General features: G+C 40.0%; 1 pseudogene; it reads right to left on the reverse strand.

Moving 5' to 3' along the window:
- Window positions 1-20,113: 20,113 nt before the first annotated feature.
- LOC135877985 (SCAN domain-containing protein 3-like) lies at window positions 20,114-22,280 on the reverse strand (annotated as a pseudogene).
- Between the last annotated feature and the right edge of the window lie 49,809 nt (window positions 22,281-72,089).

Raw genomic sequence — 72,089 nt, forward strand, 5'->3', positions numbered from 1 at the left:
ATAACTGGCTCTGTGGATATGGGGAAAGCGGTGGATGTGATATATCTTGACTTTAGCAAAACTTTTGATCCGATCTCCCACAGTATTGCCAGCAAGTTAAAGAAGTATGGATTGGATGACTGGACTATAAGGTGGATAGAAATCTGGCTAGATTGTCGGGCTCAACGGGTAGTGATCAATGGCTCGATGTCTAGTTGGCAGCCGGTATCAAGAAGAGTGCCCCTGGGGTGGGTCCTGGGGCCGGTTTTGTTCAACCATCTTTATTAATTATCTGGATGATGGGATGAATTGCATACTCAGCAAGTTCGCGGATGACACTAAGGTGTGGGGAGAGGTAAATACGCTGGAGGGTAGGGATAGGGTCCAGAGTAACCTAGATAAATTGGAGGATTGGGCCAAAAGCAATCTGATGAGGTTCAACAAGGACAATTGCAGAGTCCTGCACTTAGGACAGAAGAATCCCATGCTCCGCTACAGGCTGGGAACCAACTGGCTAAGCAGCAGCTCTGCAGAAAAGGACCTGGGTATTACAGTGGATGAGAAGCTGGATATGAGTCAGCAGCATGCCCTTGTTGCCAAGAAGGCCAACTGCATATTGGTCTGTATTAGTATGAGTATTACCAGCAGATCGAGGGACGTGATCATTCCCCTCTATTCGGCATTGGTGAGGCCTCATCTGGAGTACTGTGTCCAGTTTTGGGGCTCACACTACAAGAAGGATATGGAAAAATTGGAAAGAATCCAGCGAAGGGCAACAAAAATGATTAGGGGGCTAGAGCACATGACTTATGAGGAGCGGCTGAGGGAATGGGGATTATTTACTCTGCAAAAGAGAAGAATGAAGGGGGATTTGATAGCTGCTTTCAACTACCTGAAGGGGGGTTCCAAAGAGGATGGAGCTAGGCTGTGCTCAGTGGTGGCAGATGACGGAACAAGGGAAAATGGTCTCAAGTTGCAGTGGGGGAGGTCTAGGTTGGATATTAGGAAATGCTATTTCACTAGGAGCGTGGTGAAGCACTGGAATGGGTTAACTAGGAAGGTGGTTGAATCTCCATCCTTAGAGGTTTTTAAGGCCCGGCTTGACAAAGCCCTGGCTGGAATTATTTGGTTGGTGTTGGTCCTGCTTTGAGCAAGGGATTGGACTAGATGACCTCCTGAGGTCTCTTCCAACCCTAATATTCTATGATTCTATGATAAGAATGGCCATACTGGATAATATCAAAGGTCCATCTAGCCCAGTATCCTGTCCTCTAACAGTGTCCAATGCTCTTTCCCAACTTCTGGCAAACAGAAGCTAGGGACACCATCCCTGCCCAGCCAGGCTATCCTTCATTAATGTATGTAGTTCCTTTTTAAACCTTGTTATAGTCTTGGCCTTCACAACATCCTCTGGAAAGGAGTTTCACAGATTGATAGTGCGATGTGTGAAGAAATACTTCCTTTTGTTTGTTTTAAACCTGCTACTTATTAATTTAATTCGGTGACCCCTAGTTATGGTGTTATGAGAAGGAGTAAATAACACTTCCTTATTTACTTTCTCCACACCAGTCATGATTTTATAGACCTCAATTATATCCCCCCTTAGTCGTCTCTTTTCCAAGTGGAAAAGTCCCAGTCTCTTTAATCGCTCCTCATACGAAAGCCGTTCCATACCCCTAATCATTTTTGTAGCTCTTTTTCTGCACCTTTTCCAATTCCAATATATCTTTTTTGAGATGAGGCAACCACATCTGCATGCAGTATTCAAGATGTGGGTGTATCATGGATTTATATAGAGGCAATATGATATTTTCTGTCTTATTATCTATCCGTTTCTTAACGATTCCAAACATTCTGTTTGCTTTTTTGACTACCGCTGCACATTGAGTGGATGTTTTCAGATAACCATCCACAATGACTCCAAGATCTCCTTCTTGAGTGGTAACAGCTAATTTAGACCGCATCATTTTGCATGTATAGTTAAGATTATGTTTTACAATGTGCATTACTTTGCATTTATCAACATTGAATTTCATCTCCCATTTTGTTGCCCAGTCACCTAGTTTTGAGAGATCCTTTTGTAGCTCTTCGCAGTCTGCCTGGGACTTAACTATCTTGAGTAGTTTTATACCATCTGCATCTTTTGCCACCTCACTGTTTACCCCCTTTTTCAGATAATTTATGAATATGTTGAATAGGACTGGGCCCAGTACAGACCCCTGGAGGACACCACTATTTACCTCTCTCCATTCCGAAAACTGACTATTTATTCCTACCCTTTATTTCCTATCTTTTAACCAGTTACCAATCCATGAGAGGACCTTCCCTCTTATCCCATGACAGCTTACTTTGCTTAAGAGCCTTTGGTGAGGGACCTTGTCAAATGCTTTTTGAAAATCTAAATACACTATATCCACTGTATCCCCCTTGTCAACATGCTTGTTGACCCCCACAAAAAATTCCAGTAGATTGGTGAAGCATGATTTCCCTTTACAAAAAAAATGTTGACTCTTCCCCAGCAAATTATGTTCATCTATGTGTCTGACAATTTTGTTCTTTACTACAGTTTCAACCAGTTTGACCAGTACTGAAATCAGGCTAACTGGCGTGTAATTACCGGGATCACCTATGGGGCACTTTTAAAAAATTGGCGTCACAATAGTCATTGGTGTTTATTGTTGGTGGTGTTTTTGTTTGTTTGTTTTAGTTTTTGTTTGTTTGTTTATTGTTGTGGTTTTGTTTTCCAAAAGACAATTAATTACAAAGTCATATCTAGTGGAAATGCCAACAAATTCAGAATCTTATTAAAAACTCTCAAGTAATGGCTGAGAAATTAATTAAAGTTCCAAAGGTACAGAAATCACTGAGTATAAATGTCTAATTGTTTAAATATCCAAATAAAGCATTATTTTCCCTTTTAATTACAAAAGTTTCAGAAAAACATAACAAAACTACTTAGTATTCCTGTACTGTTCATTGTATTCTAACAATAGTGATCCCAATTCAAAATATCTATTCCACCTCTCTTCCATAATTTAGTAGAAAGAAGTTGATATTAATCTCATATTCTGCTTTTCCTACATATCACTAAATTAAAAACTATGAGTCTCCAAGATTAAATATGCAGAATCAGTCCCCTGTAATAAAACTGTTAACTTCTCAATTGTAAATAAAACTTTCAGAGATGTTGTTATAAATATAAAGGGAAGGGCAACCACCTTTCTGTTTACAGTACTATAAAATCCCTCCTGGCCAGAGGCACAAAATCCTTTTACCTGTAAAGGATTAAGAAGCTCAGGTAACCTAGCTGGCACCTGACCAAAAGGACCAATAAGAGGACAAGATACTTTCAAATCTGAGGAGGGGGAAAAGGCTTTGTTTTGTCTGTTCTTCACCTGTCTGTTCTGTGTGCTTGCCGGAGACAGATCAAGAAGGCAAGCAATCCAACTCAATTAGAATTAGTAAGTAATAATAAGGAAATGCGTTAGCTTACTTTTATTTTGGCTTGTGATTTTCCTTGTCTAGAGGCAGGTTTTGTCTAGCGGGAGGATATTCCCTGGATTTGTAACTTTAAGGATTTGCCTAAAGGGGAGATCCTCTATATTCTTGGGTCTTTTGTTATTCTGTAAAGTACTTACCATCCCGATTTTACAGAGGTAATTCTTTTATCTTTTCTTTAATTAAAATTCTTCTTTAAGAACCTGATTGATTTTTCATTGTTTTAAGATCCAAGGGTTTGGGTCTGTGTTCACCTGTACCAATTTGTGAGGATATTATTCTCAAGCCTCCCCAGGAAAGGGGGTGTAGGGGTTTGGGGGATTATTCTCAAGCCTGCCCAGGAAAAGGGGTGTAGGGGTTTGGGGGGATATTTGGGGAAGGTAGAGCTCCAAGTGGCCCTCCCTAAATGTTTGTTTATATCACTTGGTGGTGGAAGCATTACTTAATCCAAGGAATAGGGGAGTTTTGCACCTAAACTGGTAGAAATAAGCTTAGGGGGTCTTCATACGGGTCCCCACATCTGTACCCTAAAGTTCAGAGTGGGTAGGGAACCCTGACAGATGTACTGAAGTGGGGATATCCCATAAAACAGGGGTTCCCAAACTTGGTTTGCGGCTTGTTCAGGGTCAGCTCCTGGCGGGCCGTGAGATGCTTTGTTTACCTGAGCGTCCGCAGGTACAACTGCTCCCAGCTCCCACTGGCCGCAGTTCACTGTTTCTGGCCAATGGGAGCTGCAGAAAGTGGTGGCCCAGCCCACACTGCTTCCTGCAGCTCCCATTGGCCAGGAACAGCGAACTGCAGCCACTGGGAGCTGGGAGCAGTTGTACCTGTGGATGCTCAGGTAAACAAAGTGTCTCATGGCCTGCCAGGGGCTTACCCTGAACAAGCCACAAGCCAAGTTTGGGAACCCCTGTCATAAACCATAATACCTGCAGGAAATAACCAACAACAGAAAAATCCCCCACCCCCTAAAAAAAAGGCCATAAAATGTATGCCATATTCCTTTATTAAAATTTGTATTTAGAAATGGCACTACAGCATTATCTACTATTACAGGGGTCGGCAACCTTTGGCATGCAGCCCATTAGTGTAATCATCTGGCAGGTCAGGAGAAATTTTGTTTACAATGACCATCCACAGGCACGGCCCCCGCAGCTCCCAGTGGTCACAGTTCATCGTTCCCAGTGAATGGGAGCTGCGGAAAGTGGTGCGGGCCGCAGGGACGTGCTGGCTGCCGCTTCCCGCAGCTCCCATTGGCTGGGAATGGTGAACCGCAACCACTGGGAGATGCGGGGGGCCGTGCCTATGGACGGGCAATGTAAACAAAATGTCTCTCGACCCACCAGCGGATTACCCTCATGGGCCGCGTACCGAAGGTTGCCAACCCCTGTACTATTAGATATTATTGCATTGTCCAATACTATTATATTACAGCTGAAAGTACTACGTGTAGTGGTTTTATTTTTGGAGATTTTGCCATTCCAAATGCTGGTCCACTGGCTAAAAAGTAAGTCCCTCAGTAATATCTGGCTTAATAGGGCTGGGGCCATGATGTCCATGATGACTCAAAGTCTTTATAGTTATATAGGAAAAACTCCAACTGGCTTCTATAGACACTGGATAAGGCCCATAGTGCTACTGCCAGTTGCCCTGGTTTTTATTAGGTCTCCATAATGTCATTATTGAAATGGCTCTGACAAATGTCTGAACATTTGTTTTATTCAAAACATGTTATGAGCTGTCTTGTTAGAGCTGTCTTGTAGGCCTGCATAGGAAGCAAGTAGGTGTCTTGCTGCACAGATGAGAAAAGATTGGGGTGAAATCCTGCCCCCATTAAAATCAATGAAAACATTCCCACTGACTTCAGTGGAGAGTGGATGTCAACTCAGGAGTTTGATCCAAATTCCCTTGAAGTCAATGGGGGTCTTTCTATTGATTCTAACAGGCTTTGGCTCAGACTCCCGGATAGCAGATTTGATGGCCAGTAGTAACACTATATAACAGATCCAACAGTACTAGTCATATAGGAGTATAGGACAACAGTATAGGTTAATGGATGGGAAATCAACAAGAAGTTATGTTTTTTTTTTAAATCTATTTATATGTATAAAATACAAAGGGTGATCTTATGATTAAGGCATTGAGTTAGGACTAAAGAGATCTATGTTCAGTTCTTCATTCTGCAACAGGCTTCTTCTGTGACTTTGGGCAAGCAATCTTACCATCTTCCCATTCTCCAGTCATATAATGTGGACAATAATACTTTCAACTTCACAGATGTGTTGTAAGGATAAACTGATGCTTGTAATGGGGGCTGTCACCCCTGGAGTCCCAGTGCAGCACCAACAGTTTTCTCTGCCTCAGTTTTCCCAAATTAAGGTTTTAATAAGTCCACTGAAGTTTGAATATTGAACAGTGCCCCTCCAAGGATCTAATTTATTCAATCCCCATGATGAAACCTCACATGGATAGGCCTCCCCATCAGCATCTCTAGGCAATTGATTCCCCGCTTACAAGCATAGTATCCAGAAGCTTTTAAACAGGAAAACTTGACTGGGGAGAGGGAAGGGAATAACAGGGCAAACTATTATCCCAAGGTCACAGTCACACCCTATGTCCATCCTTATAAAAAGCCATGAGTGGCTGATGCAGTATAGTCACCTTTCCAGCTCCCCACTCACACTTAGTTGGTCAGGAAGTCCCAAGGAGAATCTTGGTCCAAACTATCTAAGCAGCTCTAGAGCTCTACTACCTGACTCCCTATAGTCACAGTCGGCTGTGATTATTATTGCATTATCTGTTGATTTCCTTTGGTTATGGCAATGGAACCATCTAGCATTTCAGAGTTCTGAAGCTGAATAGGGTTGATTCCATGCTCACACCAATTTATCTCTGCCTCACTTTTACCAGATGAAGGGTTATCTACTCTATCTACGTAGGTACAAGTAGCTAGCTAGCTAGATATAGGTTCTCAGGTTACTGGGTGGGAGCTTGAACCACAGTTATTCGTTTCTAGAAAGTGAGGAGGTGACCCTTTAAACTCCCAACACCACTGGCAGAAGGGTTACAGACAGACATAAAAGGAGGAACTCCTTGATCCCCTACCACTAATGAAAGGAAATAAATAATTAGTAACAGCCAACAACACTCTCCACCTGTTATGGAAATCCCACAAAACTGCCTCCCTCATGTGGATTTAAGTCCAATTGCAACTTTCCCTCTGCTGCACCCTGAGCAAATCAATGCATCTTACAGCATGCCCTGAAGGTCAATTGACCTGAGCTATTTCAGAACAAGAGTGTCAGCTGGTTCCAAAGCTGAGCACTGGTACTTCCCTATCTTTAACACCATAGGAGATTCAGCTTGAACATCTCCAGTGTTGGCAATGTTGGCAGTGGCAGTGAAGCAGTGGAAGAGACGTCATCTCTCATGTCGGAAGGTATCAAGGCATTTAGGGTTCGAGAGGTCAACATTTTAATTTAAGAAGACCCAGGATTGTTTACTTAGTTGAAAACTTACCAGCTTTCCTGTATTACATTGACATTTGTATAGCTCTACAGTAACTCCTCACTTAAAGTCGTCCGGGTTAACATTGTTTCGTTATTAGGTTGCTGATCTTTTACAGAACATATTCGTTTAAAGTCGTGCTATGTTCTGTTTGGCTTGCCCTACTCCATCCGTCCGGCACTCCTGCCAGAGAGCGGGGTTGAGGTGTGGGGGCTTGCCCCACTCCGCCTGACCGGCATTCCAGCTGGGGAGCGGGCAGTATTAAATTGTTTGTTTAAAATTATTTAAAACTTATACTGTATATGTATATAATGTTTTTTGTCTGGCAAAAAAAATAATCCCTGGAACCTAACCCCCCCCCCCATTTACATTAATTGTTATGGGGAAATTGGATTCGCTTAACATTGTTTCGCTTAAAATAGCATTTTTCAGGAACATAACTACAACATTAAGCGAGGAGTTACTGTACCTTGAAAACTCTCCTCCCTTTTACACAGTTCAGATCTTTAGTTATTATCTTTAACTATAATCTCCTGGGCCTCTCACATCAATATACATCAGATGTAATTCCACCAATTAAATTGATGTGAGCATGAAGTCAACCCCATGCAACTTCATAACTCTGAAATACTAGATGGATCCATTACCATACCCGATGGAAATCCAAGGATAATAATTTAGGAAAGGCCATTGCAAAATATTTAATGCAGCAGGTTATCTTAGAAATGAATATTTAAAGTGTCAATGTTAAAATTCACCCAATAAATTTTGGCATGAGTCTATGCATCAAACTTTTAAATGAATCATTTTCAGTTCAAAAGTCTGTTCTTAACAGAAATTTATCAGGAATTACTTCAATAAACTGAAAAAATACCCACAAATAGAAATGACATTTAGCTCCTGCATCAAATACACATTATCATGTCTTCACTTTTTGAGATAAGTGAAAAGTTTAATGTGAATCCATTTCTCAGATAACTGCAGTATTATCCCATCCCTTTAAAAAGGATAAGTAGAAATTAAAATTCACTAATGCACTTACGAAACTCTTGTTTAGATTCTTTTTTAAACAAAAAGATCTTTCAATCTAATAGAGAATGAAAACTACTCTTTGTCCATCTTAATCTTGGGTTGCATATTTGTACCCACAGAAACTTTTCTCTTCTGACACTTTGGACTGGTCTTCACTACGGGGAGATCGATGCTGCTGCAACCGATGCAGCAGGGGTTGATTTAGTGGATGTAGAGAAGAGCCACTAAATTGACAGCAGAGCGCTCTCCAGTTGACCCCAGTACTTCACCTCTCCGAGAAGAGTAAGGGAAGTTGACCTTAGAGCATCTTCCATTGACAAAGCACAGTGAAGACACCGAGGTAAGCTGACCTAAGCTACGTCGACTCCAGTTACATTATTCACACAGCTAGAATAGCATAACTTAGGTCAACTTACCCTGGTAGTGAAGACTAGCCCTTTGTCAGAGAGAATTACTTCACATCTCATCATGTTGCCTCTTACACCATGTCATGTTGACTTATTACATGAGGCAAGGCAATACACTATGACATGACATTATTGAAATAAAGGTAAGTTCACATAGAATGCAGAAAAGTAAAGAAAGAGTAGTCTTTGTTGTTATTTTTGTTTTTAGATCGGATATTTGCAATACAATTTAATAGCAAATATCAAACTAATGGTGAGGCACAGGAAAAAATGTTAATATATTTTGGCAAGAAAAATCTGACAATTTTTGTTTTGGAATATTCTTTAAAATGTTTCTAAGACAATTGGGGGGGAAGTTATTATGAGTTTAAAGAAAGAGAATTATTCTGTAGAATAATTTAGTAAACACGGATCAAGGCTCACTCACATGAAGGACTAGGGTGACCAGACAGCAAATGTGAAAAATCGGGACAGGGGGTGGGGGGTAAAAGGAGCCCATATAAGAAAAAGACTCAAAAATCGGGACTTTCCCTATAAAATGGGACATCTGGTCACCCTATGAAGGACAGGAAACTGGCTTTGCACTAAGAAAGACTCTCCTTCACTTCAGTGCTAGTTGGCTCAGAACCTAACAGAGTTTTCCTTTGTTGTGAAGGAAGAAGATACTACCTCACAGAAACAAGCAAAGAGTTTGGCCTCCAAAGCCACTATATGTTGAGGGATCTGCGGAGGCTGGGAAGACCATGTGCTTCTGCACTGGGTTCCAGAACCACGGTCTCCCTCTTAGCGTGCAGCCCCTTCAGGAACAATACTCCCTGGGGTGCTAGTTGTGAAATGTTAGGGTGACCACTGGTACATAGAGCTAGGAGGTCTGCATCTGTGTAAACAGGAAAAAGACAGTCTTGCCACCACCCCAACCAAGATGTGCTGGGTCTTTAATCTCTATATTGTGGTAGAAAGGGATCATATGAAGATCCAACAGAACACAGAAAACTCCACAAAGGGTAAAAGGGGAAAATCCAACACTGTGGATATAGGGAGATGAAATAAATAAAATAAAACAAATAAAAAAGAACCCCTAGCCAATACATCAGGTTGTGAACATTTCAGGGATTTCTAGTGGGCATAAAAGTGGACCACATGATTTCCTTTACAAAAGGCATGTTGACTCTTCCCCAACATATTGTGTTCATCTATGTGTCTCATAAGACTGTCTTTTACTGTATTTTCAACCAATTTGCTTGGTATTGTATATGCCAGGATCACCTCTAGAACCTTTAAAAAAAATATGTTACATTAGCTATGGTCATCTGGTACAGAGGCTGATTTAAGCAATAGGTTACATACCACAGTTAGTAGCTCTGCAATTTCAGATGAGTTCCTTCAGAACTACAGTGAAGGCAAATGAAAATAATGCATTTAGTGTCTCTGCAACAGCCTTGTATTTCTTCAATGCTCCTTTATGACCTTAAACCCCACTGATTGTGTGTCCAACTTCCTTCTTCTGATGTACTTAAAAATTGCTGTTGTTTTCTGCCTTTTACAAATTGCTTTCAAATTCTTTTTTCTTTTGTCCTGCCTAATTATACTTTTATACTTGTCTTGCCAGACTTTATGTTCCTTCCTATTTTCCTCAGTAGGATTTGACTTCCAATTTTTTGAAGGATACCTTTTTTCTTTAATCACCTGTTTTACTCTGTTGTTTAGTATGCTGGCATTTTTTGGTCCTCTTTCTGGGGGTATACATTTAGTTTGATCCTCTGTTATGGTGTTTTAAAATAGTTTCCATACAGCTTTCATGTATTTCACTCTTGTGACTGTTCCTTTTAATTTCCTTTTAATTAGTGTCCTCGTTCTTGTGTATTTCCCCATTTTGAGGTTAAATGGTACTGGGGTAGGGTTTTTTGTGTGTTTGTTTTGTATTTCCCCACATGTTAAATTTAATTAGATTATGGTTATTATTATCAAGCAGTTCAGCTATATTCATCTCTCCCCTTGTGGGTTTGAGGAGTAGCTGCTCTAAGAAGCTCCAATAACCCGGCATTAATGGTATCTAGAAATTTTGTCTCTGCATCACATCCTGAAGTGATATATATTCAGTGAATGTAGAGATAGATGAAATCTCTTCATTGCTATTGGGTTTTCTGTTTTTGTAGCCTCTCTAATCTCAGGTGCTTGCTAACTGTACAAGCATTTCCTTTCAGTGCACCAATAATGGTGACATCTTTAGAAAGTGCTCAGATACCACAGATATATAACCTGACTGGAATAGTATAGGTCTGTTTTCCAACCTCCTATTCCCACCTTCAAACATATCTATGAAGGTGTAAGTACTAGAAGAGCAGAAACTCTTAGCCTTCAATTTGGAGAGCAGGTTTCATTTTCTTCTAGCTATAATGCAGACAATGAACAAAATAAATGTTTAAAATATTAATATTCCACTGAACATGTCTTATCAGTTTTTGGTGCTGGCAGACAAATGCAGTAAAGGTGGAATAGGAGACTTCTTTGTTAACAAAGTGCCACTTTCTTTTAACTTCAGAATTTTTATGCATCTCTCAGAACCATTAACTTCAACTGATAATTTTCCACTGATGAATATATTTAAAATATATTCTTTTACTGAAACTCTTGCTAGAGAATGGTTCATATTTTAAAAAATAAAATCAGTTTCCAGGGAAGAAGTTTGCTTTAATTCAGGGGATAGAGAAAGAGACACTGTCTGTGAGTGAGAGAGATGGACTACTGTACAGTTATAAATAGCAGTACAGGTATCTATTCAAGGAACCTGTAAAAATAGCCCAAATTATCATGACACCATCTACAGAATGGGATGAGTAAACAGGATGTTGGTGTGAGAAAAAGGAGGAAAGATGATAGTTAGGAACTAAGTGATTAAGAGCCTAAGTCCCATTTTCAAAAGTGCCTTATGCACTTAGCATCCTAAATCTCATTAACTTCCAACGAGACATGGACTCATAAATACTTAAGTTACTTTTGAAAATGAAACTTATGGTCTTAAACAACTTTAACACTTTTGAAACTGTGCCCATTGTCAAGTCTTCAATACCAGTCTGTGCAAAATATTTGCATTGAACATCCAACCCATTTTAATGAAAGTTCTATGCATTCAGATGCTTCAGACTATGTTACAAAGATTTAAGAACTCTAAGATTTAAGAACTTTAAGATTTAAGATTTAAGAACTTTCTAACTCTTCTTTCAAATAAAGTTCTTTCTGCTCTTCATTTCAAGGCACCCTGGATTTCATCTCGTACCTACAACTTGGCTTTAGTTCCTTCTACGTCCTTGCGTCAGCCTCAACTTCTCTCCTAGTACAGAGAATCCCAAATCACAAAGCATGGATCCAATATTTCTCTAAAATGTGGCAGAAAGAGTTTATATCTTTTGGGACCTTCCCCTCCCCTAATCACTTGCTCCTATTTTTCATCTTCTTCCACATTAATATGTGTTTCAGGAAGAGCCTACCAAATAACATTAGCAAAAACCTCTCATTCTAAGATCCCTTAACTCCACCCCTCATTCTGTGAGGTGTCCCATTTCTGTGATTATTGCTCTGAAGAGTTATCAGCTTGTTCCCATTTTGATATATATTTCAGGGTAAAAATATTTTATTTGTGTATAGCTTCCTTACTATAAAGTATGGTGTGCACTTACAACATTATTTAAAGTATAATGAAGACTTTTTCAATTGTTGACTAAATTGAAGTGGTTTTAGCCAGATTAAATTCCTAACATGTACTACCATCTGACAAGAGGAGTAACACTTGCTACCTATGAGCCATGCACAAAATATATTGCTTATTTATTAAAGGTATTAAAATGGATGAAAAATAATCACATCAATCTTGAATCATTATGCAGCTGGTGCAAAAATCAGAGGACAATTGTAAAATTTTAATTCTAGGTTTTTATTTTATTTTTTAGGGTTGGAATTTACAATTAAAAAAAATACAGCAGCTCTAAAGAAAATTCTGTCCACATTATCTGCAAGCTTCAGCTTGAAAGCAGTCACTAACAACAGCACAGTCTTCTATTATCCTTCTTTGTGGAATCCACATCTGCTTTCATCTTCACAGCCCAGATACCAAGTCTTGGATTAAATTTCATTAAGACCTTGAAATTGGTGTGTCAGCACCCAAAGTCTACTGGATCTTCGATGTTATTAATATTGTAGTCAATAAAAAAGTAGAAATATCTAAAAAGTGCAGTATTGATAGATTATTGAATGTAAGTTAATTGGATCTCGGGTTGTATCAAAGAAATCACAGTGGTTCCTGCTAAGGAAATTATAAAAAGAAATAAAAACTTCCTTTGTGTCTTAACATTATATCTTCTAGCCAGAGAACCATCTTTTCACATGATGTAATACTTTTTGTCTATCCTAACTAAATTCAGACAGATGTGCCTTGAGGATGTAGCATATAATCTTACAGTCCTTTAGAGAATGTGCTCAATAGTTCTTTGATTTACAAATTCTACTGATTTCATGTGCGCTGACTCATAATCATCTTTATCATCTTTCTCCCTCCATCTTTATGCACTTTCCTAAACCAGGCTCTCTTGCATTCTTATTGCCCACACTTTAGGTGACCTCTCTGTCTTTTACTCTCGCTGACTGGCTCAGATACTTCAACTCTTTTTCTCCTTCTTGTCATTTTTAGCCCTTCTTTTATCTACTTTCTTCTCCTCTGAAGGCCATACCAACCATCTTTTGCCTTCCCATTGATTCCTCCTGGAGCTTATCCTGCTTTTTCATGGACTTCCTTCATCTTTTTTTTCATATTTATGATCCATCCAGTTTTCTTGGCTCTCCTTTTTTCCCCATTAACTGTTACTTCACAACTGGATGTGCAACAATCTAACACAGTGGTTCTCAACTTACCCAGACTAATGTACCCCCTTCAGGAGTCTGAAGCCCGAGTCCCACTGCCTGAGGCTCAAGGCCAATCCCCACCACTTGAGGATGAAGCATGTAACTTAGCTTTGTGGGGACCCCTGTAGTGTAGGGCCCCAGGCAATCACCCTGTTGCTACCCTCTAACAATGGTCTGCACTTGTGCCCCTGCCCAACCCATCCTCCCAGGTTTAGTAACACTGATCTAGATGAGTTGATGTACCCCCTGGAAGACCTTTGCATACCCCCAGGGGTACATGTACCCCTGGTTGAGAAACACTGCTCTAACGTATTGATATGGCCCCATTACTATGGTTTCTGAGTATCTCACAACAACCTGTGAGGTAAGAAAGTGCTAGTATCCCCATTTTTCAGATGGGGAACTAAGGCACAGGAAGACTAAGGCCTGGGGTATACTTACATTTTTGGTTAACATAGCTGCGACACTCAGAGGAGTGAAAAATCCACATCCCTGAGCACCACAGCTATGCCAACCTAATCCCCAGTATAAACACAGCTAGTTCAGTGGAAGAATGCTTTTGTTGACCAAGCTTTTGTTAGTCAGGGAAGTGGTGTCCTACAGCCACAGAAAAACCTCTTCAGTAGATGTAGGTTGAGCCTACATTTTGGGGCTATGCCAGCATGAAGCCATCTCTCTCTCTCCCTTCCTTCCTTCCTCCCCTGAGTGAAGGCCAGAATTCAGTCAAATAGTATTTCTCTTTAAAAATGCAGCACCCATTACATAAGTGGCTGATGAAAATGTCCAGAGATCACTTACTTTTTACCACCTATTTTCATCAGCCTAGAGCCTCTATCCAATGAAGAATGTGATGAGATGCTGGGCACTTATGTGAGAGCAGCATTTTGGGTATTTGCAGAAGGATAACTGAGAGCAGACAATCAAATGAAAATGGCAACACCAGTTTACTAGTGGATTTCCACTAGATGACACTTTCTTATATTTGGACAAGAGCAGGAGGATCTGATAAAAGGATAGGCAGGGATAACAGAAATAATTACATTTTGGTACCCTGAAGATTAACTGACCAGACATTTTATTTTTGTCTAGCTACCTTGAAGGATGATTTCATGGTTGTCTAGCATTAAAGGATAACAAGAGAGTCCATAGAATAATAATAATTTTACAGATCCAGACTAATACGGCTACCCCTCTGATACTTTACATAGAATAATACAATCCAAGCTAAATACCACAGTCCAATCAAGCAATTGGCCAAGCTTCTAGAAATGGTAATGTCTCTTGTGAGGTTCTGCAAATAACCTCAATAGACTTATACCAAGTTTAAATGCCAGAAATGAAATATGACTGAAGAGACATTTGTTTTCTGAAGTTTAATAAAAATCATATTGATTGTTATTAGAGAGAGCATTTTAAAACTTTGCTGAGAGGTAAGAAATCTTTATATATGTAGGAGTCTAGTTTGTTACAGTCTCCATCTTACCAATCCAAGCTGTTGGTTGTATGATTTTATTTAGGAGTCCCATAACTAGAAGATTGTGAATCCATTTAAGAACCCACTACTTTATGTACTGTTCATTCTACTTCTTTTCCTCATTATTGTTTATTAAATGTTAATTTCCAGGAGGACAGCTGACTCTTTTAAAAAGCATTGCAATGTTGATTCACTATTTGTTTCTCTCCAGCTAGTGGGAGCTGTGATCGGCCAAACCTGCAGATGCGGCAAGTAAACAAACTGGCCCCACCCACCAGGGGCTTTCCCTGAACAAGCGGCGGACCGGGTTTGAGAACCACTGATCTAGACCATCCCTGATGGGTGTTTGTCTAACCTGTCCTTAAAAAGCTTCAGTGATGGTGATTCCATAACCTCCTTTAGAGGCATATTCCAGAGTATAAGTACCCTCATAGCTAGACATTTTTTTAACTCGTATCTAATCTAAATCTCCCTGGCTGCAGAGTAAGCCAATTACTTCTAGTCCTACCTTAAGTGGACATGGAGAACACTTGATCACTGTCCTCCTTGTAATATCGCTGAACATATTTGAAGACTATTATCAGCCCCCCCCCCACCCCAGTCTTCTAGTTTCAAGACTAAACATGCCCAGTTTTCCTTAATCTTTCCTCATAGGTCATCTCTGATATACAATTGGGAAAATTTAACTTGGAATTGATTGTCAGCACTTTGTGCTATTTTTTTCCTGTGCAATCCATAAAGCATTGTCCATACCTTACAACCTTCAGATCCATCAGCATGTGACAGAAGCAATGGAAATGTTGAACATATGACTAACCTGTGGTAACCCTGGTTTGTTGTGTATCGTGTCATAGGAGACAAATTATAATTGTTTAAAGTATAACTGTTTGTAAGTATGGATTCTCCTGGTGTAAACCAAATAAACCAGCTTTACAATCTATTGAGCTTAATCAGAAGGCAACCAGTTACAGCTGCCCAATCCCAATAAGTAATTAATGCCAAAGCTATCACCCCCTATGATCCACGGACCCTTTGGTCAGATATATGCATAATAGTTCACTAAAGGGTGGCATGTGAGGTCTCTACCAAGAGCCAATTGCCCACTGGTTATCATAAACATTATGAAATGTATGTAAAGATAATATTTGAGGAGTTATGCAGCTATATGGAAATTATTGGTACACACAAGTGTACTTCCACCCGAAAATCCTTGTTTTTATTGAGTACAAAGCACACATCTAAAACAGAAATAGTCTAGAACACCCCAAAATATAGTTACCCAAAGTCTGAAGTGGTGTTGAGTGACAGCAAGTTTCTGGTGGCCAGCCTACCTTCTAGATGCTAGGGAGATTAATGTCAGTGTCTTCTCGCTGATAGAAAATCCAAACTTCTCCAAAATACACTCTCTAACTAATCGTTTTATAAGTAACTCAATGCAAAGCATATCTCAAAATAACTTCTAATAGGAAGGATGACCATTTCCCTAGCAACAGCAAAGAACTCATAATTTTTACTCATCAGTAAAGCAACTCTAGCAAGAAACATATAGACACAGGCAATCAGACCAAGATCAGCTGTCCACCCTCCTTTTTCATTCGTATCAATCTGTAACACTGCAGTGTTCAGTTGTTTTTGTCTGCCTAAGCAAGGCCAAATTCTTTCTCGCTACGTGGTGTCCTCACTTCCAGCTTCTGGTGGCTATATGCACAAGATGGCTGAAGGTTATGTCAAGTTCAGGTCTCTCATAACAGGCCTGTGTGGCGTAGAAGGGAGTATTTGTGCTGCCTGTGGTTGGTGGAGTTGGGAAGCTGACCCACAGAAAGCACAGAAAAGGCTTTCTCATGCTAAAGGAAAGTGATAGTGAGGTGACTCATAACCCTGGGTATTCTTGGGGAATATCACAGCCCCCTGCCTTTAAATAATGTACCTTCTCCTCAACTACAATTAATGTTGACTGCCCTCCTCTCTCCAGAAATGCAACCTTTAGCCCCCGCTCCACTGACAATTAATGCTGACTACCCTAGCTTAAAGCTGTTGCTGATGAGCCTTCCTCCCATCTCCTCCACGAGGCATACAGAGGTTTGTGAGGCAAAGCCTGGAGCTTCCCAAGAGGACCCCATAATAAATCTGGAGAGGCGAGGGGTAAGTTGGAAGAGAGCCACTGGGCTAATCTATTATTCACTGGAGGGAGAATCCAACAGCTCATGGCTGAATATTCTTCTTCTTGAACCCCTGTATATCCTGTAAATAATGTGCTGGCCTAGCAGTTCCTTCTTCAGTTCCTTTTACATCTGAAAACTGTCAGGTCCTTCTGTTCAGAAGTTCTTCATTTCTTCATAGATCTCTTTGTTCCTCAGAGAAGAGAGGAGGGATAGATACAGAGGAGATGGGTATGCAGAACTGCAGGACGAGCATGTCTGAACCAGCAGGCCAGCAGTCCCTACCCTGTAGAAAACTGCTGACATATATAGTGCAGCAGGACAGAAAGCCACTTTGTCTCGCCAATATCCTGGGAACAACACAGCTACAACAACACCTGATACTGTCAGTCTGATATTTAATGCTTAATATTTTTCACTTTTTCTTTACATAGGCCCACAGATAATATTACATGATCCAATGCCTATGGAAGTTAAAGAGCCATGGTAATTTACATCAGCTGGGGATCTTTGTGTCTTGTACTAAGCATACTATTAGGGCTTAACAAATAAATACTAATCATCATCATCATCATCATCATGTTCCTATTACACCTCTGGCGTTTAGGGCAGTGATGAAACTCCTCCACTCCTGTCCGTTTCTGGCAAGTCTTTTAATGGTTCCCTAGCTGTGCCCCAGGTTTTTCAGCTCAGCTTCCACAGCTCTTCTCCATGTTGTTTTCAGGCGGCCTCATTTTTGCTTGCCTTCAGGTGTCCATCTTATTGCTACTATGGTGATGGAATCAGTTTCCATCCGAAACACATGACTGATCCATCTCCAACACCTCCTGGCAATGATGGTGCTCAGATCCTCTTGGCTACACTGTGTCAATAGATCTTGGTTTGAGATTGTTCTCGGCCAAAAGATACAGAGGATTTTTCTGATGCAGGTTATATGGAATAAAGACACCAAAACCAAACTCAAGATTTATCAGAGCTGCGTACTTTCATCACTAATTTACAGCGAAGAATGCTGGAGAATGAGAAAGTATCACGAGAAGCTGGATATGAGTCAACAGTGTGCCCTTGTTGCCAAGAAGGCTAATGACATTTTGGGCTGTATAAGTAGAAGCATTGCCAGCAGATCGAGGGACGTGATCATTCCCCTCTATTTGGCATTGGTGAGGCCTCATCTGGAGTACTGTGTCCAGTTTTGGGCCCCACAGCACAAGAAGGATGTGGAAAAATTGGAAAGAGTCCAGCAGAGGGCAACAAACATGATTAGGGGGCTGGAGCATATGACTTATGAGGAGAGGCTGAGGGAACTGGGATTATTTAGTCTGCAGAAGAGAAGAATGAGGGGGGATTTGATAGCTACTTTCAACTACCTGAAAGAGGTTTCCAAAGAGGATGGATCTAGACTGTTCTCAGTGGTAGCAGGTGACAGAACAAGGAATAATGGTCTCAAGTTGCAGTGGGGGAGGTTTAGGTTGGATATTAGGACAAACTTTTTCACTAGGAGGGTGGTGAAGCACTGGAATGGGTTACCTAGGGAGGTGGTGGAATCTCCTTCCTTAGAGGTTTTTAAGGCCAGGCTTGTCAAAGCCTTGGCTGGGATGATTTAGCTGGGGATTGGTCCTGCTTTGAGCAGGGGGTTGGACTAGATGACCTCCTGAGGTACCTTCCAACCCTGATATTCTATGATTCTATGACAATGAATACTAATATTAGTAACAATTCAAATATCACTGGTTCTGTATTCTGCTTAAGAGACAATGGAAGTAAGACAAGCTTAGAGGTAATGATGGGGAAAGAAATCCATGGAAAATTCATTGTGTGAAAGACTGAGCAAAGATAAAAGCATACAGAGTTGAAGGAGCAAGGCTGATTTTAAGACTCTAACAGGTGGTCAAGAGAAACATAGCCTCCACACGCCAAGTGGGTTCCCCAGACCTGACTTACTGGGGCTATAACCTCATGTGGTAGCATGCAGAAACCATGCTTTCTTGAACAATAGACATATTGTCATTATTCCATATTAGCAAATCACTGTGATTGGGAGGGGGGATGAGGGAAGGGCTAACTGGGGGGATAATAGGAGTAAGTATTGTGGGCTTGGGAGTTGTGTTTGTTGTTTTGGGCTTTTTGTTTATTTTGTTTTTTGCCTTAGTCTGTGCCGGTTTTGCCTAAACAGGGAGTGTATTGCACACGTCACACTCTTTTTAATGGTTCTAATATTTCTTGAAGCTTTATTTTCCTGATGTCTGTTCTCAGTTGCAGGAATATCAGTAGAATGTTTGAATTCCAAATACGAAGCAAAGTACACCAAAGCAAAGTATATTGTCTGTTACTGTTAATTTGGAACACATACAGCTAAACTTCATATGTTGGGGCTAACTGACAAAGTCTTTTTGCATAGTGCTCTGTGGGTTCAGTTTCATTTTGATTGGCTGTATTAAAAATATTTTTCTCCTGAATTAAATGTCTAAGCATTTAGGAGTTTTATTAACTTTCCTTTCTTCATTTGTGAGCAGTGAGAGTTGACAGCTAGAAAGCAGCCCTTTGCTGTTTCTGCATTCATCATGGACACTTTCCCTTTCAAGTTATTTTTATCATGCTTCTAGACAGTTTAGAACTTTTTCATTATGACATTATCTGATTATTATATGACCATGTAGATCAAGGCTTCTCAAACTATCTGATGTGGCGGACCGGCAATTTTTTCCCCCCAATGTGCCAGGGACCGGTACCATATTTGTGCCATATTATTATCGTTTTCGCATAAGTACGTAGCACACCAGATCAGAAAAACTGACATTCTTCACTGTATTAATTGGAATGGGAGTGTGGCATACATGCGGAGATGTTCCCATTTAAATACATTGAAGACTGACTGAAAGGCTGTGCGTCTGTGCGGATAGTATAAAATTACTATTATTCATTCATGATACAAGAAAATATTATTTGAACATTCGTAGTAATATTAATTTATATCGGAAACAATATAATGAATAAAATAAAAGTTGGCAGACATTTTTTATTTTACGTTTATTTTGTAAATAATACAATATTACAATACAAATAAAAAATATTTAAAAAATCAAACCAGCAAAGTCTCCTAAAAAAGATATTATAAAAAATGTATTAACACAATAATAAGCATGTTAAAACCTTAACCTTTACTAATGTGAAAGGTGAGCCTGCTTCTTCTGTCAGCTTATCCAGTTGTGGTTCAATTGAGGACAGTTCCACACGCAATGGAGAATGACTATCCATACTATTCCTGTACTTTGTCTTAATGAGACTCATGGTTGAGAAGCCAGTCTCACAGAGGTATGTTGAAGGAAATGTGAGAAGAGTTTTCAGAGCAATTTCAGTAAGCTCAGGATATTCTGCTTTCACTTTTATCCAAAAGGAAGCAAGTAATGTTGTAGTTTCGAAACTCATCTTCAATCTTTTGTCAGCAGCCAGCTCCAAAAACTTATCCTCCATAGTGACAGTTAAGTCATCTTTCAATGGAATAAATGGATTTCGGATCCATCCAGTCCCTTTCCGTGGATCTTCTTCTGCTGGAAAGTAAAACTCAAAACGTTCTACCATATTTGTCAAATGTTCACTGATGACGTTTCATAGAGATTTAACATCAAGGTCTTCACCTGCATCGGCGATGATTGTCGCTAAGGCCTGGTCTACACTAACCTCCCAATTTGAACTAAGGTACGCAACTTCAGCTATGTGAATAACGTAGCTGAAGTCGACGTACCTTAGTTCGAACTTACCGCGGTCCAGACGTGGCAGGCAGGCTCCCCCGTCGACTCCGCGTACTGCTCTCGCCGAGCAGGATTACCGGAGTCGACGGCGAGCACTTCTGGGTTCGATTTATCGCATCCAGACAAGACGCGATAAATCGAACCCGGAAGTTCGATTGCCAGCCGCTGAACTACCGCGTAAGTGTAGCCAAGCCCTAAGTTGCGAAACATGTCATAACAATCTCTTGACATTCGACTCTTCCATGCTTTTAGCTTTCGTTTCTGTCTGCCATTCTAAGACACAAAGTCATCCTTCCCTGCATGGAGGTGTTGAGATCATTAAAGATGGCAGAGATATCAGCCAAATAAGCCAGCTTGGCTATCCAATCCACATCTCGGAACAATTGTGACTAATTTGGTTTTTTGTCCTGAAGAAACTTGGCAAGCTCGTTTCGGAGCTCAAATACCCTTGACAGGACTTTTCCCCTCGATAACCAATGTACCTTGGCATGCAATAAGAGCTGTTTATGATCAGCTCCCATATCATCACATAATGCAGCATGTAGTCTCGAACTTAAAGCATTCGCCTTTACATGGTTCACAATTTTTACGACCTCACTGAGCACACTGTTTAGTTCTGTTGACTTTTTTTATTGCAAGACTTTCTCGGTGAAGGAAGCAGTGCGTTGACTTGCATTCGGGTGCAAGTGCCTTAATTTGGGTAACTGCTCCAGAATGCCGTCCTGTCATTGCAGCAGCGCCATCAGAACATTCACCTACACAAAACTTGAAATCCATCCCACATTTGTTAATGATGTAGTCGCTCACAGTCTTGAAAACTTCAGAACTAGTTGTTTTTGTTGGTAGTGAAGCAGAAAACAAAAACTCTTCCTTCAAATCACTCTCATGTTCAAAGCGCACATTCACCATCAGAATTGCCATATTAGTAACGTCTGTACATTCATCAAGCTGCAAAGAAACGTACTTTGCTAATTTAATCTGTCCTATGAGCTGATCTTCCATATTGTGAGCCAGATTGTGACTTCATCGAGCTATAGTGTCATTTGAAAGTGGCACCTGAGACACTTTCTTTGCCGCCGGCTCACCCAGACATCTTTAATACGTCCTATCACTAGTGTCTCACCGATTGTGTATGGCTTTTTAGCCTTAGCAACGTGAAGTGCTACTTTATAAGAAGCTCGCAAAGCACAAGTATTTATGTGTGACACTTCAAAGATCTGTTTCTGACTGCCTTTTAAATCAACATGCTTTCTTTCGAAGAACTCTTTCGGCTTTGAACTAATTTCATTATGTTTTGTATTTAAATGCCTCTTGAGCTTTGACAGCTTCATTGTGTCATTAGCCAACACATTGCCACAAATAATGCACTCGGTTTTGGCACTCCACCATCATTCGTGGCTACAAAACCGAACTGAATGTATGAGGAGTCATATTTCCGAGTAAAGCTAGTACGAATTCTTTTTGTTGACAATACTTCAGTTTCATTTACATTGCCATCATCTGATTCAGAATTATTTGCGTGTTCAGCAACCGGATGTCTCTGCTTGATAAATATGTCGATTGGGCCTCGCTTTGCCATCTGTAAATTAGGCATAAAAATAATTAATATAAATTCCATTTCCCCGGGTATATACTTAATTTATGATATTAGGATGAAAGATGAATAAATGTAGTGGGAATGCTTTTATTGAGAAATATGTGCGGGAGAACATTGATTAATAGGGTAAGTAATGTTAGGATAAGAAGATAATATAAATTTTAAAATTAAATTGCAAACAGGATAATAATTGGAAAGTTAAGATGGTTTGAACATATGGAAAGAATGAATAATGAACGTCAAAAATAAGATTTACCTGTCTGAAAGATATGGAGTGAGAAAGTGAGGAATTTCGAGAACTTCCTGGCAGAAACACGTAGGTTTGATTCTAGAAGAGGGGAAGGCTATAAGTAAAAACAATGAGAGCGTGTATGAAACAAAATATGGATATGGAGGAAGTGAGGAGGTTATGCTCATACAAAGCACACGGGATCTTTTCAGGGGGAACAGTCTCTCTCTCTCACACACACACACTCACACTCACACAGTCCTGCCAGTTCATGTTTATAGTTACCAGTCTGTTGTAGCTCGAGTCAATCTAATGGCCAGTTAGATTGAGCACGAGTGAGGAGCTGGGCTCTGTCGGTCGCGATCTGATGCTCTGAGGCTTTGCAGGACTGAACCCAGAGTTCCATGGCAAAAGACCCCAGCTTTATAGTTGTAAATTCCCATTTGAGTCCATGCATTTTGCAATGTCATCCTGTCATCATTAGTCCATAAGTGGTGTTAATCTTGGGGTTTTCTGCTGTTATCATTTGATGGTTATTGTCGGGATTCCCATCGTTATCTCCTATTTGTTGTCTCGCCTTCCGGGGTGCCTGCCTCACCTCTGAGGTCGTCAATGCTGCTAACATGTTTAGCATCCGATACAATGGATGTTTTCTGATTGTCTCCTGGTCTTTCCAAGTCTATCACTTTTTCTTGACCATCTGGACATTTGTGATGGCTTTCACACCTTATCTTTTCCTGATGCATTCATTCCTCATTCACACAGTCTCTCACAGAAACCTTCAATGGTATACAGACAGCAGTATTTTATATTCAGCAGAATACATTGTAAATCAAGCCTTGCTAAATCTTATAACTAAAACAATTCACATTGGGGTTTCAGGCCCTCAACATTTCTCTAATCTATTTATCATAGACACAACACAAAAACCTGTCTCTTACTAACTAAACTTTATAACAGGTCCTAATTGTAATGCATATTGGAAACAGGATCCCAGTCTCAGACAGTCATTCCTTTCTGTTATTCAAAAAGGGTGTCTGGCAGAATGAAATCAAAGTTTACATCAATTCTTATAGTACAATTAGTACAATTATAAAATCCTGCTCTTACAAGGACTGTCTATTTGGCTATAGGTGTGTGGTGCTCAATTGTCTCTATCTACTTCGTAAGGGATACTGCGGGATAGGATAGAAAATAATTATTACAATTTATAATATTATCAGTACTTACATTCTCAGATCAGTGGGTTCGGACGGGGTCCCAAATGACAAACACGCAGAGATCCGTATGACGCTATCTATTCAACTTCTCGATGGTAACTGCTGGTGGGGCGGGGTCTTTATATGCGAAGGAGTGGGATAAGCGCGCGCTCGCACGTCTCATGCAAAACATGCTGTAGCGCTATGGCATAATTATCATTATAATATGTGCTTCTGAAAACATAATATTATTTAATATTGTCAACTTTTATCGACTGATAATTATTCTTGGTGGAATTCCGGTGCGATTTTTAAATGATACTATTATTTCTCTATTTCTTTCCTGGAAACTCGCCGCGGACCGGCAGCCAATGGCTCGCTGACCGGCACCGGTCCACGGACCACCACTTTGAGTAGCATTGATGTAGATCATTGTTGCTACCACTGTTATGTAATTGCAACAAATCTTATACAAAGAATGTCAAGTAAGGTGTCTATGGAAAGGTTATGATTTGCTGAATATGATTCTGCTATTTGTATGCATGTATTATTTTTGTATTTGAAGTTATGAATATTGGCTTTATACCTGTATTTGAAATATGTTTTCTCCTGGGTAGCACCCACAAGGTATTTAGCCTGCACATCTTGAAGGGTCTATTCAAGTTAAATAGCTCATCAAGGAACACTTAACTCACAACGGACCATGGGAGATGCCTATCTGCACTTAATGGACTTTCCTGTGCACATTCCATCTGGAGTATAGGTAATAGCTTCTGCTGTGACTAAGCAAAATCACGCATGGACATGTCACTTGCCCATGTGACCCCAAATACCATCTTGCTACCTGTAATTAACCACAGTGAGAACAATGGGTTTCTCTTCACTTGAGAGAAGCTATAAAGGGCCCTGGAAACATCTCCACTTGGCCTCTTTCCTGCTCAAACCTCTGGACTATGAACTTATACTAATGGGAGCATTCTAACCAAGGGACTGAGGACCTTCCAATGATTTGGAAGCAACCAGAGACTTAACAAGCCAGCAGTTTATTCCATCTCTGTGACAAGCCTGATCCAAGAACTTTGCAATTACTATATGTATTCAATTCCTTTAGCCAATTTTAACTCTCACCTTCCTTTCTTTCTTTCTTTTTATAAATAAACCTTTAGATTTTAGATTGTAAAGGATTGGAAACAGCATGATTATTGGGTAAGATCTGAGTTGTATATTGACCTAGGTGTTTGGCTAGGTCCTTTGGGATCAGAAGAACCCTTTGTTTGATTAAATTGATTTTAAATAACCACTCATCTTTAAGTCTAGTGTCTGAGTGTTGGATAGAGAACTGGAATGCCTAAGGAGACTGCTTTTCTGACTTCTTGTTAGTCAGTGTGGTGAAACAGAAGTTTACTTTTGTTGCTGGTTTGGTATGTCTTGTGGGAGAATAACCACCAGTTTTGGGGTCTGTCTGTCCTATTTTGCAGCAGTTTGTCATGAATTTTGTATTCTCAGTTGTGAGCCACAGACTGCATTCTGTCTATTCATGTTACTGCAAGTAACTCAAATGTTCATTCATTTGCATTGCTGTAAGGATTGACATGTTGCTCCTTGTCTTTGCTGATATGACTAAATACTTCCAGTTATCTACAGTAAAAATTAATTTCCTTCTGGCACTGTTACATATATTGTTCAATGTTATAATATCATTTTGAACCTAATCACAAGGTTAAGTTATCTCTTACATGGGAAGAACTTACACAGGGGACAGGAGACTCCATGGGTTATTGTTTGCAGTTTTCTCTAAATTTCCCTATTAGGCCAGGGAAAATGGAGAAGCAGGAGTTTGAAGTCCTCAGAACCTTTGGATGTCCCTTGATCAATAGAGATCTCACTTGTAAGGCACATAACAACCACTGGCAAGCCTGTTGTCTCCACACTGCTGCCTGGCATTCCAGGCAGAATTACTTCTTTATGAGCAATGCTGCCAATGCCTCCCCACTGGCTCCAAAACAACCTCAAAGGAGTTTTCACTCTTCTGGAGGGAGTTGTTCAACGAGAGAGTGGATAGCATTAGTTTACATGATGATACCAGGGGACCAGGGGACCATGCTGAGATTGCTCAATTAGGGCAAACTGAAAAGAATGGGACAGACAATCCCCAAAACTGGTAGTTATTACAATACTTAGATTCACCAAGCCAGCAACAAAATAGCTTCCACAATACCTTACTGGTTACAGAGAAGCCAAAAACACAGTTCTCTTAAAGCATCCTCCCAGACAGCCAACTCAAATATGATGAGGATTACTGAAAGTCTTGTTCATCATATAAAAAGTTCTACCAATCCCAAAGGATCAGACACATTACCCTCCATGTTAACAAATATTTCAGATCTTACCCAAATAACCTTACTGGTTACAGAGAAGCCAAAAACACAGTTCTCTTAAAGCATCCTCCCAGACAGCCAACTCAAATATGATGAGGATTACTGAAAGTCTTGTTCATCATATAAAAAGTTCTACCAATCCCAAAGGATCAGACACATTACCCTCCATGTTAACAAATATTTCAGATCTTACCCAAATAAACACTTACCACCAATTCTTATTAAATAAACTAAAATATATTTAAAAAAAAAGAAAAGAGATAGTATTGATTAAACGATCATTATACATACAGAGACGGATAGAGTTATTTGGCCAGTTTCATAGTAGAGATGGTGGGCTTTACAGTTGCAAAGAGTTCTTTCAGAATTAATCCATAGGCTCAGTCCAATGTTCAAAATCCAATATCAGAGTGATCTGGAATGGAACTGGAGATTTCAATCTTGTGGCTCAAGCTTCCCCTGATAAAGCATAAGCAGATTTGAGATGAAAGGATCAGGCCCCAAAAGATTTTTATAGAGATTATTGGTGGGCTATGATAGCCTCTTGACAGAATGCAGTCCTTGGGTGAACAATATTCAATTATCCTAACTTTGAAGTAGACCTCCTATTTCCTAAGCATCACTGCTAATTAGCTACATGGATTAACATAAAACAGTTGCCTATATCCCACCCTTTGCAGGTGATTTAACACAAATTTCAAAGAGCAATTAAGACCATGATATCACTACATTTACAGTTCATTTAAATGTTAATATTTAAATAGAGCAATAGACAGGAACTATTTGGTTATATTGTCAACCTCTAACAATATATATATAAATACACAAAAAACACAACCATTATCTACTGATATGTCTCTAAAGGTTGAATCTGGATCATTAGCCTGCTAGTTGTGTAACCCTTTCTGGCCCTGTGTCACACTTGGTATATCTTTATCTCAGGGAAGTGGGAGAGGGTGAGAATGATATTTCACACAGTGACCTGTCTCTCTGAATACAGGAATCCTAATCTCCTGCCACATGTCCATGGAGAGACATCCCTGGGAATGGGGAAAGGAAGAAATGCTGTGGAGTACCCACTGATCTTTTTTTCATCACCTATTCCAGATGTGGATGACAAGGCCCATGATACACAAAGTAATAGATATTCCCATATACCAGTAGATGGCAATCTTTGTATTAGCTGGCTATGCACAAATATAATATATGTATTTACTATTTTAATATAGCATTTTTCTATCAAGGAGGATCTAAAGTAAAACAAATCTGAGAAGGGGGCTAGGTATTTGAGATGAGTCTTCCTTTTACTCAACTGATTTGCCCATCACTAGTTTATGTCCTTTCAGAATGGAAAGAGAGGGAAAAACCAAAGATGATAGGAATGTTGGGGCTTTAATTATCAAAAAGCACAGATAAAAAAACAAGATGAATTTTGCTGTCTTACTGTACAAACCAATCTAAGTTATAATGTCAGCAGCACAATCTAAAGGGAGAGCAGCAGCAGAAGAGTGAGGAGGGCTGGTGAAATAACCTTTCTTGTAAAATCTCTCTGGTTTTACATGAACTGTCAGCATGATGGCTAAGAGGCCTCATATGAATCTTCTGCTGTTAACAGCTCAGTCATGTCCAATGCTGAAATCAATCCCTTTGTTTCTGTTTAACCTACAGTAGTAAAATGGAAGGAAGAGTGATGATAAAAAGAAACAATCAAGAAGTAGATTATACATTACTATTGTTTATAATGTGTGTGACTGTAGCACCTACTGGGTCCAATTCAGATTAAGACCCCACTGTGTATGGCACTGTATAAACACATAACAGATGTTCTCTGCCCTGAAAAGCTTACACCAGGGATCGTCAACCTTTGGCACACGGCCTGCCAGGGTAAGCACTCAGTTTGTTTACCTGCGACATACACAGGTTCGGCCGATCGCGGCTCCCATTCGCCGCAGTTCACCACTCCAGGCAAATGGGGGCAGCAGGAAGCGGCGGCCAGCACATCATTTGGCCCATGCCACTTCCCGCAGCCCCATTGGCTTTGGACGGCGAACCGTGGCCAGTGGGAGCCGCGATTGGCCGAACCTGCGGATGCAGCAGGTAAACAAACCGGCCCCGCCCACCAGGGGGCTTACCCTGGCGGGCTGCATGCCAAAGATTGCCGATCCCTAGCTTACACTATGCACAGCTCTATAGACAAAGAATAAGAGAAGAAACAGGAGAAGTGATTTGCTCAAGGTCAAACAGCAGGTCAGCAATGGAGTCAAGAACATCGCACAGATCTTTCAAGTCCCCCCTGTACACCTTTTTTGAGTAGACATAAGATGCTACTGCCAATCTGTCCCTGTCTTTCTTTTTTTTTTTTTTTCAAATGATCTCCTCTTGTGTCATGCTTTTTTAAAACTCTGATTCTGCACACATTTAAACACAGGTGTAACTTTGCTTATATCAGTAGTTCCAAAAGAGTGAATGTGGCTACTAATATGGATAAAGCAATGCACATGCTTAAGTCTTTGCAGGACTGGAGCTTGGATTGTGAGGTCTGCAGTGTTTCTTATTGTGATGTATATATCTTGCATATGAGTGCTCAAAAATAATTACCCTTTAAAATTAAATATCCATAGCAAAAATAAATCTAAGAAAATAAATCTTCAAGATTCTGCTAAAAGTGTAAATAATGCATGTCCAAAAATACTAATTCTCTCATAAGTAACAATCCAGTTACATTCTAATATTTATTGCTTAGATTACAAATCTGGAAATTCAATTTTCTTATTAAAATGCCTATATTCAAATAATATGTATTTCAATGTTTTTATTGAATAATCAATAATTTCTTTTCTCTCTAGTGCTTATAGGGATTAATTTCTATTATATTGGAGAGCACATGTTTGAAATTGCTCTCTGTCCTTCTCTTTCTAAATAAAAGGAGTTTATTTCAGTTTTCTTTAATCGGGCAGCAGAACCAAAGAAAACAGTCTATTTCAACTTCTCGAACTATAGAAGTCCACCAGCCTTAACTAGATCTATAAATCCAACAACTGTGCTACAAATAGACTGTACTGATGAGGGAAGCCTTTGAGGGAGTCCTTTCAGTGGTCAGTTAGGACCTGACAACAAAGCAGATCTAACTGATGATACACACTCTGATTATATCCAGCTGGAATTTTAGCTCAAGAAAATACTAATAAGAGTTTTATAAAGCTTAAGATTTTTTGATGATCTAAATCTTTTTTCTTCGGTTGAAAATGAATCAAAATCTAGTGTGTGCATTGTTAACTTCCCAATCCTATATTTGGTAGTGTTGACCGCCTAGGGGCTCGAGGGGACAACAATGGTCCATGGCCCGGTGTGCTTAGCACCAATGAAGACACCGAGGGGAGAAAGCAAGCCAAGTTTATTTCAGAGCTCTGAAATGGCACTAGGAGACCAGCATGTCTCAAATCCAGTGCAACAAATACAAACAACTTTTACCTTTTATACTCCAAACTATTTCCATACATCTCTTTGTCTGGCTATTCCCCCACCCCTCCCTTCCAGACAACTGTTACAATAAGTTCTACATAAGCTTGTGAGAAAACTTTCCCAGTCTCTGCGATCTTGAGTTAGACATCTGCAAACTAACTACCCCTCCCCTTTCCCCTGCTCCTTATCTCTATTATTTCTGCTAGTGTGAGTGAAACTGCAGCCATCTGCTAGAAACACTGACCAATACATTTCTGCTTCAGCATGTAAGCAGTTAGCATAGAAGTAGGTGAGAGTTCACAAAATGGAGTTTGGGGGTTCAGATAGGCCCAGAGCAGAAGAGCTTCATCGACACTTTGGCCTTCCACTCTCCCGAGTTACCTGGTAGCTATGCCTAGTGGACCCCAACAGTAGCTTGCAGAAGGACTGCTCTGCCCATGCAGAATCCTATTGGCCTCAGTGGGGCTTTGTGTAACTATTTCTGTCACCCCAGGATCAGAGTTTAAGAAAGGAGGGACCAGGCAGGTTATATTGAGAGCTTCTACTGTCAACCCCTTTGAGACTCAGATTTTCAAAAGTGATTAGTAATTCTGATTGCCTCAATGTTTTGGTGGCCAACTGAGACAACCTTGAAGGATTCTGATTACCAGAGGCTGGGTGCTTATCACTTTCTGAATATCAGATGCTTGTAAGGTGTCTCAAATTTGGTATCTAAACATTGAGGTGCTCAGGATCCCTGGTCACTTTTGAAAATCTTCTCCTAGGTTAAAAAAAAATGTGCTGCAGCTGCTCCTTACATCCTCAACTCTGTTGATATATAGGAAGAATGTAGGTCTTTTTACCAAGACAATTAAAATATCAAGTTTTTACAAATCTAAAACTGTAGAGGGAAAATATCCCATATATATATGGTACAGAAAATTACTGACAAAATTTCTAGGAATGTTAAATATTAAGTAGTCTGAAAAATACTATAGAGAAAATTAGCATAATCCTAAATATTGATATGCCCCTATGATATTATTCTTGGACAAGAGGGTGCTAAAAAAGAACACTAACAAGGACAATATTTTTCCACTCACTGTTAACATTAATAGGAGTAAAAACCTCTTATGTAACCTTACACGGATTAACCAGACCTTTATTGCAGACATATAAGAGGAAGAGAGACTACTTGCTAATTTACTCCCTCCCTGGAACAGGTTGATGGATAGTGAACAGTGTGATTGTAATTTACTGGTGGTATGTGTTAGTAGTATTTATTACCCTCCTACGACTCCTAGGAAGTTGGCAAGGGAGGAATTGTAACTCAGAGTTGTGTCACTGGATTACAGTTCCTCCCCTGCCCAACAGGGCTACTCCTGGGATGGTGCAGTTTATGCTAACACCTCTAGTGAAACATTGTACATCCTTAGGATCCTGTAATAGGATTTTTATAAGGTAGGCCCATGATGTTATTATTTGATTTTATAATGATGTTTGCTAATCAACTTAGAAAAGATAAGGAAAAGAAGAAGAAGACATGAATATCCTCTATTAAAATAGTGTAATAGATTTTTTAAAAATGGAGATCTACCTATCTCATAGAATTGGAAGGGACCCTGAAAGGTCATTGAGTCCAGCCCCCTGCCTTCACTAGCAGGACCAAGTACTGATATTGCCCCAGATCCTTAAGTGGCCCCCTCAAGGATTGAACTCACAACTGTGGGTTTATTAGGCCAATGCTCAAACCACTGAGCTATCCCTCCCCCAGTTTAAAATACACAGGAACATCACAAAGAAACAAATTCAAGAAACTAATCCATTGTGCTATCCTGAGTTTGGAATAAAAACAAAACAAAACATGGTTTCATTGTTGTGATGTAGTTCTAATGATGCAAAAACTATTTCAAATTGCTGACTGGGCATTTGGAAATTCTACGGTGGGAGAGGAATGCTCCTTCATGCCAAACCATTGAGTGTGACCAGAGCCACTCCACAAGCACTGTTTCTGCCTCAGTACTGCAGTAGTTTCAGCAGTTGTCTAGGGAGTTAATAACCAGTTGACTTGTATAGTGGTGGATCCAGCAGCTTTGTGTGTCTGTCCATGTCCTGTCTTCAAAGAGCCACTGTGCGAGTCTATACCCACCCCATCCCAAATTTCTGAGTGCCCTGTTCAGGAGAACGATCAGTTCTAATACATGCAAGGCACCTCCAAAGGGAGGGCAGGATTTGGGACATTAGGTACATACAAAATCCCCCTGTCCCCAATCCATTCCTTCAATTTAAAGCTCAGTGGCACAACAGTAGTATATTTTACGCTGCTAATGAATCTAAATTTAAGAGTAGGCTCTGGTTCACTTGCCCGAAGCTAGTTAAGGCCGAACACATAGTGAATGTGAGTTGCTTAGTCAGAAGAAAGCATATTGACTGACTTGTACCACAGACAACCAATTCATAGAACAGTATTTATGCTAGTTCCAATGAGATCTGTTTGGCTGCACTTGCTGAAGGCAACTGTAACTACCAGCACATTAAAGTCAAAGTATAATAAAAAAAATGCTAAAAAAGCATCATCCTTTAAAAAAGGGTTACCATCAAGCTCCTCTTTTAAACTGGCTTATTTGGCTGAGTAGGCATAACTGGTCCCATTGGCAACACTTTCATAGCCACATGGAATAATTTGAAGAAAGCACAAATAACATGAAAATTGCTTGCTGTCTAAGCACGGATCCTTTTCCCTTATGCCATTCTGACAGCCAAATTGAAAACATGCCGTGCCTCCTCTGCATCTGATCTGTGGTATGTACTATGTCAGATGCAGGGCCACTGTGACAGGTTATGTAATCACTGTGCAGGGAATGAAAGGGTACAGGAGCAGCTGAAACTGGAACACTTGTCTGTTGTCAATAATGCAGAACAAACTGTGGAAACCAGTGCTAAAGATTGCTCTTCTGACCTCCATCATGTTGGATGATCTAAGAATTTCTTATCCACACAGTTTACACATTCTCTGTGTAGAATGGCAATTACTCACCTGCACTGAACCTGCTTGCTTAATCGTGCCCAGGGCATGGCAGAGGCTTCATCTGCTCTGCCTCTTGATAGGGGATTTCATCCAAATGTAATTACTTATCATTGTATCATCTGAGGTTCAAGATAGAGGTCTTCAGGTCTATTGTTATTATATGAAAGGTCAGTGTCTTTTTGGCAGCTATAGTTTTTAACACAAGAATCAACTTTCTCTAGCAGAAATAACTATAAACCAGCACAGAAGATATAAACAACCCAGCAATATAGGTTTAAGTACTTTGAACTGGTGTAGCCCTCTTTTCAAAAATATTATAGTAACAACTAATTTTGCTTGCCTGTCTATTTATCAGTCTGAATCACATCACTGTAGCATCTAAGTCCCTTATGATAATTTATGGAATTTCAACTTCACAACACACCTGTAAAGTATCCCCACTTGAGAAAGAGATCTGAGGGACAGGATAAATTAAGTAGACCTTAAACCAAAGATCACACAAGATGCCCATGCTTAAGTTTGGAACTGAATCCAGTCTCCTGACTCTTGGTCCAGTGCCCTTCTCTCTAGAACATCCAGTCAAAAATCTATGGTAAATTATAAATTAGTACATATTAGTACAAATGAGTGTTTGCAAAATACAGTATAACTGTATTGTCTTAGCTCTAGGTATGTGTCAAATTTCAAGGAACATCTGATTTTGCTTATTATACATCAATAATTATTGTCATTGCTGTACATTATCTGACATAGCTTTAGTCTCAAATTTTGTACCAAGGATTGAGTCCCACAAAGAGAAGATGAGAGAAATGGTAGAATGGTAGGATAAGACACAGATACGCTAAGGGCTAAATTCTGCCCTATGCACTATTAGAAGCACAGTAGTGGGTGTGGAGGGGCACAGAGCACTTAGTGTCTCCAGTCTGAATCGGCAAGAATTACTCAAAGGGATTCCAAGGCAGCATGTACTACTGTGGATTCGATACCACCTTTTGAGAGTATACAGAACATTCTTCCTCCGTGCATGACTAATTGTGCTGACAGTAGGGAGAAAGTGCTGAGTCATGGCCCCACCAGAGGAGGAAGCCTCTGAGTAAGGGCCTAAACTGTGAAAGTCAAGTAGTTTAATTAATTCTATTAGCTAGGGAAGTGCTTGGAGGGGACAATGTTATAAATGTAATGGTGGTTTAAGTTAAAAACACTAATTTTTTATTTTGTTTGTTTGTGTAGGAGCAGCAGACCCCTTGCTTTAATTTTGGTTCATTTTACAAAGATAAGTGTTTCTTTTACTATTAATAAATAAAACTTCTAGCCCACTGTTCAGTGTGTTTTGTGTCCCCCTCTGTGCTGCTCCAAGGAGGGTGTGAGTGTGTTCTGGCTTTCAGCTAGTGGATTTAATACTTTAGCTCCAGCCATGCTGGTTAATGCTTTAATTCTGGTGGTCCCATGTCCCTTGCCCAATGGTGACCGAGATGACAGTCATTACACTAGGTAGCCAATATATTTTTAAGTATTAGGGGGTAGCCGTGTTAGTCTGTATCCAAAAAAACAACAAGGAGTCCGGTGGCACCTTAAAGACTAACAGATTTATTTGGGCATATGCATCTGAAGAAATGGGTTTTTTACCCACAAAAGCTTATGCCCAAATAAATATATATTTTAGACTGTATTCTAACAAAGATAAAAACAGCCTTGTGGCACGTTGGCTACTCTCCAGACTTCCTGGATAAAGAATGGGGTGATCCCAAAAAAGACACGAAGGCAGAGAGTCAGCAAGCATCTATGACTTGTAATTGAGATGACTTCTCCTGAGTTGTTCTTTTGAAAGGGCTTGATCCTCTTCCCAGCTAAGTTAATGGAAAAACTCCCATTGAGGTGAATGGTGCAGAATCAAGCCCACATTGCAATTTATTTAGCTATTCTGAAAAGAAAAAGAAAGAAAAAGGCAGGACAAAAAACCCTGAACAAGAACATATTGTACCATGCACAGTGTACTGTATAATTGTCAGAATTAAGTTGTTTCTCAATGTTGTATAAAACTTGTATTATAATGATGAAGATATTATTTTTTGCTTTATGTAGCTTTCACTGTTGGCAAATGACTACTATCTGAGCTCAGTCAAATATCCAAATACGCCTACCAATATCTACTCCCACACAATTTGACATTCATATAGTTGTCTAAATGCAATCCATGCTTTTCTTTTAATTCTCAGACACATTAGTCTTAGTCCACCCCATCGGTTAGTATAAATTATAAAAAGAAGTAGTATTTTAGTGTATCTTCCCAGAAGAATCATTATTATAGCAGCAGTGAGATAAGACACATTACATGACATTAGATGGGTATTGACAAATCTAGAGCAGGTGGAATTAAGATTATTGAATAGATATTTAAAATAAAAATAGCATCAGATAAAAAAAAGAGGTAATAATTCAACAACAGCTACAAGGTAAGGAATAATGAAGAGGAATAATAGGAATTGTTTGTACAGCTCCCACATAATGGGATCATGGTCCTTGCCTAGGGCTTGTAAAATCTACAATACAATAATATATAGGTGCCCTCTTTCCCCCTCTACGTACCCATCCACCAAATTTGGTGTGTGGGGGAGAGAGGGGGTGGAAGTATTATGTAATTGAAATATAATAAACCAACAAAAAATAGAGATTAGAAAAATAAATATAATATAAGCCTAGGCAAAACAGCATTTTTTAAAAAAAAGGAATAATGTACTTTAACAATACTACATGGCAGTTAACAAGAAACCTGAAAAATAAGGTTCTTGTAAGGCACTTGTAAACATATCTGGAAGAAATCTCAGTCCGATAGAGATTGGGTTAAGAATGAAGAGTCAGCCTAAATCATAAACTTTCTTACTGCATGAATCAAAGTCAGGTACCTGTTACTCACCAACACATTATTCACTTAAATGCAAATTATAAAACAGTAAAAAACAAAATAAAACAGCTATTGTACACTGTATCTATGTTATATTTATTTCCCAGTAGTCCTGACTGATATGAAACGCAGCTCTGCATCACCATACCCACACTACTCTGTGTGGACAATAAGTCTGAGGCATTGACAAAGAATGATGTGGCAAAGGAGAAAGTGTTGAAACGAATGATCAGTTTAGGCCCTCATTCTGTATTGGTATCCATTAGTGTGGATCCTGCATATAATCCCATTTACTTGGGGACTACACACTGATATTATTGTATTCCGCATCTCATTATTTTGTCTGGAATAAGAATGAACCAATAATAAAATAGCAACTGTGCTTTTTTATACTTTTTATGAACAAACTGGATAATTGTACAGTTATTGAAATTTTGTCCTAACATACCAGTAAATCTGAGAATTTTGTTTCCACATGTATAGTCTCAACTTCTGCCCAACACAGCCCTCTGGGCCGACCTAAGCCAAAGGCCATTGAACACAAGACTCCAATGGGAGCATTTCTATTGGTTCAATGGGATTTGGCTCAGGCCCTATTTCCTTTCTTGCAACTTCCATAGCCACAGCCATAATTTGGATTTCAGATTTAGACCCCAAAATGAATTTGACTTGACTGGGGTAAGACATAACCTCAGGATTAGGACCTGAGTAAGTGATAAATAATCCATAAGGCTATGATTTAGTCACAGGTATTTTTAGAAAAAGTCATGGACAGGTCACGGGCAATAAACAAAAATTCACACCCTGTGACCTGTCCATGACTTGTATTATAAATACCCCTGAATAAATCTTAGCCACTGCTGCTGCTCTGGTGGGTGAGGGGTGTGTGGCCTGGGGCCTCGCCCCTGTTGCTCTGGCGGGGGAGGGAGGTGGCTGAATTGAATTAAATTGACTTGAATTTAATTGTTATTGAATCAGGCAGCTGGCTCCAATGGCCACTGGAGCAGCGGCCAGTGTGGCTGGCCCTGGGGTCACCCCAGCTGCTCGGGAGGCCCTGGGGTCAGCCACACTGGCAACTGCAGAAGTCACAGATGTCCCAGAAAGTCATGGAATCTGTGACTTCCATAACCTCCGTGAAAGCCTTAATCATCCATAATGATACAGAGAGAAGTAATTGTAAAAATACACTTCAGCATTTTAGAAATAATACCTGTTTCACAGACACATTGCCAAAATGGGTTAATTTGTTCAAGAAAAAAAAACACATGAGAAAATGATCTCTGAAAGGTCTGAGGGTGCCAATACTTGTCATTAGAATTACTATAGTAGCAATAGTCTCTAGAGCAATACATACTCTCTGAATTAAGTTACAATTAATAGTTCTGAACCAAACTTCCTTCTGATTTTAAGAGCATGAAACTTCAGACCATCTTTGATACAATATGTTAATTCTCACTTCCAGAGATCAATTATACAGTACTGTGCTTTGTCTCTTATTGTAATACACACATCCCGAAATAATACATATTGCTGCCTCTTCTTCTGACACCAGTGTTGCTGAGCAGTAGCAGATAATGGTTCCTTACAGGTCAGTGACATGAGGTCTGAGTATATCTAAGTACTTTATATATACAGTGGTGTGAGCTTGGGATTATGCAATATTTTTGGTGTAAGAGTCACCTACCTTTGGCTCTAATTAAAGTCCATTCTTGAACTAGTTGCACACTGGAAAGCAGGCGCTAGTGTTGAGCTGAGAATTGTGGAAGAAGAGACTGTCTGCAATATGTCTGACCATCTCATTTCAGTATATATATATACACATATATCATCTATCTCTATCTCTATCTCGCTATATATCTATCAATCAGTCCTAAAATGAGATGTTCAGATATATTGCAGACAGTCTCTTCTTCCACAATTCTCAACTCAACACCAGTGCTTGCTTTCCAGTGAGCAACTAGCTCAAGAATGGACTTTAATTAGAGCCCAGGTCAGAGAGAAAGCTCACCTGCTACAAGGATAGCTTCCCCTCTTCCCAAGCTACTCCTACAACAAAAATCTTACTAACACCACCATAGCATGTCTTCCCATGAATTAAAACTTGCTTGCATGCTAAGGAAAAGAGCTTGGAAAAGAATGTGTAACTGCGCAAACTGGTGACATCAGCCATAACAATATGAATGTGATATGTTTCTAGGAATACCAGTTAATGTATAGAAATTGCTCCATTATAGTGGAAAATTCATAAATATTATAGCACTAAGGATTTTGTCATTTCCTTATTCATTGTAGAGAAGCAAGTCCTTCCATAGCTGCAGTTGCAACTAGCTTTCATTATAAGGCCATATTACCACCACATATTTTCCCACTTGGAAAACTGTATTGGCCTAAAAAATTGCCAGATTTGCTATGAAGGAAAAGATAAATGTTTCTTCAATGTAAAAAGAAAATATCTCTGTATATAGGTACATATGCATATTTGTGTTATAAGTCATTTAAAATTTATGTGGTTGGCACTCAAGTGCTGTACAATATTCTGGGTGCTGATAGCTTCAGATGCAGTGTAGACAAAGACCCATCGATGTACAGACTGCTCACACACATTCAGAGATTGTATGTGTTGTGAATAGTTAAACAACTTTGTTAATGTCTAACCAGATGGTGGGAGCTTAGCTGAGGTCTTGTTTAAAACGATAATACATTCTGTAGAAAAAAATAGTGTGGTTTTGTGACCTTATGGACTACTTATTTGTGAGCTAGCACAGGATGCCACAGTTCCTGAAATAATGACAGCATGCATTGAAATAAAAAATCATGTATGTGTATAACTTGAAGGTGGAGCTTCATAGCTGTTCTTGCTGTAACTTATAGATTCCCTATCACACATACAGACAACATCCCAGAACTCTTATCAGAATTACTTCCTGGCCTAGGGTTCCTTTCCATATAGGAAGAGCCCTCCACAACTTCTGGAACCTGCCTGAGGCTAAGTTTACGCTACAAGCTAGGTATGTTATTCCCAGTCTATGAAGACATACTCTTTTCTAGCTCGTATTTCAGCTAGCATGCTAAAAATAGTAGTGTAGCCACTTTAGCATGGGCAACAGCAGCAGTGGAACATTTACCCAAGTATTTACCCATGGTGTTCAGGAACATATGTACGTGGGGCAGCTACCATAGTGCCATTGCTGATGCTGCCCATGGTACTGTGGCTCCACTACTATTTTTAGCATGTAGCTTAGATGAGAGCTAGCACAAGTATGTCTATGTGAGCTGGGAATCACACTCCTAGCTCATAATAGTCACATAGCCTGTATGTACACCACAGAACACCAGCTGGTTCAGCCAACTCAGTTATTCTGTTACAGTGTTAAGACTTTTCCTGAAATCTCTTGAGAACCCAAAAGAAAGTGACCTCTCAAGGTTGAGGATGAGACAGATAAGAACATCTGCATATTTTAATAAATGCTTCAATAAATTATTATCAAAAAGGCACTGCAAAATATATTCTAAGCATGAAAACCAGGGCCCTTTTCCTTCTATTTTTCATTCATTAATTATCCAGAGACAGGTGATGAAAATGATTAGCAGCATGGAAAGACTCCCATATAGAGAAAGATTGCAAAGATAAAGGGTTTGATTCTCGTTTATACTAAGGCCACTTAATGCTATACAGGAGCCTTAAAAAGGGTGTAGATGTAACTTATGCTCTGTTTATGGCCCCTTTGCAGTGTTAGAAGAATTGAAAGAGACTTCAGTGTAAATGGAAATCAGGACCTAGGACTGTTCCTGTTGATTTATCCTCATCCTGATTTGAAATTTTGACTTGTGTGTAATGTTCCCTGTCTCCCTCAGCCTCAGAAACAGAGGCTGTTCCCTCTTCAGCCTTTCCACAAACTTGCAAATCTGATCTAATGCCTATTTTAGTCAGTTGGAGTCAAAGATGAAAGTAAGCCGGTATGGTCTGGTACGGCATACCGGCAAGAGCCGGTACACCGCCGACTGTACCAGCAGGGGACAGCTTCCCCATGCTGGCGATTTAAAGGGCCTGGGGCTCCCGGCAGTGTCTGGAGCCCCGGGCCCTTTAAATTGCCGCCTGACTCCCGGGGCTCCCAGCCGCCTCTGTAGCTACCGCTACCATGGGGCTCCAGTGGTGATTTAAAGAGCCCGGGGCTCCCAGCTGCTGCTACCGCAGTCAGAGCCCCAGGCCCTTTAAATCTTGATTTAAAGGGACCGGGAGTTTAAAGGCCCTGCCTCTTCCGGTTGAGACCCGCCCCTTCCGGTTGGGGCCCTGCCCCCCTGCTCAGGACTCCAGCCTACCGGTAAGTCCTTTAAGTTACTTTCACCCATGGTTGGAGTGTTAGTGAAATAGGTGTAACTGCTTTGTTATATATATGGGAAGGGGGCGAGGGTCCCTTGCCGGTTCTATCTGTTTTCCCTTTATTCCCCTTAAAACCTATAAACCAACTACATTCAAAACTTCTTGTTTAAACAACCCTTTCAGCGGACAGGGGGCTGCAGACGGGAGTTTGACAGAGGGAGGCTTACGATGGTTAGGAAGACCCGCAACACCTGTGCCAGCACTGCTTCTGTCTCCTCCACCTGCGCCTGTAGCCAGACAGAGCGCCTGAGCATGGACGCTTCTACCCAGATCATGGTGTGGTTTTGCAGAGACTGTAACTTGCAATTTCCACTTACTGATATCCAGACTGGGGGGACCATTCAATGTGAAAGGTACCTGCTGGTGGAATCTCTCAGGCAGCAGGTGGGAGAGCTACAGGAGGAGGTGGCTAGGTTGAGGAGCATCCGAATCCATGAGCAATTCCTGGACAGCATCCATGTGGAGACAGCTGAGGTAGCTGTCCCAGTACACAGGACTGCTGATACACCACTGGTGGAGGAGGAGATGGCTCAGGGTGGACACTGGCAGCTGGTTACTTCTGGCAGCAGGCAGTGCTCCACCCCTGCTCCGAACCCTCCCGCCGTGGTAATAGGTAACCGTTATGCTCTTCTTGATACAGGAAAGAAGGCATCACCCCCTACAGTAAAGGAGGAGAAGCCTCGTACCCCTAAGGCTGGGAGGTCTGCTGCCACCACTGCGAATAGGAAACGTAGGGTAGTGGTGGTCGGAGACTCTCTGCTGAGGGGGACGGAGGCGCCCATCTGTCGCCCTGACATTTCATCTCGGGAGGTATGCTGCCTGCCGGGAGCCCGTATCCGAGACGTTAGGGAGGCATTGTCGAGGATTATCCAGCCCTCTGACTACTACCCCATGCTACTCATCCATGTGGGCACAAATGATACTGCGCGGTGTGACACTGAGCGGATCAGGAGTGACTACAGGGCTCTGGGAGTACGGGTGAAGGAGTTTGGAGCGCAGGTGGTATTCTCTTCGATTCTTCCTGTCAAAGGTAGGGGCCCGGGCAGAGACAGATGCATCATGGAGGTGAATGCCTGGCTGCGAAGATGGTGTCGCCAGGAGGCCTTTGGCTTCCTAGACCACGGGATGCTAGTCGAGGAAGGACTGCTAGGGAGAGATGGCGTTCACCTTTCGAGGAGGGGAAAGACCCTATTTGGACACAGACTGGCTAACCTAGTGAGGAGGGCTTTAAACTAGGTTCGACGGGGACAGGTGAGCAAAGCCCGCAGGTAAGTGGGGAACATGGAGACCTGGGAGATGGGTCAAAAACGAGAGGGAGTGTGGGCTATATTGGCAGAGAGAAAGGAGGGTCAGGACAAAACTGGGAGGAAAGATCAAACCAGTATCTTAGATGCCTATATACAAATGCGAGAAGTATGGGTAATAAGCAGGAAGAACTGGAAGTGCTAATAAATAAATACAACTATGACATTGTTGGCATCACTGAAACTTGGTGGGATAATACACATGATTGGAATGTTGGTGTGGATGGGTACAGCTTGCTCAGGAAGGATAGACAGGGGGAAAAGGGAGGAAGTGTTGCCTTATATATTAAAAATGTAAACACTTGGACTGAGGTAGAGATGGACATAGGAGATGGAAGTGTTGAGAGTCTCTGGGTTAGGCTAAAAGGGGTAAAAAACAAGGGAGATGTCATGCTAGGAGTCTACTACAGGCCACCTAACCAGGTGGAAGAGGTGGATGAGGCTTTTTTTAAGCAACTAACAAAATCATCCAAAGCCCAAGATTTGGTGGTGATGGGGGACTTCAACTATCCGGATATATGTTCGGAAAATAACACAGCGGGGCACAGACTATCCAACAAATTCTTGGACTGCATTGCAGACAACTTTTTATTTCAGAAGGTTGAAAAAGCTACTAGGGGGGAAGCTGTTCTAGACTTGATTTTAACAAATAGGGAGGAACTTGTTGAGAATTTGAAAGTAGAAGGCAGCCTGGGTGAAAGTGATCATGAAATCATAGAGTTTGCAATTCTAAGGAAGGGTAGAAGGGAGTACAGCAAAATAGAGACAATGGATTTCAGGAAGGCAGATTTTGGTAAGCTCAGAGAGCTGATAGGTAAGGTCCCATGGGAATCAAGACTGAGGGAAAAAACAACTGAGGAGAGTTGGCAGTTTTTCAAAGGGACACTATTAAGGGCCCAAAAGCAAGCTATTCCGCTGGTTAGGAAAGATAGAAAATGTGGCAAAAGACCACCTTGGCTTAACCACGAGATCTTGCATGATCTAAAAAATAAAAAGGAGTCATATAAAAAATGGAAACTAGGACAGATTACAAAGGATGAATATAGGCAAACAACACAGGAATGCAGGGGCAAGATTAGAAAGGCAAAGGCACAAAATGAGCTCAAACTAGCTACAGGAATAAAGGGAAACAAGAAAACTTTTTATCAATACATTAGAAGCAAGAGGAAGACCAAAGACAGAGTAGGCCCACTGCTTAGTGAAGAGGGAGAAACAGTAACAGGAAACTTGGAAATGGCAGAGATGCTTAATGACTTCTTTGTTTCGCTCTTCACCGAGAAGTCTGAAGGAATGCCTAACATAGTGAATGCTAATGGGAAGGGGGTAGGTTTAGCAGATAAAATAAAAAAAGAACAAGTTAAAAATCACTTAGAAAAGTTAGATGCCTGCAAGTCACCAGGGCCTGATGAAATGCATCCTAGAATACTCAAGGAGCTAATAGATAATACTCTAGCTATTATCTTTGGAAAATCATGGGAGACGGGAGAGATTCCAGAAGACTGGAAAAGGGCAAATATAGTGCCCATCTATAAAAAGGGAAATAAAAACAACCCAGGAAACTACAGACCAGTTAGTTTAACTTCTGTGCCAGGGAAGATAATGGAGCAAGTAATTAAGGAAATCATCTGCAAACACTTGGAAGGTGGTAAGGTGATAGGGAACAGCCAGCATGGATTTATAAAGAACAAATCATGTCAAACCAATCTGATAGCTTTTTTTGATAGGATAACGAGCCTTGTGGATAAGGGTGAAGCTGTGGATGTGGTATACCTGGACTTTAGTAAGGCATTTGATACGGTCTCGCATGATATTCTTATCGATAAACTAGGCAAATACAATTTAGATGGGGCTACTATAAGGTGGGTGCATAACTGGCTGGATAACCGTACTCAGAGAGTTGTTATTAATGGTTCCCAATCCTGCTGGAAAGGCATAACGAGTGGGGTACCGCAGGGATCTGTTTTGGGACCGGCTCTGGTCAATATCTTCATCAACGACTTAGATATTGGCATAGAAAGTACGCTTATTAAGTTTGCGAATGATACCAAACTGGGAGGGATTGCAACTGCTTTGGAGGACAGGGTCATAATTCAAAATGATCTGGACAAATTGGAGAAATGGTCTGAGTTAAACAGGATGAAGTTTAACAAAGACAAATGCAAAGTGCTCCACTTAGGAAGAAAAAATCAGTTTCACACATACAGAATGGGAAGAGACTGTCTAGGAAGGAGTACGGCAGAAAGGGATCTAGGGGTTATAGTGGACCACAAGCTAAATATGAGTCAACAGTGTGATGCTGTTGCAAAAAAAGCAAACATGATTCTGGGATGTCTTAACAGGTGTGTTGTGAGCAAGACACGAGAAGTCATTCTTCCGCTCTACTCTGCTCTGGTTAGGCCTCAGCTGGAGTATTGTGTCCAGTTCTGGGCACCGCATTTCAAAAAAGATGTGGAGAAATTGGAAAGGGTCCAGAGAAGAGCAACACGAATGATTAAAGGTCTTGAGAAAATGACCTATGAAGGAAGGCTGAAAGAATTGGGTTTGTTTAGTTTGGAAAAGAGAAGACTGAGAGGGGACATGATAGCAGTTTTCAGGTATTTAAAAGGGTGTCATAAGGAGGAGGGAGAAAACTTGTTCACCTTAGCCTCTAAGGATAGAACAAGAAGCAATGGGTTTAAACTGCAGCAAGGGAGGTCTAGGTTGGACATTAGGAAAAAGTTCCTAACTGTCAGGGTGGTTAAACACTGGAATAGATTGCCTAGGGAGGTTGTGGAATCTCCATCTCTGGAGATATTTAAGAGTAGGTTAGATAAATGTCTATCAGGGATGGTCTAGACAGTATTTGGTCCTGCCATGCGGGCAGGGGACTGGACTCGATGACCTCTCGAGGTCCCTTCCAGTCCTAGAATCTATGAATCTATATGGCTGGGTGTCCTGTAATCTCTGAAGTAATTTCACTAGTATGAAGTTGGGAAAGAACATCCTTCACTGTAGATTGACCTGGGTCATTTGTTTGTTTAGTTGGTTGGTTGATTGGTTGTTGTTGTTTTGGCCTTCTCCAAAGCAATTGGAGCATTACAGAGCTAGTAGTTGAATATGGGGATTTATATGACAGGGGACAATACAGCTGCCCCAAACCAGAGGACAGGAATGGAAGAAGTTAAGGCTACATCTTGCTTATGAAATGGTGGGGGTAAAACCTCAATTTCATTGACAGTTAATGGCCCCTTTGGTGGGCCCTCAATTCTCAGACGTGGAGAAGATGAACAGAAGATTATGGCATGGCTAAATCCTTTGAACAGGGCAGAAGACAAGACTACACCCATTAATATAAGGCCTTAGGGAAGGCCATATAAATGTCATCGACCAGTTACTGCCAGGATATTTGTTTTTTGCGAGGTTATATTTATATTAATAAAATTGCAGCCATTATTTACCATGTTACTTTGTGTGTCACAACTTGTCCACATCAATATAAACAATTGATATAATGACAACCAAACATCATAAACTAAAAAAAATATATAATAGGGCCTTCAGAGTAGACATGTAAATTCTTACTTAGAGTAATTGTTAAGTTTTGATTGCCTTACAGCAAGAAAGACCTAGTTGAGATTAGAAAGTCCAGAGGAGGGTGATAAAGAGGGTTAAAGCTAAGTATGTAGCTTCCATAAGTATGAAACTCAGTTCATTTAAAAGAATGTTAGAAATATATTTGATATAATGCATTAACTGGTTTGATTTTAAAATTGATGATGATGATGATACCATACACAGTTGACCTGTGGAATTCACTGCTGAAGGAGGTCACCGAGGAAAACCCTGTACTAATGCTGGATTTTAAAAAGGACTGGATAAATTTATGATCATTCATAATTTTCAGCTATGCAGGCAAAACAATGTTACATGGGTAGTCAGACCTCGTATCATAATATCACCTGATGGCTTACAAATTTCAGGAAGGTATTTTTTCCTCTTGTATATATTGCACAACTTTGCTAGAAGAACTATGCTGTTTTTTACCTTCCTTTTATTAGACTACTAAAAATGTCCGACAAATGCAAAGATCAGCGAGGGCCAGATTTTCAAAGGAATTTAGGTGCCTAAAGATGCAGATAGGTGCTTTAATGGGATTTTTAAAAAGTTCCTTAGCAGGTTAGGTTGATTTCAAAGGGAGTTAGGTGCCTAATTTGCTTTATAAAAATCACATTAAGTACCTATCTTCTCTTTAGGTGCCTAAATACCTTTAAAATCTGGGCCTGCTTGATCTCTGAAGATCCGGGGAGATCTTTGGATTAATTCCCCAAATATCTGATGGTAGTGGGGATAAAATTTGGTCTGCAAGGCAGTGATGAAATGAAAACTATATGAGTGAGAACTCACGGAAATTCCCAAACCCTACATAACTCCTGTGCAGAAAGGGTCTTTTTGGCTTTTAAATGTGTTCTTTTTATTTAAAAAAAATTCCAGACTTATAACAGCAATTTCCTTAATCACGGGGGCTACTTATTAATCAGCGATCTTCAGACACCAGTGACTCTTGTAAGCGTATGATCCGTCACAAGAATTAGAGGTAGAGTATATATCTCTATTTTATGATGGGATTTAGCATTTCCACTTGTACCCCTGGCTGTATCCTTTGAAAGATTTGTCTGAATTTGGAATAATTAAGAATATTAACTCTATTTAGGCAAAAACTAAAGATGTTTAAAGTACTTGAATTTTAAAATGTATAGGAGGAGATTTTATTTTGGTTTAGATGTAAGTCCCTAATCCTTAGCAGATGGAAGGAAGAGATGTCAGTTTTTGGCAGAAAATGAAGTAATCTGTCCTGTGATATATAAAAGGCATACTGGAAGCTGTAGATTTTTTTTTTCCATGAGAAAGAGGAGAAGGTGGGAGCTATATTATACATAGTTTCATAAAGTAATAATATTAATGTTAGATATAAGCTTGTTGGTTCCTTTTTTGCATAGCATTAATCTTACCCATTTACTCATTAACTCTCATTTCAATAGTTGTGCATTAAAAATGCATCCAAATCTTGAAAGAAAGCAGTACAAAGGTTTTTTCTACAGGGTAGTTGAAAAATGTATTTTTGTTTATTTATTTTGAGGCAAAGAGAAATAGCAAAATCTAGATACTTCTGAAATAAGTGAATACTGATAGATGTGACTGTTCAATGTAATCCCCTCCCTATCCCATTTTTGTTTATTTTTTAAACACAATTTGTGAGTGAATTTTGTGTTTAATTAGCCTTCAGCAAAGCACTGTGAGAACAGGTTACTGTTGCAGCTTCATTGAGCTTTGCTTTCAGACCTCAGTCCTGGGTCCTAATTCTTCAGACGGAGTGGGAGTTATTTGTATCCTGAGATGGGATGATAGGAGACAATGGGTAAAAGTGTAATTTGAGTTTAAGGAACCTAACAATGATGTTTTGAGAGAGTGGAATAGAGATAATGATAAGTATGTGCCTTTCAATATATGTGTGCTACAATGGATTCCGGTCACTTAGTGACAAAGTTGTTGTACATTCAAGATCCCAGGGCTAATGAATGTTAAGATTCTCTAAAGAGTTAGAGACAGAGAAGGCATGCAGTTGGTTGTGAATATAAAGAAACATTAATACTTGGGATCAGAGACTAGAAGGAAAAGCCTGAGTCTTTGAAATAAACAAAGGTGTATTTGTTCAAATGCTAAAATTTTGAGACTCTATATTTTTAATGGCTATGCCTTAAAGCACCTCCCTTCTAGCCAAATGTGGGACTGTAGGTGCTCCCTGCCTCAGTTTCCACTAATGGCATCAATAAGTTCACCAAAGCTTTACATAAGGACTAGTTTATTAACCAAAGACCATATAAAAATATAAGTAAGCCTTCATTTAATCATCTTAGCTGAGAGACAGAGTCAGTCTTAGTTTCTGCCACGTGGCTCCACCATGCCCTTTTAGCGCATTTCTCTTGGCTCGGGTCCCTTCACTGGAATCAGGTCTCTTGTCACTACCTAGGAAGAATTCTTCTCTGGAGCCAGGGGTCTGCAGAGATCTGTCAGTAGCAGCTCTTCTCTGGGGCAGGATGTGGTTCCTGGCAGGCAGGGTTTCCTGCCTCTCTTTATGAGGTCCCTGTCCCTCAGAGCACATGTTTCAGCTGTGGTGAGTTCTCCTGCTCAGATCTCACGGGAGCTTCTCTCCTCAGGAGCATCCTGTCTATAGAAAGCATCCTACCTACTGAGTTCCAGGAGGTGGGCGGGCAAGCTCCTCTCCCAGCCTAAGGGAAGGAGTGACTAAACCCGGGGTCCAAAAGATTTCGGGGGACAACTAATAATAAAACAGGGACAGGAGTGAGGTCATAGGCTATCAGCAGGGAACTGCAGGCAGACACCGAGCAGAGAATCCCGTACCACAACCACGGCTCCTCAAAGGTGTCTAGGGACCAGCGAACACGACCCATGCCTGGATGTATGATCAAAAGGAGGAACGGAAATAGTCCCCACAGTCGCAGAGCACCTCCTTGTCCAGCATCCTCCTCCTGATGTTATAGATGGCCACGCCAGGACAGGGTATGCGTAGATCAGGAGGTTCAGGGAAAAGTGAAGCCAGAACCTTAGGAGAAGATTCTGGAGGAGCAGGAAAAGGAGCCGCAACCCTTCACACTCTAGATAGATGTGCGCCAGGACCTCCCTCATGTTGCAAAATGGGCAGGTGTTGGGAGTGGGGGTAAACTGAACCAAATGAACACCCATGTTCAGGGCTCCATGGAAGAGTCACCAGTGATATCCCCAGTAGGCCATGGGACCAAGGTCGAATACAGGCTGGCCCACCAGGGTTCCTCATCCTCAACAAGTGGTAGAAGGTCCAGCCGCTTGATGTCAGGGGAACACGAGGTTGAGGAAGTGAAAACACCGCAGCTGAGCCCTGGTAATCCTACATTTAACTAATTAGCTGACAATTACCTAAAGATTTAATTGCTTCTAGGTCTATTAAGTTGGCTTCTTCTTCCTTATAGGAGCTTGTCAGAGGTAGGCTGGTCCCTGACTTTCTTAAAGGGACAGCCTGCATTACAGGCTACTTTAAACTCTTGATTGAGATCCAAAGAAGCATGTTGACAAGAAACATATGTCCATTAGACATTTTTGACACTTAGCCTGAAGCACATTATAACTGAAATTAACGTAGGAAGGTGCTAGAAAAGAAACAGGACTCAAAGCTGGTTAGTGTGGTGAGTCAAAATTCTGCCTCTGTTAAATATGTGATAATTTGAGACAGGTAAAACATTACCTTCATCTTTTTATTTTCAGTGACCAATCACTTCAGCTAACACTTTTCTCATGAGAGAGTGACAGATAGAATATATTCTTCCTGGCATTTCTGCTATATTCAAACTGGGATTCCTGGAGGCTTTCAAAAAGAATTATTTCAAATTTCTCAGAAGTGCTCCATAACATGAATTCTACTTGGGATATTGAGTTCAACTGGATCTGTGGATCTCATCTTGACAGACAAAGAGGAACTGATCACAGTACTAAAAATTAATTTTAGCTTATGTACATGTGATCATTACTTGATTACATTTATAATGTGCAAACAGAATAAAGTCCAGACTAGTTATTTTTTATTTATTTAACAGGGTCAATACCACAAAGGTGAAAACAATTATGAGCCAAATAAAACAAAATGTGTATTATAATTAGGGATTATTTAAGAACACTTTACAAGATGATCCAAAACCAGAAGTCACACTATCAAAGAAGAAGGCTTCATTGCTTAAAAAACAGACTTTGTTTTGAGGGGAAGTAAAGACAGTTATATATATATATATATATATATAAAGTTGAAAAGGGAAAGTTAATAATAATGAATATCAAACAGAAGTTAGGAATTGTACAAAACTGATAGGGAAAGCAAAGTGACACAAGGAGACATCTATAGCCAGCAAAGTTAAGGACAATAAGAACAGGGATTTTTTAAAGTATATTAGGAATAAAAAGAATCCTACAAATAATGGCATTGATCCATTACTAGATAGAAATGGTAGAATTATCAACAATAATGCAGATGAGGCAGAAGTGAATTTTTCTGTTCTGTATTTGGGGGACAAACAGATATGTAGTCATATCATATAATGATAATCTTTCCATTATATTAGTATCTCAGAAGAATGTTAAACAGCAGCCACCAAGGTTAGATTAAAAAAAAAAAATCAACCGGTCTGGATATCTTGCATCCAAGAGCTGGCTGATAAGCTCACTGGGCCTTTAATGTTGATTTTCTATAAGCCTTGGAACACTGGGAAAGCTCCAGAAGACTAGAAGAAAGCTAATGTTGTGCCATTGTTTAAAATGGGTAAACAGGGTCACCTCAGTCTGACATTGATCCCAGGCAAGATAAAGGAGCACCTGACACAGGACTCAATTAATAATTGAAGGAGGGTACTATAATTAATGTTTATGGAAAACAGAGCTTGTCAAATTAACTTGATTTTTTTATGGGATTACAAGTTTGAGTGATAAAGATAAGAGCATTAATTTAATATATGTAGACTCCTGTAAGGCTTTTGACTTGGTACTGCATGATGACATCTTGATTAAAAAAAACAGAATTATATAAAATTAATATGATACATATTATATAGATTAAAAAATGGGTAACTGATAAGTCTCAAAATGTAACTGTAGATGGGGAATCATCATTGACTGAGTCTTTCTAGTGGGGTCCCACAGGGATCAGTTCTTGGCCCTATGTTATTTTACATTTTTATTAAGGACGTGGAAGAAAATATAAAATTATCACTGATAAAGATTGCAGATGATGCAAAAATTGGGAAAGTAGTCAATAATGAAGAGAACAGGTCACTAATACAGAGTGATCTGGATCATTCAGTAAGCTGGGCGCAAGCAAACAATAAGTGGTTTAATATGGCTAAATGTAAATGTATACATCTAGGAACAAAGAATGTACTTACAAGATCAGGAATTCTATCCTGGGAAGCAGTGACTTTGAAAAAGATTTAGGGATTATGGCAGATAATCAGCTGAATGTGAGCTCCAAATGAGATGCTCTTGCCAAATGTGGTCCTTGGATGCATAAACCAGGGAATATGAAGTAGATGTAGACAGGTTATTTTACCTCTATATTTATCACAGGTGCCCACAATTCTAGAAGGATGTTGATAATTTGGAGAGGGCTCACAGAAGAGCCACAAGAATTATTAAAGGATTACAAACCATGCCTTAGAGCAGAAATCGGCAACCTTTGGCACTCGGCCCATCAGGAAAATCTGCTGGCAGACCGGGATGGTTTGTTAATCTGCCGAACCGCGGCCAGTGGAAGCTGCGATCAGCCAAATCTGCAGATACTGCAGTGGGGGAGGGATAGCTCAGTGGTTTGAGCATTGGCCTGCTAAACCCAGGGTTGTGAACTCAATCCTTGAGGGGGCCACTTAGGGATCTAGGGCAAAAATCAGTACTTGGTCCTGCTAGTGAAGGCAGGGGGCTGGACTTGATGACCTTTCAAGGTCCCTTCCAGTTATAGGAGATAGGATATCTCCATTAATTTATTTATTTAAACAAACTGTCCCGGCCCGTCAGCGGATTTCCCTGATGGGCCATATGCCAAAGGGTGCCGATCCCTGCCTTAGAGAGAGAGAGAGACTGAAGGAGCTCAGTATATTCAACTTTACAAAGAGAAGGTTAAGGGGTGGCTTGATCATAGTCTGTAAGCACCTACATGGGGCATATATTTAATATTCAACAGAGCAAAAAAAGGTATAACATGATCTAATGGCTGGAAGCTGAAGATAGACAAATTCAGACTGGAAATGAGGAGTATTTTTTTTAACTATGAGAGTAATTAACCTTTGGAGCAACTTACCAAGGCTTGTGGTGGTTTCTCCACCACAAGCAATTTTAAAATTAAGACTGCATGTTTTTCTATAAGATTTACTCTGGGAATTAGTTAGGGGAAATTCTATGGCCTGCGTTATGCAGAAAGTCAGACTAGATGTTCACAATGGTTGCTTCTTGCCTTGGAATCTATGTATGTATCATAAAAATGGGTTGTTTTCTGAAACATGAAAAATACTACAAGGAAAGGAGATTTATAAATGTGGATAACTCCACCCTCCATTACTCCATTTTCTTGCTTTCATACTTCATCTAATACATAATATTTTATTCTCACTACCAGTTAGCCCAGGATTTGACTACATTGTACCACAGTGCACTACAGGGGCACGAATCTCAGAGCACACCCATGAGTTCTGCTCCACTGCCCAGTGTGGATGCTGCTGGTGTGAGTTAAAAGGTAGCTTGTTGACTTTAATGTAGTCCTGATTGAAAGAGAACTAAGTTAACACAAACTGGGCATCTTTAATTCACCTCAGCTGCATCCACCTGGGGTACTTAGAATGCAAATATCTGGTGTGCTCTAGAATTCATACGCTAATCATCTGCACAGCGGAAGAGTGCAAATACTCAGAATTCACTAATCTGGGATCCTCCGGTTTTTGGGTGACCAACTTCAGACAGCTTGTGCCTAATTTTCTGGACTTTATTCTGTTTGCACATTATAAATGTAATCAAGTAATGATCACATGTACATAAGCTACAATTAATTTTTAGTTCTGTGATCAGTTCCTCTTTGTCTGTCAAGACGAGATCTAATATAGACTGCCCCCATGTTGGCTGAAACACTTTTTGAGTTAGTAAATTTTCATCAATAATATTTAGAAATTCCAAAGATATTTTAGTCCTGGCAGCATGAGACCTCCAGCATGTGTCACTCAAACTGAAGTCCCCTATAATGATGCAGCTTTTTTCCTCTACACATTATAGATAAGTAGTAAAGGAATTATGCACCTATTATAACACCATTCATCATGTTAATCTCATGGTATTAGAGCAGATGTCATAAAAAATTCAAGATGCTGCTTCTATATTTCAAAATTTACTTACTCCTTTGTCTGACAGTACTTCAATCATTCAGTGCTACTTGCTACTCCTGGGATATCCTCCCAGATCTGTAGACCATATAGTCTTGAACTCGCACAGATTCTTCTGTTAACCCCGCCTGTTACTAAAGCCCTTCAAACAACAGTTAATGTGCTGGATATAAATGTACCCCCAAACAACCACATCCTGAGGATTCCTTCCTCCTTTCCTTCATATCTCTGTCCTGTCAGGTCTCCAGTATCTTTTCTTATTCTCCTTCTATTTCTTTCTTTCAACTGTAAGTGATTTGGGGAAGGGTCCTTTGGTGTGATTCTGATCTTCATTGAGGCCAACCAACTTATTCCATATTTACACTGAGTGTATGATATGAACACAACATTTACTTTTAGAGAATTTAGATAAAAACTCAAATACTCTTGCTGAAAGGTTGCAATGTAACACTATATTTATTAGAATTCAGAATGATCACACACAAGAATGAAAAGCAGACAGAGACAAAGCAGGCTGCTCACTAAAACAGAGAGGCACAATATACCTCTTCTTATTATAGGCTGGCTTCTGCATGCTTCTCTACAGAACCACTTAGCCTGCCAGTAGGACCAGAAAAAAACCCTGAAATTTAAAATGACAGCCTACAATTTTAGCAAAATTTTCAATAGACCATGTACATGAGTTTAGAATTGGTCCCTCTGTATACAAAGGTTATAAAAACAATCATCATACTTATGTATATATAGCTTTACATCTGCAAAGTTCTGTACAAATGTTTAGCTAATCAAGTTTAAGTTGCATCATTTGTTCTAGCTTTTATATTAACAAAACTATGTGGAAAAATATTTTATTCCCCACAGCAATGGAAGTCTATTGTGGAAGTAACCCTTTACCAGATTACAAGTCCCTTTCTGCATATCTCCACAAAATCCCCTCACTCTCTACTTGCTTCCAGCTCCTCCTATCAGTGGGTCTTGCTTCTTTGTGGATGACCTATTGATCAGGTCCTTCCCCTCTGCTCCAACGACCAGAGTAGATTGTGGCCTAATATTGTCAAGGGGTATGTCTAGACAGGTGCTGTGCCAGTGTGCCACCTCATGTCCTGAGATGGCCTTGCACACACCCTGCATCCATTTTCTCTGAATTCTCCAGAATAACTTGGTGACAGCTAACAGTTTTTAAAACAATATTCCCCCTCTGGAGGAGTCGAATTTATTCAATGTTGTTTAGTTCCCCCCAAAAGGCCACTTTTTGCTCACTACTCAAGGTTAAGGACTCATTTTTCTCCTGAAAAGTGCCATAGGCTGCAGCTGGACCACCCATGAGGAAAAAATGGTGGGTACTGAGCACCCACCGGCAGCCCCCTATCAGCGCCTCCTCTTCCCTCCCCGTGCCTCCCACTCGCTGCAAATAGCTGTTTGCAGGAGTCTGGGAGGGAGGGAGGAGGAGCGAGGATGTGGCGCGCTTGGGGGACGGGGTGGAACTGGGCAGGAAGAGTCGGGGCGGGAAGAGGCAGGGCAAGGGTGGGTCTTTGGAGGAAGGGGTGGAGTGGGAGCGGGGCCTGGGAGAGAGCCGGGGGTCGAGCATCCCCTGGCACTTTGGAAAGTCGGCGCCTGTGCAAGGTGCTGTGTGCTGGTTGACATCATTATCTTAGCAGCTTTCTCTAACTGAGCTTGTAGCCTCATTTTGAGTCACCTGCCCAGCCATCTTATCAATCCTGTAAGTCTTCTCAGGTGAACCTAATGACTCCAACTAACGGTGCTGGCTGAGAAAGAGGGGAGCCTTGCGCCACCCATTCTACAAGGCTTGCCATCCCAGGCTCTTTGAGGAACAGCGCTCTGGTTTTTCCTATGCATTCCCCGCTGCAAACGTTAACTGGTCCCCAGAACCAAACTTTCTCTCTTCTAATGACAGCTTCATTCACTTCACTGGACACACAGAATGGGGAACTGGCCTTACAAACTACCTCCTCTGACCTTAAAGGCCAATATCCCATTACACTAAGATTGAAATTAGATATAAAATATCATTGTTATAAATGAAATGATTAATTAAGTAGATTTAGAACAATAAAACTATCAAATCTTGCAGTCCCCCCTCAGACATCAGTGAGTTTTGCCTGAATGAGAGCAGCAATACTGGGTCTTGTAAGCCATCTGAATGCATTTAGAAACCATTACATTTAACTCATCTTCCCAAAAATCTTCCCTTTCATTTAAACATGTACGTGACACAGGTGCTAACAAAACTTCCTGGATTTGGAAAGTTTATTTCATTTTCTCTAAGGCAGAGGCATTAAAAGCAACAACAACAACAACAATATATTTAATTGTCATCAGTATAATGATAGGATATATAGTACAGTATGTCTACAATCAAAGAGCCACATAAGCACTCCTTGAAGCTATGTACTATGTGTTGCAACACAAAAAGCATTTCATTTCGTAAAAAAAGAATGCAGAAATGTTGCGTCTGTTCTGGACAATAAGATTTAATGATTTTTAAAAATGTTTTAAGAATGCCAATTGATGCTAGGAGCTGGAAAGAAAATCAAATTGTAAGAAAGAATGGGTATTGCTGAAGGACTCCGGTTTTGGATGAAGATGCCGAAGGATTTGGGAGAATCATAATTTATGTTGTCAGATTAAGAAAATATTTCAGTAAATGGCTAGAATACAGAAATTGGTTAAAATAGAATTGTGATTGCCTCCACATGACAAATTACTAACATGTTTTTTTTTTCACAACAATAAGCAGGATTATTACAGATAAATGACACATACTCTTCCAAGATATAGGTTTTTAGAAACACAGACACACTGCTTTATGCCAATACCCATATTTTTGTCTCTGTGACACCAAAAGGGAATCACAGAGATATGTGCTGTGGGGTGCTGATGGAAGAGGAACACCGTGTGTTCTGAAGTCTTGAAGAGGGAGCCATTATGAATAGAACTGGGTGAACAACTGATTTTTCAGTATGTTGGCAGTTCCTAATTTTTTAAAAAATGTGATTTGGGTCTAACTGAAACAGAAAATTCTAAAAAATATTGGTGAATTGAAAAATGTCCATTTTGGATCAAACAAACCATGATGTTCAACCTGAAGCTTTTTATTCTCAGTGGTTTATAAAGGGCTGTATTCACAAAATGGTGAGAGGAGGTTGTAACCCAGTGCACTCACCTGGGATATGGGAGACCCTGGGGGATTCAAACTATCTCTTGTCTGACTGTCCTGTGAATCTAGCATGATTTTTTTTTCTAGATGCAACTATTCAATAAATTCATGTCAAATTCACAAATAGTTTCAGTTCGACCAAAACTGCATTTTTTAGAAAATAACCTATTCCTCATGCACCAACTCCTCTGGGCTGGACATTGTGTGTGGATGCCAGACTCTCACCTCCCAAAAGAAGTCCTCTGCTCTCAGCTCACCCATAGTCAGAGATCCCGTGGTGGTCTGCGGAAACGCTACAAAGATACACTGAATGCTTATCTCAAGAAAACTGACATGGACATCACAAGCTGGGAGGAGCAAGCTACAAACCAACCTCAGTGGCACCACATCCTCCATCAGGCAGTGGCCCGCTTTGAGGAGAAGTGCCTTGCCCTCTAAGCTGAAAAGAGAGAGAGAAGGAAAGAAAAAGAAAGAACTTTCTCCCAGCAGGAAGCTGGGAAATTTCTGTACCTACTGTGGGCGGATCTGTGGTTCCAGGATCAGACTCCTGAGTCATCTCAGGACCCATATATATATCTGTGGTAGAGATCATCCTCAAATCTAGAGATTGCCGATGATGATGATAAGAAGAAGAAGGATGATATTCACCCCCAAATTGCTGCCCAACTCCAATTATAACCATGGGATTTGTCATGCCTCCACAGGCACAGGGGAACATGGTGAGTAGCGTTTTTGATTACATCTGTTTAAAAAGTGTAGAAGGCTTTCACCAGCAGTCATTTTCTGGGGGACTTGGGGAAAATCTGACATCATTTAGGTATTTAATGTGGAAGTCTGGCCTCAGTTTTGGGTACCGAGCACTTTTGAAAAGTTGTCCCTTAGTAGTCTCTTAGCCAAGAAATATATATTTAGGTGGTTTAACCTTTCCCTGTGGCTCCCTAATTATTTTTGCTCTTAACTGAACTCCTTCCTTCTTTGCATTCTAGTAACATGATGCCCAGAATTGAATGCAATATTACAGGTACCATCCATGCTTATGCATTGCAATAATCTCAGTGGTGTTCCTTCCAATTTAATATCATTTCTGAATACCATTACTGTGATCTTTACTCCTTCTTTCAAATAATTTATGAAGGTATTCAGTAAGACCAGTTGTAAAGCTGCTTCCTATAGTACTTCAGACCTCCCTTCTGTCTAAACACAGTGCTGTTTATCGCTGTCTTTTGTTCGTGGTCTTTTGTATATTTTTAAATCTATAACACAGACATATATTAATGTTTTGCAGAAACACAAACAACTGCAAAATAAACACATTGGGATAGTTTCTCATCACAACTGCATCTGTCTGTCTCAGAAACATCTGCAAATTGGCAAATAAGTAAAAACTACTGATAATGCAATGCCTTCTGTCTATAGAGACAAAAATCTAAAGATGGCAGACATCCTACTTTGGCACTCATACACTCACTTTTCTTAAATTAGGAACAGGGAGTCTCTCTCTCTCTCTCTTACACACACAGACACACACACAGACACACACATGCATGCGTGCATACACTCCCAAGCCAAAAGAGAATGGTGCTCAGATCTCACAGGGATAGGTACAGAATAAAAACATCTATTCAAGTGTTGCACAGAGTACTCAGAGCACTATCTGAATTGAGCCCTGGAACATTTCTGTGTGTTTTGGGATTGGGTCATATCCTGAAATTGGTCAAGTGAATGCATAAAATAATTTTGATAAGATGTATTAAATAAACAAATGTCACTTTATCATTTTGCTACAACATTCGGTTAAAATATGTACTATAACATACATCTGGATTCCTCGGTCTAAAATACCGATCACTTTATTCAGTAGTTATAGAAAAGAACATGAATATAGGGGGCCCTTTCAAGCCAACATTGTGAATGGTGTTCTAGAGCCAATGAATGTGTGTAATTGTGGCCCTGTGAGCCTGCCATAGCCTCTTTCTCTTGTGGTCTTCTTTGTCAGATTATGCGCAGGCATTTCTGAATGCGTGCTTTGACAGAGAAGCCATATCTCAGCCCTTATGTAGATTTAAGTGGTGCAGAATTTTCTGCACTAGCCCTCTGTACCATACGTGAATGTTACCATAAAAGAATGTTTTACTGCTAAATAAGTAGGAAAACAACAAGATAAATTAAGCACTGTGGTCTATTTTAAAATACAAGCTCATCTTTAACTGAGCACCTAGTAGCATTCTTATGTATTTGTACATGTAAGAAGTGTGTTATTTATTCATTTGAAATCACCATTTGTAACAAAGGGGAATGCTTTGTTTTCCCCCCGACTCCCTCCGGCACCAGCCTGCTCTATACAGCTATATAATTCTGAACGCATTGGGAATTCATTTTCTGCAATTTCACGCCTGAATTTTTTTACTGATTTTTTTGTGTTTGTATGTGTATGTAAGGGTGTGTTCCACCAAAATCATGAAAAAAGGAACATTTACAATGTGTTCAGTAAAAATTCCATTTTGATCAAAACTGGACAAATTCACCTCAAATGTCATTGTTTGTGGCTTTAAAATTATACTATCCCATTTTCACATAAAAGTGGTTCATTTGTACAAGATGTTTCTGAAGTAGAATGGTTTTATTTTGTGAGTTTTCAATTGTCTTGTGAAAAATTTGCACAGCTCTATTTGTAACGCTACTAAAGACAAATCAAATTACCAAAGCATACCAGGAACTTGATTTTGAAATCATTTTGACCTGTTTTAGTTTCTTGTAAGAAACCCAACCGGCTGTGACAATATTTAAACCAAAAAAGGAATAAATGAACTATAATGAAATGAAAATAATGTAGGACAGCTTAAGTCATATCAAGACATATTGGATTCACTTACAACTTGTTATTCAAATAGCAAGTAACTTATTTTTAAAGAGACACCTTAATTAAACTTAGATCTCACAGTACAAGTAAAATATGAAAAGGCTGTCAAACGTGCTTAAATGTATTCCAATTATTATGCAAATATGAAAGGTTATTTGAAAAAAAAAAAGGGAAATAGTCATTGTTTTTACCTTGGTAATTGATCATACAGGAAAAAGAGTTTGATTTTCATTCTTTTGGAGGAGAAAGTATTTCAGAAACATATGTCTGACCCTTCTCACACAGGATGTTAGGTTGTTTAAAGGCATGGTAGAAGAATGAAATTAGCATGCAAGTATGAGTGAAAGAAAGAAGTTAAGGGTGCAACAAGGCCAGAGGTCTGGGCAGAACATAGGGTAAAAAAGAGTTGTTAGATGGAAGTGAAGGAATAATACAGATTCTTGATGATGAAGGCAAAGATTTCAGCTAATGAAGGTACTTGAGAAAGGAGGCAATACAACACGAGAAGTTGGAAAAGAAGAGTAACGTCTTTTATCTGTGCCATGTTGAAAGCACATACACCTCTACCTCGATATAACGCTATCCTCGGGAGCCAAAAAATCTTACCGCGTTATAGGTGAAACCGCGTTATATCAAACTTGCTTTGATCCACCAGAGAGCGCAGCCCCGCCCCCCCGGAGCACTGCTTTACCGCATTATATCAGAATTCGTGTTATATCGGGTCGTGTTATATCGGGGTCGAGGTATAGTTATTACTATTAAATAGAAAGATTTAATAGAATGGTTTGCTGAAGGAAAGGCAAAGAGGGAGGCATTCTAGAAAAAGAGAGATTGCAGTGGTCCAGTAGTTAAGAGAACAAAATCATGAATCCAGCTTTTAATAATGAGGATTGAAAGGAACCGGTGGAGTTTAGACATTACCGAAAGAGACGCAACAAGATTTGGCAAGTGTCTGAATATACGAACAGGGTGGAGAGATTGGAAAGATAGCACAGATAACCCCCTGTTTTGTATGAACCTCCAATGCAAATGGGATCAAATATCATGAAGAGTTTGAACTCTGCTGGCAGCCTAGATAGTTAAACTGTTGCAGCAAACTAGACAATGAATGGGTCTCTCTGCCTCCTGTATAAAGTCCATATCTCACATACAGATGTAAATAAGCCTCTGTGCTATGTCAAACTACAGATGGTTTAAGCAGAGTACTAAGGGTTCTAAAGAGTTGACAAAGTTTAGAAGGGTGAGACTGGATAAAGAAAGAAGAGGTTTACTTGGTGAGAAAGAAGAGGTTTGCTTGGTGAGAAAGAGATCAAAACTCTGTGAAGAGGGGACCAACTTATACTAGAGAAAATCACTAATAGTCACAGGATTTCTTCCAACGTTGCTCAACAGAGTAGCAAAAGTTATAACACAGTTAAGGAGAATGCTAAGCCTGGGGTATTGTTAAAGATCAAAGATAAAAAAAAGAGATCACAATGGGTAGCAAAGTGGCCAAGTGTGAAAAAGAGAGGGTACCAAATAAATAAATAAATAAATATTAATAGAATTTCTTAATAGAGTCTTTTTAGTTGGGTTTGACTATAGAAAAAAGGCACCATTTGAAACTGTTTACAAAGTACAAATGAGATAAACTGAAGGGGACATGGTTAATAACGAGCAAGTACAAAACATATTTTCTTGATTTTTTATGAAAATATGATATTTTGCCTCAGCAACCCAAGCATACAATTAGGAACAGAAATATTATAATTTCAATTGCTCTGACTATTTTGAATATGCATGTTTATGAGATCAATTGTGTCCTTAACTGAATTTTACTGTGTGCTTAATAGGTATTTTTGAAAATTTATTTCACAATGGTTTTATGAACAAGTACCACCGCATGAAATCTCTCAATGGGTCTCAGACATGTTAATTTATTGGCTTGGATTTTGTTGCCATATGGTAATGGTGACATTCATCAAAGATGTGTGCAAATTTTATAGCTAGGACTCTATTTTTCACAATACAATTTTCAAGTGTCCAATGAGAAATCTGATAGACAATTCCTCATCATCCTAGTGGGTATTGTACTCATTCTGTAACCTTTCTTCATTTACAGTTAACTCAGGAAAAAGTATCCATATATCACTTTGCTCAGGTATGGATGGTCTGCAAGGTATATTGGGAGAAAACAAAGTCAAGAAGTAAAATAATAATGTATCCAGAGTGTTTATTCACAGTCTTTGTATTCAGCATGGGAAAAATCCTCTTTGATCCAAATGGCACATCTCAACACTAATATTAATTGACATAGAGTCATAGAAATGTAGGACTGGAAGGGACCTCAAGAAGTCATCAAATCCAGCCCCCAGCACAGAAGCAGGAAAAAGTAAACCTAGACCATCCCTGACAGGTGTTTGTCCAATCTGTTCTTAAAAACGTCTTATTCCATAACTTAATTACCCTCAAAGTTAGAAAGTTTTTCCTGATATCAAATCTTGATTGCTGCAGATTACCCCCATTACTTCTTGTTCTACCTTCAGTGGACACAGAGAGCAACTGGTCACCATCCTTTTTATAATAACCCTTAACATATTTGAAAACTTATCAGATACCCCCTGAGTCTTCTTTTCTCAAGATTAAACATTCCCAGTTTTTTTTAACCTTTCCTCATAGGTCAAGTTTTCTAAACCTTTAATCATTCTTGTTCTTCTCCTCTGGACTATCTCCAATTTGTCCAGAGCTTTCCTAAAGTATGGCACCCAGAAGTGGACACAATACTCCATGTGAGGCCTTGCCTGTGCCGAGTAGAGAGGGACAATTAACTTATTTGTCTTACATACAACAAACTTGTTTAGACCAGGGGTGCTGGAACAATTTTTATAGTGGGGGTGCTGAGAGCCATTGAACCAAACTGTAAACCCTGTCTATAATGGAAAACACTTCAACCTATGAGGTGCTGCAGCACCCCCAGCATCCCTAGTTCCAGCACCTATGGTTCATACACCCCAGAATGTTATTAGCCATTTTCACAACTGCATCACATTATTGATTCATATTCAATTTGGATCCACTATAACATCTTTTCAGCAGTACTACCACCTAGTCAGTTATTTCCCATTTAGTATCTGTGAATTTGATTTTTCCTTCCCCTGTGAACTACCTTGCACTTATCTTTATTGAATTTCATCCTGTTGAAATCAGACCAATTCTTCAATTAATCAAGGTCCTTTAAAATTGTAATACTATCCTCTCAAGTGCTTGCAATCCCTCCCATCTTGGTGTCATCTGCATATCTTATAAGCATTCTCTCCACTCCGGTATTCAAGTCATTAATGAAAATCTTAAATAGTACCAGACCTAAGACTGATCTCTGTCAGACCCCACTAGATATGCCCTCTAGTTTAATAGCAGACCACTGATGACTCTTTAAGTAAAGTCTTTCAACAAGTTGTGCACCCAATTTACAATAGATTTCCCTAATTTGCATATAAAAACTTCATGTGGGATTGTGTCAACATCCTTACTAAAAATCCAAGTATTGTATATCTATTGCTTTTCTCCTATCCACTAGGCAAATAACCCTGTCAAAGAAGGAAAATAGGTTTGGCACAAGTTGCTCTTGACAAATCCATGCTGGCTATTCCTTATAATCCTATTATCCTCTAGGTGATTACAAATTGATTGTTTAATAATCTGTTCCAGTATCATTGTATCCAGTATCTGTGGGGACCTTCAGTGATAAACAAGAACACAATATCAGAGTCAAAATGTATGTAGTTATAAGAGCAAAATGTTATCCACATTTCTAGGTGTGTTGTAACTAGAATCAAAAAAGAAAAGAAACATAACACAAGAAATTTGGGCATTGAGTTTTTCCACAAATTCAAACGTTCTGTACCTGAATTAAATATACATGGCAGAAAGTATTCTTCTTGTATGTTTGTTTACAGACTAGATATATAATATCCTTCCTATCAAATGAAATGGTGGCAAATGCTTTTGCCTAACTATTTAATGCAAACTTCTATCTTTATATAGCTGCACACAAATCACACTGGCTTCAATAGAATCATAGAATATCAGGGTTGGAAGGGACCTCAGGAGGTCATCTAGTCCAACCCCCGGCTCAAAGCAGGACCAATCCCCAGACAGATTTTTGCCCCAGATCTCTAAATGCCCCCCTCAAGGATTGAACTCACAACTCTGGGTTTAGCAGGCCAATGCTCAAACCACTGAGGCCTTATTTATTAAGGTTCATTATGAAAATACTTATCATTAAAATAATGTGACACACAGACTCTGACAAGATTGACATTCCTAATAAGGAGAAGAGTTCAAAGAAATTATTTTGAAGATTGTACAAATAGTACATTAAACAATATTTTAATGAAAAAAAATAATTAAACTATACAAATGTTTATGCTTTTTTGGGTGCAAACATTAAATTATAAGAAGTATGAGCCTGATCGAAAGCCCATTGACTCAAATGGAAGTTCAAGTATTAAATCAGGCCTTATCTAAATATTTTGAACCCCACCTCACATTTCCCTACAGCAATTTTCCTACAGCAGACAAGCTAATAGCAAGTGCTTATTGAATAAAATGCTCTGGAAATCATGTAGTAGTCTCTGTCTCCACCCTACCCTCTACCATGTTGAAGCTTCATTAATATTTACATTTTGTAATTGTTTCCAGTTAAGATTAGAAGGGTTGGGGGCACAGCTGAGCCATTATTGTCCAAAGAAGCAAGAGAATTTTAACTAGCTCTATTTCTGCTTTTCAATGGAGAATGTGTTGACTTCTCATCACAATTTGTGTGGGGCAGCTTTGTTCACAGAGTGGAGAGCTTTCAGATTTTTTTAAAATTAATGATTGCTAAACTAACACATTACCTCAAGTGAAGAGAGAATTATACACCAAGATTAAATTAGTTTATCTGAATACTAGTATGTTAATCAATACACCAAAATACACCATTATTGTGACTTCAGTTCAAGAATTAAGATGGACAAATTAAATGTTAAATCTATCTAAATCTGGAAATTTAGGGACAGACTTTGGAGACTTAAGTCATGTTTGTGAGCACATACTCATGTCAATGGTCTCACTGAAGCCAAGGGGACTGTTTATATCAAGAAGGGCTTCCCAGTATGACCATTTAAGAATATTTCACCCCAAAGGACAAGAAAGAAAGAAAGAAAGAAAGAAAGAAAGAAAGAAAGAAAGAAAGAAAGAAAGAAAGAAAGAAAGAAAGAAAGAAAGAAATAGCTCATCCTGATATATCACTATAGAATGCCTGATTTTCCACAGCAAAGTTGCAAGAGCCATTGGACAACTATGGTATGTTTAACAAGAGCATATTTTCCAGTAATCCATTTGGCACATCTGTTACAGAGTGCAACATATGGCAAAATGACTAATGCAGCTAGATGTGATACATGACAACTTAATGCATCAATGAGGTAAATTTGAAAAGATGTGGTTGAGGCAAAATGTGGTCAAGGAGGGGAAAAAATCCCTTTTTAAATGGTTTGATACTTCTAAAAAACAGATTGGATTCAATGCCCAAATGCATATGGAGAGAGCTCAAACAGAGTTGCCTGGGGGAAACAATTATTTTACTTAATACCCCTGGGAAATTTAAACAGAAAAAAAGACAGGAAGATTTTCATTTAGATTGGACACAACAAATCATAGTCATAGGACTGGAAGGCACATCAAGATGTCATCTAGTCCAGTCCCTTGCACTCATGGCAGGACTAAGTATTACCTAGATCATCCCTGACAGGTGTTTGTCTAATCTGCTCTTAAAAATCTCCCATGATGGATATTCCACAACATCCCGAGGCAATTTATTCTAGAGTTTATGTAATGCTGACAGACTCTGGTCGTCAGTGGGGGGGATTGGACGGGGGACCTTTGGAGCTTATTGCTGAGCCTCTACAGCATGAGCTAAAAGCCAGGTGGCTCTTAGCTATGGTTGTAGAACAGACTCATTAACTCTCTCTAAGTGGTCTTGGTGCCACTAGATGGGACACAACACCAGAATGTGTGTGGGTTACACTTAAGCACCCAGACAGTTAGTAAGTTTTTCTTAATGTCCAACCTAAATCTCCCTTGCTGCAATTTAAGCCCATTGCTTCTTGTCCTATCCTCAGAGGTTAAAAAGAATATTTTTTTTCCCCTGCTCCTTGTAACAACCTCTATGTACTTGAAAACTGTTAGCATGTACTCTCTCAGTCTTCTCTTCTCCAGACTAAACAAACCCATTTTTTTTTCAATCTTCCCTCATAGGTCATGTTTTCTAGAACGTTAAGCATTTTTGTTGCTCTTTTCTGGATTTTCTCCAATCTGTCCACATCTTTCCTGAAATGTGGTACCCAGAACTGGACACAATAGTCCAGCTGAGGCCTAATCAGCGCGGAGTAGAGAGGAAGAATTACTTCTTGTGTCTTGCTTACAATACTCCTGCTAATACATCCCACAATAATGTTTGCTTTTTTTGCAACAGTGTTACACTGTTGACTCATATTTAGCTTGTGGTCCACTATGACCACTGAGCCTTTTCCGCAGTAAATATGTCTGTAGAAATAAAAGGAATAAAAAAGTGTTGGAAAGAGCTTGGAAGTGCCTGATTATATTATCACTGTAACGCTATCAAATTCATTGAGTCCCAAGCTTATCGGTCACATAAAAGGGGAATACATTAAAGATGGAGGTAAACGTCTGAAATATTTTATCTGTTTTGCATTGGTAAATTTACGCTGCTTGATTGTTTGGGCTGATTTCTCTTTCTTATCAAAGTTTAGCTTTTAAATTTCAGTACACCCAATCACATACACAAGCATATCCAAACATGCTATCTATAATTCAGAAGAGTGAATGGAAAATTCTTGTAGCAAGAATTAATGTCTTCTAGGTGTGTGTGTTTGAACTTAGAAAGCGTGAGGATAGTGCATATGGAGCCGAAATCTTCTCAGTTACATCATTGTAAATACAAGAATCTATCAGCTCTTAAAACTAGAGGAACACAGATTATTTGCATTTAATCTTATACCACTCAAACTGAGTTCTGTATTCAACAAAGTTAATCCAGAAGTTTAAACTTTTGTAGAATACAACAACCCGTTAGTAAGTGGTGCTTCTCAGTTACAGCAGTGAGCCAGGTTGCAATTACTTTTTCACCACTTCCAAAAAAATTATTAAAGTTTTGACTGCACATTAGCCCTTACCTTTTTATTTAGGTGCATAATAAATGCATTGATTTTAACCCCAGAAGGTACCACTGTAATCATCTGGCCTTATGTTCTGTATGGCACAGGCTATAGCACTCCCCAAAAATAATTCCTAGAGCGTATCTTTTAGAAAAAAACAGCCAACCTTGATTTAAAAATAGTCAGTTATGGAGAGCTCACCACATCCCTTGATTAATTGTTCCAATGGTAAATTACTTTCACTATAAAAATGTATGCCTTATTTCCTATCTATATTTGTCTAGCTTCAACTACTAGTCTTTGGATCATATTATACCTTTCTTTGCTAGATTGAAGTGCCCATTACACTGCTCTACAGCCAAAATGCTTCTGAAATAAATGTAGTCAAACTTTACTAATACTGGGTCACTGAGAACGAAAATGATGCTTAAAATTGTTGATTGGCTCTAGTTTTCAAGATATGCTATTGGGTCAGTATATACGACCCTTGACTTGGGAATGGCGGAGGATAAGTGAGTTATAAAGGGAAGGGATCTCAATTTAAACCAGAAATGACTAAAATACATCTTTGACTGGATCTATGAATAAATCTATGACTGGGTTTGGACAGTACTTGCTTTTTAGGCAAAACAATGAATGATGCAATCTGAAGCTGGTATTGCGTCATACCTGATATGAATTGCATCATGTTATTCCTAGAAGTCATGGATGATGCAATCATAATGAAGCTTACATCACTCTGCTGAACAAATTGCCCTATATCATCTCTAGAAATCATACAGTGTCATGCTCTCTTATTTGTCAGTGTTTGATTTTGCAAAGGGACACATTTCTGTTTAGCCAAAGTGAGCAGAGATGCCTCGTACTTGTGTGAACAGTGCAGATAACTTCTGCTATGTTTGTGGTGAAGTGACTTTTGCATTACAAAAGCGCAGTATAACCACTATGGTTAAGAAAGCCTATCACCTTTATTTTGGCTGCAAAATTGGAGATCAGGACAAGAGGTGGGCCCCACACATATGCTGCAACACTTGTGCAACAAATCTTTACCAGTGGTTGAACAGGAAAAGGAAATCTATGCCTTTTGCCGTGCCAATGATTTGGAGAGAGCCAACAGATCATACCAGCAATTGTTACTTCTGCATGGTGCCTCCAGTTGGGAAAGGTGTGTCAAAGAAGAAAAAGTGGACTGTGCATTATCCAAACATTCCATCAGCTATACGCCCAGTACCCCCACGGAGAAGGACTGCCAGTTCCTGATGCACCAGAATCATTCTCACTTGAGTCAGACGAGGAAGAGGAAGAGGATGAAACATCAATGTCACAGGACCCACATTTTCTCCCATCCTCCTCCTCTGAACCACACCTCATAACACAAGGTGAACTGAATGACCCTGTCAGGGATTTGGAACTACCCAAGAGTAAGGCAGAGCTGTTGGGCTCCAGACTACAGCAGTGGAATCTCCTGGCAGGTGATGTTAGGGTTTCCATGTTCCGTGACCGTCAAAAGGATCTTGTCCCATTCTTCTTCATGGAAGGTGATCTTGTAGCCTGCAACAACATCGATGGTGTGATGGCAGCCCTCAACATCGTTCACGATCCAGATGAGTGGAGACTGTTCATTGATTCATCGAAGACGAGCCTTAAAGCTGTTTTACTGCATAATGGCAATGTTTTGCCATCAATTCCAGTTGGTCCTGCAGTCCATATGAAGGAAACCTATGACAACATGAAACAACTTTTGAGGTGCATAAACTATGACCAACATCAGTGGCAGCTTTGTGGCGATTTGAAGGTTGTTGCTCTCTTGCTTGGTCTGCAGACTGGATACACAAAGTACTGCTGTTTTCTCTGCAAATGGGAGAGTCGTGCAAGAGATTCCCACTACATCAAGAAAGATTGGCCACTCCGACAGTCATTGGAGCCTGGGAGGAAAAGTGTTCAGCATCCACCACTTGTTGAATCAAGGAAGATTTTGTTACCACCCTTACACATCAAGCTGGGTCTGATGAAGAACTTTGTCAAGGCCATTGACAAAACACAAGCAGCTTTCAAGTACCTCCGTGGAAAATTTCCAAGGAAGGTGTCTTTGTTGGTCCTCAGATTCATGAACTTCTTCGAGATGATGCATTTGACCATGCACGGCATGGCAAGGAAAAGGCGGCATGGAAAGCCTTCCAGTTAGTGGCAATACATTTTCTCGGAAACAACAAGGCAGACAACTACAGGTTGTTGGTGGAAAACCTCCTCAAGGCATACAAAAGCCTTGGTTGCAACATGTCACTAAAGATACATTTTTTGCACTCTCATCTAGATTTTTTTTCACCCAACTGCGGAGCAGTGAGCGACGAGCACGGCGAGCGATTTCACCAGGACATTGCAACAATGGAGAAACGCTATCAGGGCAAATGGAGCCCATCAATGCTTGCAGACTATTGCTGGACAGTGACAAGAGATGCTCCATTTAATGAATACAAGAGACAAGCCAAGAAGCGCCGAGTAGACACTGAATAGGACTAAACTATGTACAGAATAGTTTTTTGCCTTTTGTTTCATAATAAATTTTATTTATATAACCCTTTTGCTGATTTTTAAAGTGTTACATAAACAGGACAGGTGAACTATTATCATGTAAAGCAACCATAAACACATGAAAAGACCTAGGTTTACAATTTATGATTAAAACTCTACTCTCTACACAATATACATAGACATAAAATGCAAAAACTTAAATATCTTAGAAATAGTAGCCAATCAGTTGTTTTAATTGTCATATTTGAATTCAGCACATCAAAATATAAAATAAATAGCACATTTTATCTCTGAAGCAGATGACTTCTCAAAAATTGTAGACCAGTGTTATTAAATATTTGTTTCCTATCTAGATACTTATAGACTGTCATCAAGTCACCCCTTAACCTTCTCTTTGTTAAGCTAAATATACTCAAAAAGCAAAATCTATCACTATAAGGCATATTTACTAATCCTTTAATCATTCTCATGGATTTGCTCTGAAGCTTCTCCAATTTATCAACTTCCTTCTTAAATTGTGGGCACCAGAACTGGAGAAAGTATTCCAGCACCACTCTCACCAGTGCGAAATACAGAGATAAAATAGCATTTCTGCTCCTACTTAAGATTTCCCTGTTTCTGCATCCAAGCATTACATTATTGGCCACAGCATCACACTGAGAGCTCATGTTAAGCTGATTGTCCATCACAAACCCCAAATCTTTTTCACCGTCACTGCTTCTTTAGATAGAGTCTCCGATTCCCCCATCCTGTAAGAATGGTTTACATTCTTTGTTCCCAGATGTATACATTTATCCATTTAAAATGCATAGTGTTTGCTTGTACTCAGTTTACCAAGTGATCCAGATCACTCTGAGTCAGTGACTGTCCTCTTCTTTATTTACAACTCTCCCAATTTTTGTGTCATTTGTAAACTTTATCAGTGATAATGTTATGTTTTCTTCCAGTCACTGATAAAAAAGGTGAAATGGCATACGGTTTAGAACCGATCACTGCATGATCCCGCTAGAAACATACTCGTTTGATTATGATTCCTCGTTTACAGTTACATTTTGAGACCTATTAGTTAGCCGGTTTTTAATCCATTTAATGTTCACCATGATAATTTTATATCGTTCAAGGGTTTTATTTGTAATCTAAATGTTGTGTGGTACCAAGTTAAGTGCCTTACAGAAGTCTATTATATCAACACTATTACCCTTATCTACCATCCTATACATAGTCTCACAAGTCCAGGGATCTACTCCTGGCTCTGGTCAAAATGGCCATTTTTCAGCCAGAAAGATGAAGCTGGATGGGGCGGAGTGACTTTGGGACTTATTTCCTGCCATCTGTTCAATCACACTTCTGGACAGAGTTTCCTGGGTGTCCTCCACTAACACCCTGATTTTTGTTGTTTCTTTGTTTTGCGGAGGGTTTTTTTTAATCTGCTTTTTTTTTAAAGCAGTGGGTGCTGCTGTCCATGGTTCTCTCCTTGGAGGCCCCTTTCAGATAGCCAGGGCCGGCTCGAGGCACCAGCTGAGCAAGCTGATGCTTGGGGTGGCAGACTGTTCGAGGCGGCATTCTTCCCAAGCCTAGGGCGGCACGGCCGCTTTTTTTTTGTTTGTTGTTCTTGTTCCGCTCCGGCCGCCCTGTACAGTGCCCCTGTTGTAGCCCTGGCTGCCCCCTTCTCTCTCTCTCCCGCCCGCTCCCTCTCCCTCCTCCCCCCCCCAGCCGGTCCCCCTGCACCCGCGCTCCGGATGCGCCGCAGGTTGTTTTTTTTTTTTTTTGCTTTGCCATTCTGGCCGCCCCGTTTTTTTTTTTGCTTGGGGCGGCCAAAAAGCCAGAGCTGGCTCTGCAGATAGCTCAGCTTGAACCTTTGCCTTCAGTCTGTTTTTCAAAGTCCCAAGCCATGCAGTTGATGCCCATGTTATTTTAATCCCTCATATCTGTTTATGGAGAAGTCGTTGTTGTTTTGGGAGCCTTTACTCACTACCCAGGGATCAAATAATTAAGCTTGTGAAGAAAGAAGGATTCTCCTATTCAGCGGCGCTGCTCAGTAGCAGTACATGACACCCGTGCTTCATCATCTGCACTGGTGGCTCACTGGTTTCCAGACTGAAATCACAGGTGGGTTTTCACATATAAATTACTAAATGGCCTAGGATCTTCTGTGTGGGAGGTGCCTTCTTTTCTCCCATCATACTGCCAAGTTTTGGTCAGCAGAGGCATTCAAGTTTCAGCTCTTTCCCTTTAAAAGACAGGAGCTGGAGGCAGAGCAATCTCCATGAAGGCCCTCAACTCTGGAACAAACTCTCACCCATGCCTGTAATTCTATGAGGCACATATATTTGTTTCTGCTGCTGTAGCAGGTGGATTGTGTTGGGCAGAGATCAGCAACCTTTGGCACGCGGCTCGGCAGGGTAAGCCCCCTGGTGGGCTGTGCCGGTTTGTTTACCTGCCACGTCCGCAGGTTCGGCTGATTGCGGCTCCCACTGCCCGCGGTGAGAGTGGTGCTGGAATACTTTCTCCAGTTCTGGTGTCCTCGATTCAAGAAGCAACTTGTTTCCCCACTGCAGCTCAGCTGAGATTTTCATATCTTTCATAGAATAGGTTTAATAACTACAGATTGTGCAAAATGATTACAGATTTTAGTTGCCTTACCTTAGTCTTCAGTGCTGTAGCAAACATGCAAAATCACTGACAAGTGAAGCTAAGGTGCATATAGAGCACAGTGTTCTCCTATAGCAGGTCTCCTGTTGTAACCCACTGGTAAGAGTGTGTTGCAAGTCCCCCCTGTGCCAATCCACAGAGGATAGGAGTTGTTACAGCCCACAGCTATAGAGCTTTAGCTCAAGATGTAGCATCTCATGCTTTTGGCCATGGCCCTCTGGCTCTGTTTACACATCAAGTTAAGAAAAATGCCCACCAGTTTAGCTGTACAGTTGGTGGTACCAATGGAGGCCATAATACAGATACGATTTAGCTTGTTCTAAAGTTTTACTTACCTCCAGATTTTGGCAAAATGTTTATATTTCTTACAAATATTGCAACACTTATCGAAAGCTGGGCATTTGTAAGAAAAATAATCATTTTGCCAAAATCTGCAACCAGGATGAACTGCAGAAGATGAAGCAAAGCATCCATGCTGATGCAGTAATCTGGGAAGAGAACACAGACAGCAACACAGAATAGGTGTTCTGTCTAGGAGCAGTATCTGAAGAAGGAGGAACAGATGACTAAACAATTTCTTTAGAGAGTAATGTGACTCTTATAACCTATAAATTGGACACTGGTGCTTAGGTACATGTTGTTTCAGATAATAGTATTAAAAGGTTGAAGAAAAAGAACAGGGAAAATGATGAGCAAACAGGTTAAATTGAAAGCTTATAATGGGTTACATGGGTTACAGAAGTGAAGATAAAAAGATCAAATAGAATTGATAAACTTTGTGATAGTTAAAGGGAATAAAGCACCTATATTGGATTTAAAAAATGCCAAGCCCTTGGGCTGATACAAAGAATGCACATGATAGAGGAGATAAGGAACACAGGCATAGAACAACAGTATCAGTATGATTCTGAGGGCACAGGAGAACTAGCAACTAAACATAGAATTGAAAGAGCCAAATTGTCCTGTCATGCATGCCCCTAGAAATATTCCTTTAGGTAGTAGAAAAAAGCTCAAAGAAAAACTGGATCATTTAGTAATAGAGATAATTAGAAAAGTAGATGAGCTTGCAGCACTTATTAGTTACAGTGGGAGGAGGGGGGAGGATGGAACACTGAGATTATTCCTAGACTTTAAGGAATTTAACAAATACATCAGAAGGAAACACTTCCAGTTACCTATCAGGGAAGACATTTTTGGGGATATGGCTGATGCAAAATATTTATACTTTAGATCAGGGATCGGCAACCTTCGGCATGTTGCCCATCAGGGTGATCCGCTGGCGGGCCGCGAGACATTTTGTTTACATTGACCATCCACAGGCACGGCTGCTCACAGCTCCCAGTTGCCACGGTTCATTGTTCCCAGCCAATGGGAGCTGCAGGAAGCAGCAGCCAGCACGTCCCTGTGGCATGCTGCTTCCCATAGCTCCCATTGGCCGGGAACGGCAAACCATGGCCACTGGGAGCTGCGGAGGGCTGTGCCTATGGACAGTCAACATAAACAAAATGTCTTGCAGCCCGCCAGCAGATTACCCTGATGGGCCGCGTGCCAAAGGTTGCCGACCCCTGCTT

Source organism: Emys orbicularis, chromosome 1, assembly GCF_028017835.1.
Source record: "Emys orbicularis isolate rEmyOrb1 chromosome 1, rEmyOrb1.hap1, whole genome shotgun sequence".
NCBI classification, from domain to species: domain Eukaryota; kingdom Metazoa; phylum Chordata; order Testudines; family Emydidae; genus Emys; species Emys orbicularis.